Genomic DNA, 62,523 nt, shown 5'->3' on the forward strand with positions numbered 1-62,523 from the left:
AAAACCGTGCCCGAACAACCCGGGTCAGGCCGGCCATGAACAGGTTGTATTGGGTCCACACGGAATACTGGGCGGCACAGTTCTCTTACTCCACTCCATCACTCTGCATTAATTCTACAGATTTCAACATGCAGATGCACTTGTTGTTTTCAACTTTCATTATCACCGGCGACATCTTCCCAACCACTTCCATGTAAAGCCCCCATCTGTACGAAATAATGTGTCGCCTTTGTAGTTGGAATAGTGAAATCTCATATTTAATGCCAACTCTGTAGAGTAGAGAGTAGTAGAGACCACACACTGTTAAGTGTTAGCATTAGAAAGTAGAAACCATTAACTTGCTTTACGGCAAATTAGCTTGTAGTAATGGTTGATAACACTGTATATTTTGCTTAGGCTGTATGCTTTGAATGATGCTTAACAACTCCAGTGACTCTCTTAATGGCTCAATGGACTATAACTGGGGGCCATGTATTGTCAGTCTCCTTGTTATATAAAGCGTGATTCTGAGCACAGGAAGGAAGCATTCTGAATCTAATCTTCTTTAATCTAATCGGAAGCAGAGCTTTCGGAGACGATGGGTATCCGCTGCATTCCAGTCCTGTTGATCTTAGCACCAGTACTTGTCGTCGGCGTGTATGGGCAAGGATCGACCGCACTTGTTCCGGCCATTATCACCTTTGGTGATTCGGCGGTTGATGTGGGGAACAATGACTATTTAGCAACCATCTTCAAGGCTGATTACCCTCCTTACGGCAGAGATTTCGTAAACCATGAAGCCACTGGGAGGTTCTGTAATGGAAAATTAGCCACTGATATCACTGGTATTCTCTCTCTCTCTCTCTCTCTCTCTCTCTCTCTCTCTCTCTTAGAATAGATTTACTGTAATTCTATCAATGGTGCCTACTTTGGAGATATAGGAAGTAATGCCTACAGCATATCCCGGCTTTGTCCTATAAATTCATCACCTTCAGCCACCCACTGGGCCATATTCCAGCAGAAATCATATCAATCTATATATGATCCTACTGATATGATGTTCAACTGAACTAAGGGCTTGTTTGGTTCATCGGCATAGGGGTCTTGAATTAGAATTGGATGGCTATTCTGGTTTCAACTATTTTGTTGGGTGGAATTAGAATCTGTTTTCCATCTTTAGTGAGATGGCATTCCCCCATTTGACGGAAAGGCCATTTTTTCCCTTCCCTTCCCTTCCTTTCCTTTTCAGCTGATTCCAATTCTTATTTCGGTTCCTGTTTGAATCAAACAGACTATATATGGGAATAGATCATTCCAATTCCAATTCCAAAAGATTTTGACCCCAATTCCAATTTGATTATAACTATAAATCAAAAGGACCCTAAGAATCTATTTGATTTGCAGTTGAAATTAATTGGAATTGAAATCCGAATAAAAAATCCCTTAGAATCAAAATCAGAATAATCCATATATTCCCATAACGCGTTTGTTTCACATAAGAAACAAAACCGGAATTAGAATAAGCTAGAATGGAATTTCATTCCGTAGAAAACCATTCCCTCAGATGGGGGAATTCCATAAGTGTGGATTGGGATCCAAATTCCACCCAACCAAACAATTGACCAATTCCAGTTCCATATCCCTCCCTATTCTCGCGAACCAAGCGGCCCTAATTCTTACGAGATAACATACCAGGCCACGAGGTTTATCACCAATTCAAGTAATGTTTCCTCGGTTACAGAATGACAGAGAATGAATGGTTTTTAACTAAAAGAGTCAATGTGGTAGCAAGTTATGTATGTATATATAGTGCTCATCAAATTAAAACCAACTGATGTTATGATGCCTCACAGAGCTGCAATTAATGTCTAAAAAAGGAAAGAAAGAAAAAGTGACCCCTTGTCTGAAATTTTACTGCTCGCAGCTGAAACTCTGGGCTTCAGCACTTACCCTCCAGCGTATCTTAGCCCCAAGGCATCGGGGAAGAACCTTCTAATTGGAGCTAATTTTGCTTCTGCTGGATCTGGTTACGATGACAAAACATCTCTCTTAAGTGTAAGATCCAAATTAATTAATTTCATTTATATATAAGCACCAGTACTACGTACTCATATCAGCCAAACAAGCATGAACTATATTTCTATTTGAGTCTGTAATAGTGTGAAAGATTAATTAACGGGGTGTGAAATGTGAATGGTTACGTTATGAATGAATGTGGATGGACATGCGCATGCAGCACGCAATCCCGTTGTCTCAACAGTTGGAGTATTACAAGGAATACCAGGGGAAGCTAGCGGAGGTGGCTGGGAATAGCAAAGCCACATCCATACTCAAGGATTCACTCTACATAGTGAGCGCCGGTCCCAGTGACTTTCTTCAGAACTATTACGTCAATCCTTACATCAACAAACTATATACTCCCGATCAGTATTCATCCTACCTTGCTGGCATCTTCTCCGACTTCATTGAGGTTCGTTGCTTAATTAATTAATTGCTACTTCTTCCATCGCCATGCATGACTCCGTTTATCCGGTGGTGATGGTGGCCAGCTGGTTTTAATCATATATTAATGCCTATATGGTACTACTCGTTGTTAACGAGAATCTTAATTATTTTGTTTGACAAAATTGAACGACAGAGCTTGTATGGATTGGGAGCTAGAAGAATTGGGGTGACTTCACTCCCTCCTTTGGGTTGCCTTCCAGCAACAATCACTCTGTTCGGATTTGGAGACAACGGGTGTATCTCGAGGATCAACACGGATGCCCAGGGTTTCAATAAGAAGATCAATGCAGCTGTGACCAAGCTTCAGAAGGAACACACTGACCTCAAGATTGCCATATTCGACATCTACAAGCCTCTCTATGATCTCATTCAATCTCCTTCTAAATATGGTATATATTGATGCACACACTGCACCTACTTATATCCCGATTTATTCTGCTCTGAGAAAAGGCAGTTGCTGTGCCTGTGTGCCATGCATTTTCTCAGAAAACTTTTTTTTTTTAAATTTTTTATTTGGGATTAGATCTTGCTGAGATTATTTAGGCATTTTTCAATGCCACATCTCTAAAAACAGTAAGAAAAAAAAAGGAAAAAAACACCAAAAATAAAGTTTTCTCGGACTATACCTATTTTGATTTTCAAGAAATGGTCTAAGAAAATGTTTTTGGAAAAAACATATAACCAAACATCAGACCTGACATTGATGTGGCATCATTTTTCAAGAAAACGGCATGGGCTCCAAACACTGCCTAAAGAAACTGATTTTCTCATTTCCAATTTAACAAGGTTAATTATGTAGAGACGAATTTGGCTTTTAATTGAATCTTAGAGAGTTTGACTGCAAATTGGTCCACGGCTGATAGGTGATAGCTGAAACACCACCAGCACCAGCTAGCTGTGGCAAAGGGGGGCCATTTCCTTTCAGAGATTGAGCACACCCCACTTTCTAAAATGCAGTTGATGGGATTTAATATTGAAAAATAAACCATCTCTTAACGAAACCATATGTTGACCCATCCAGGAAGTTGAGCTTTTTATATTCTCGATCACCTTCATGATGAATTGCATTGACTAGTTATGACTGTATATTGCTATAGCCTATCGTCTCTAAATATATGGGTCTGGCGACAGCTTTAATTTAATATTTTAATTTGTATTACTATCATACTGCCATATATAACCAGCCAACTTGATGGTGACTATAGAATGTCAAATGAACACAAACCGTCAAATTTGTCCAAACTATCAACTTTAATGGTTGATTCAGATGGGACTATATAATTAAGTAAATAGTGAACCATTATCCCCTGCAACTATATATATATATATATATATATATATATAGTCCAAGTTATCTCACATGGTTGTCGGTGGTGTTTGGACAGGATTCTTCGAGGCAAGGAGGGGCTGCTGTGGAACTGGAACCATAGAGACGACGTCGTTTTTATGCAATCCCAAGTCACCGGGGACATGCTCCAATGCAACCCAGTACGTGTTCTGGGACAGCGTCCACCCATCTCAGGCTGCAAATCAGGTTCTCGCCGATTCATTGATCTTACAGGGCATCTCCCTTGTTGGATAACTATACTGGGTGTTTAGAGCAAGAGCTTGTAATAATCTAGCTCAAGTGTTGATCGATATGTTTTCGTTATAATTAATTATATAACCTTTTCCTTTTGTTGTCTAGTATTTTTACCAAAGGAAGATTGAAATGTTGTTTATCTTTTAATTTGTAATAAATCTGGAGATTTGGGTTTTCTCTTTAGCCACCTGGCTAAAATCTAGCTAGCTAGCTAACACTGAATTGGACAACCTGGAAATGTTTAATCTATCGTACGTGGTCTGTTATAATTGTTTGACTTTGATCTGGGCATGGTTGTTTACTTATATTACAGTCCATTTTATCTCAGAATTAATTCCCCCAATGTATTTATTCCCACCTCCCCTTCCGATCACAAGTTTGTATAAACCATTAATTTTACACAAGGTCCAAAATATGGTAAAACCCACCGAAACGCTACTTACTAGAGTTTGGGATTTTTGTATGTTTAAACATTAAAGCCCTTCCTAATGTATTTATCTGTGAGATATTGGACTGAACAAATAATTAAAAAAAAAAAAAGTTTAACGAAATTTAAGACAGGCAACCATCTGATCAACATTGTTATTATCATCTAAAACTCCCCTCACTTTTCTGGCATTCTCTTAAACTTACCCTTACTTTTCAACCCAAAGTCCTCCCTCGGTCAAACAGTGATATTTAATTATGACCTTGACCAATCAAACAGTTACATATATAAGAGAACTGGTCCACATGTGCCATGACCTCGACCAATAAATCTACCCTATTAATTAGTCTTAATTAATATGCTAAAAAATACCCTAAATCACGTCTTGGAAACCAGGAAAGGGAGAAAATATTCTTTTTTCTTTTTACATTTTCTTTTTGTTTTTTAATGTTGCTAGTAAATATAAAATGCTGACGCAATGTTGAAAAACGCCTATATAAATAATGATTCTAAGAACATACCTGCACAGCATCATTTCCGGTGTTGTGGAGAGACAGCACCAGTTCGAAAATATTCGCCCATCAAGCCATCAAAGAGTTTTCAATTTCAGGGAATTAATGGATGAGCCAGTCCTTTGAATTTTGGTTTAAGTGGTGGAGTTGAATAGGGGTCTACAAGTATCAAAAAAAAAAAACAGTTGGGATCAGGTAGATACAGCATTGAAAGCACGTTAAATGAGTAGTGAGAAATTTTTTTGACACTTGATTTATCCCTTAAATGATCTGATTGTTAATTAATCCAGAAGGTGCATGCTGGCCTAGAGAGATTCACATACTCCACATTGTTAATTAATCCAGAAGGTCCACGCAACAACCACACCAAGTGGGTCTCAGCGGTTGATCACATACTCCACATTGTATTAAGCCACAAAACTGAACGAATGTAAGGGTTGGTTTATGCTATACAGTCTAAGATGGCTTTGGTAATAATTAAGTAAATTCTCTGTATAAACGGACCGCCTGAAAGCGGCCACGCAGCCTCCAGACGAGCTAAACTATACTCCGTTTTGGCCACGAAAGCAGGATTGAGGATGATTTGTAAGATGAAGGTTCAAAGTATCAATATGCCCATACGTATGAGGAGCAGATCCCGATCCGCCCCTGTGTATTGACAGAGGTGTATTGGCACTAAAAAGCATACGATTTTATAATTTTTTTTATGTTTTTTCTTTTCAAAATATGGATTTTAGGGAGGTTTTCATACATAATATTATTGAAAAAAGAGGGATTCATCAGAAACACTTGTAAACAGGTGTATTGAAATTTTGAACCTTGTGTAAAAAACATGCTGACACAGGAGAGATTATGGTACTGGGTGGAGTTAGCGAAAAGAATTTCTAGGTCAAATTTTGGATGAGGGAGAATTGGAGGTTGTTGCCACGATTTCAGTGGGGAGAAAAGGAAAGAAGACGGTTCAGCCCAGGATTATGGCAGTGGATGATCCTCTGGTTCAAAGGGAAGAGTAAAAAAGGGATGCAATATATAATGGAAGAGGTGCCTAGGACTATAGAACCAGTGTAGAGAAGGATGTTCAAAGTGGTTGGGTTTACATTTCTGGGGTAAGGAGTTCTCTAGACCTATAGAGAGGCTTTCCGAAGGTTTGAGGAAGAAGCCGATCGAGAAGGTGTGAGAGAGAGAGATCGAAGAGTTGACGGTGATGAAAAAGAATTTTTGGCAAGTAGTGAGGGCTTGAAATTCGGGGAGATATATTCCTTTGGCAGTAGAAAGTTACAAAGGCTCGTAGATTTCTATGTGGATACTACAGTGGTAGTAAACATTAGAGGGAAGGGGTAGAGCCGTAGAGGGAGAGGAGGAAGAGGAGGAAGAGGTTTAGTTTGGGAAGATGCAAAGGTTTCTGTTTGTTTTGTAGGGTTTTTTTTTGAGCTTTTTGTAGTGCTGGCTCCTTGTAATTTACGTTTTTTCTTTATTTTTCAAAAAAAAAAAATACAAATATAAATTAATTCATGCACGCTTACGCATAACTTACGCACAAAGATTAACACCGCATTTAACTGTTTAAATATTTAACCCAAAAACAAGGTCCCACGAGAAGCCTTTAAAACTTCTGCAAATTTCATGAGCTCTAATTTATCCAGTGCATCATCTTGGTCATGATGAAGAAGCGTATAATTTGGAGCAAAACCACGAGCTCTATCCTCATCACTTGGAACAATTCCCTTGTATGAGGTTTCTTCATGAGTACTGTTTCTCATTCTCCGAACAAATTCAACATCGTCGAGGCTCAGAGTCCTTGATCTTTCGTTATCCAAAGATGACCTTGACCTGCTACGAGATGGAGTTACTTCACTCCTCTCTTCATTTCTTTCTTCTGTTACAGCTGTTACTGTATAAGAGGTTGCTGAATTACTACTTGAGAGACGGCAAGGAGAAAGGGTGTCGAAAGAATAAATTCCCATCATATCCTCAGATGTGCTGGGGGCAGGTGATCTCATAAATGCAGAACTAGTAATAGTCGTCAAATTTCTGTCCGACGTCGTCGATGATGAACTAGTCGGCCGATCACTGCTATTATTACCTTTCTTTCCCACTACAAGCTTCTTAAGCTTGTGAAGGAATTTCCTTTTGGTCGAAGTGTGGGATTTGGTGGAAGGTTGAGTGTCGCAAGAAAATTCACTGCAATCAGCAATGGAGGCCTGAGATGATGAGCGACATAATTCGGAATCGATATCAGTCACCACGCCCTTACCACCAATCCCCTCTGAATTTGCATATTCGAGTATCAGCTCTTTGGCTCTCTCCTGTGACCTGGGACTCATGGTCTTGCTTAGGTCCCTTGCTACCATTTTACCAGGTGGAGGTTGATAATTTCTCAGTTCAAATCGTAGGCAAGCATTCACCCACCGGAGATAGACCAGCTCCTCCACATCTGCAAAGTGATCTGTTTGGAGCCTCTCAAGCTCACTTGTTAAATCGGAATTTTGTTTTCTCAATTGATTGTTATCTTCACGCATCGCTTCGGTCTGCAATATTGCACGGAATTCAGAGAGTCATCATTTCATAATGAAGAGGTGCATATATATATATATATATATAATAATTAATGGTTACGTTCAAATTGAAGATCAGAAGTAGTACTAATGGATGAAAGTGCGTGATTAATTACCTCTGCAGGCTTCTCCAAAATATAAGAGGTAAGGATTTGATCAGTAGATTTCAACTTACTAGCCAACTCGGAATTTTCACTATGCAATCTTAAGTTAGCCTCCTTGAGTTGTACTAATTCATCCTCTAATTCTTTTAATCTCTGCAGTTTCTCTTGGATTGCAGCATCATTATTGACAGCCATTCGCTCCTGATCTTCCAAGTATGCGACTTTCTTTTGAAGAATGTAAAGCTGTTCCCTGCTTTGCTCTGAAATGGACCTAATCTTCCTCTTCATCAGCTTTATTTTTTCTCTTGCAGATTCAAGATCGGCCGTTACTCTTGTATAATCGGCCACTTGTAGCTCCAGTCTCCTTTTATCGGCCTGCAAGGACTCAATCTTGAGATCGAGAAACCTAACCTCCATTTTATTAATCTTCAACCGATTCTGGAGATCCATCACAACAGTCTCCTGCTCCCTGAGGCCACAGTACTCAAGCAATTGAATCTCATGGTTCCTCTCCCTCTCGTGTAGAAATCTGACCATGTTCTTCAGGTTGAGGATCTCTTGCTCAGTCTCATCCTTGTCTTCTGCCTTCTTAAATTCCATACTTGTCTCTACATCCTTCCTTGGAGAAATCCCAGAATTGCTGTAGGCAGTTAGATCAAACTCCTTGAGCACAAGCTCATTAAACTCTGGCAACAACACTCCTTCATCCCCAGGATGTTTACTTCTTGGAGAGAGGCTAACAATGTAATTATCTGAGGTGATTTTCTGATGAGATGCCATTTCCTATGATAGACATACATTTTGTCCCATAACCACATATAACAAGGCTAATGAAAGAAACATGCATGGAAACATATTTAACTCGTTTCATCCCAATAAATTAAGAACATAAAATATCCATTATCAGGGTTTAAAACCAAATGTTGAAACTATGCAGAAAAGACCAGCAGAAACTCCAAAAATTAAAATTAAAAAAATTTGCTCCGCCCCAGAAGAATAAATTAATGGTGTGTCTATGGGAAAACAGATTAGTAATTAAAAAAAAAAATCTTACGTACGTAGTTCTGGAATACAATAGAAGCATGGCTACAGGAATGGGGCGTTGCTTGCACGGAACGAATATCTACTTTCAGCCCGGCTTTTCCATCTGAGTGAACTTTGCTGCTATCACCCAAGGCTAAATTCAACAAGAACAAACTTTGTTGGATTATCGACCATTTACATAAGCTCACTGAAAACAAAATAAAAAAAAAAAGCAAATAAAAATTAATAGAAAGAAAGAAGAAACCACCTGGAGGCAAGGGAGGAGCGCAGGAACAACAAATCCTTCTGGTGGTTCTAATACGGGAATAGAGAAACCCGGCAAAAGAAATTGCCAATGCCAGCCCGAATTTTAAGACCAGAGGTCTGATATTCGTCTTATCTTCCATCATCATATGCGTAATCATCTTGACAACAATCTCCCGTTATATTTACGAAAAAAACTTATGATCTCCAATTAAATTAAACCGTAATTAAGGATTATTAAAAAGAAAATGTATAATCCCTGTTGGTTCTACAGAGAGGGAGAGTTGAACCGAGAGAGACGGAGCTTCGGGAAGAGATCACTAAAGGCATTAAATGGAATGGAGATGTAAGGATAGGAGCTCTCAGAAAGCCAAAGACTTGGTTTCCTACATCTTTGCGTGTAATGCTCCGAAACGTTTGTGGGTTGGAGGAAATAGTTGTGTAGGAAATGCACAGCCGGAGAATCCGATTTGAATGTTTCAGAAATAAAAAACAAGAATGAATTTATTTCAACTTCAAGACAGTTAATTCTGATTCCGAGTTGTCAACTAATAACCAAAATTGTAGCTGACTTCTTGATATCCTCTGTCCCTCCCTCTCTCTCTCTTTCTCTCTCTCTCTCTCTCTCTCTCTCTCTCTCTCTTAATTTTTTTTCTTTATCTTTTTTATTTTTTAGTCATGGATTCTCCTCATCTCCTGCTTAATTTTAGAGTCAAAATGGGATTTTTTTGGTTTCAAAAGCTTGGACGTCCGTACTAAGCGATAACGGGTGAGCAACTGAGCATTTAGTTTATTCGGTTCGAATTTTAAAAATTAAAATTAAAATTGAAAACCTAATTGAAATTGAATTAGCAAAAAACTGAAATAACCGAAATCAAAATTTTTTATTCGGTTTTCGGTTATTTCAGTTAAAACCAAATTTCAATCTATATATAATAATATATAATATATTATGTTTCATAAGAATATATTATATTATATATTATACATTATATAACAAAATTCGATTATTTTGATGGTGGCTCAGTTGGAGTAGAGACCTGGGATCAAATCCCGCTGCCATCAGTGGTTGCGGGGTTAAGGGAAAGGGGATTAGCTACCCCCTCTTGTGTAGCCCCATGAAAAAAAAATTGATTATTTTGATTTTTTCAATTAATTGAATTTCTAATTTAAAAAATCCAAACCGAAACCAAAACATTAAAAAAAAAAAACAAATTAATCAAACCAAAACCAAAATCAGTGAGTTGAAATCAGTTATAAAATATTTTGGTTTTTTTCAATATAAAATATAAAAACCTCCCCTCACGTTTCCGACAATCATAAAAATCTTCCCTGTATTTTGACTTTAACAAATACCTTCCCTATAATTTTGAAAAATCATACAGTTACCTCCCTTTCATTATTTGATGTAACAAATTTAGTTTTTAAAATGCCATATTTATCATTTATGATGTTTTCTTACGATAAAGTACTATTCATTCTCTTCTATCTTCAACGCTGCATCGAGTGAGGTGGATCTAGTGATCGAATGCACCTTCCACCGCTCTCAGCAACACCCAACAGATTTGAACCCTCGCTTTTCATTTCTAGAAGAAAAAAAGAAAAAAATAAGTTAGGCCCTGTTTGGCAACGTTTTGTGAAAACGTTTTATGCGTTTCTGGTATTCTCAGGGAGTAGAAACGTGTTTGGTACAAGAAAAATAAAATAAAAATAAGGTGTTCTCAGCACCCAAAGGATGTGCTCTTTTCGAGTGGAAAATTGGTGCTCCCAAAGAATGTGTTCCTAGGGAATGTGCAATTTTCACGACGTTCACCCCTATTAACGAACACGTGTTAATGACTCACACGTGAGGGAAGGGGTATTTTGAGTATTTCGCACTAAATGATAGAAAGAAGCCCTATCAAACATTTTTGTTCGATAGTGAATTCCTCCAACTTGTTGCTACAAATCTCAAAAGGAGGGACTCCCTTGGCTCCAACAGGATGGCGAGCGAACGATAGAAAGTATCAGCGACATTTCTAGTCAGGAACGCATCAACAAGTATGTTGTCTCGTCACTGTACCTGGTTTTGTATCATGTGTTCTATTTTAAACTAACATTTTTCTCTGGCCAAATTCTCCTAAAATAATTTTTGCTCCCACTGCAAAGATGAGTTCCAAACAATCTCTAACCAATGCGATCTAAAATCGTTTTTCTTATTATTTTGTTTGCATTTGTTATATGTTTTTCCGAATGGTTGTGGTTTCTTCTCTAATCCCATCGGTTGTTATATGTTATGTCGAATGGGTGGGGTTTCTTCTCTAATCCTATCATTGTGTTTTGTTATGTCTCTTGTTATATATTGAGCATCATGAAGATTATCCTTTGTTATGTGTTTTATCCATGTGTTGGATTGTTATGCCTTTTCATAATAAAGTTTTTTTATAAGTAGGTACATGAAAATGATTTCATTTGGGTAGACCAATTCATACCCCATGATGGTGGCAAATATGTTAAAATGCGAAAGAACTAATTGCACGAAATAGGGATCAATTTGTAGCCATTACTGCTTGTGGGTGTTGTTGCATCATGGCATGTTGGGCTTTTGCTTTATTTTTTGTTTGTTTTGTATTGATCCTCAAGTGATCAATGATTAGGTGGTGACAACATGAAAACATCGCTATGACAATGACATGTGTTTTTTATGGTTAATTTTAGGCTTAATGTGGGTGGATTTGTAAAACTGATGTTAAGAAATAGTTTCATTATCTAAATGCTATCTCTATTCTTTTAGAACAAAAATTCGTTCTCAAAGAACAATCTGCCAAATGTATCTAGTACTCGTGAGGAACAAGAAATAAAATTCTTGTTTTGGAACAGGAATTTGTAAAAGAATAGGAACAAATGAAAATATTGCCAAACAAGGCCTTAGCAATTGCTAAGAAATGTTCTATTAGAATAATAGTAGTTACCCAAAATGCTTATGAAAGCTCGAAGAGCAACATTTGAAAACTAATAGACGAGGAAAAATTAGGGATCCTTTATTTGTGACAAGTTGATGGAATTTCAATAGTGGAGGATATATAGAGAAAAAGGGGGGGGGGGGGGGGGGACTTAGTATTTGCTCTATAGCTAGGGAATATCTCATAGCTTGAAAACATCTTTGCAAAGCATCTCCTACAGAAGATCCTTGGCTGCCGGCGAAACGGAATGGAAGATCCAAAAGCTGAAGATTGGCACAGAGAACAACATCAAATATCTCCACCGCAAAATCACCACAAAAAGGCAGGATTCAGTTTCAGGCCAAAGTTATGTACATAACGATATATCCACACACTCCGAAAGTCCACCATCTCATAACCTCATTGTAATCCCTCCCAAAAAGCACCTCTGGAACAACATGGTCAGAGCCCTAGTGATCCCCCTCATAGACTGAACCTCGTCAAAGCAATCGGTTGAACCAAAGTTATCAAGCTTCAATCTATTGTATGTGATCAACTAAAAAACACATTATATCAGGCTTGATGTCCCAATGAGCAACACCATGCCTGTGACAACTGACTAGGAGCAATCGTTTTGATGAATCAATTTTTGGTGATGTATTAATTTTTTGTGCTAAGTACTTTGTCATTTGGTCTGCTTCCAAGTGGCCGATGACTCAGAAGTCGAAGTGAACTTTTGCTGGATGAGGACCTAGATGCTGAGCTGACCAGGCCGAGCTGGGGGCAGATTAGGTGCTGAGTTAACTGGGCTGAGCTGGGCAGGTTAGGTGCCGAACTGACTAGGCCGAGCTAGGCAGATTAGGTGACGAGCTGACTGGGCTGAGCTAGGCAGGTTAAGTGACGAACTGACCAGAGTGCCGAGCTGACCAGAGGGCCGAGCTGCCTATTAGTTGCCGAGCTGACCAGAGGGCCGAGCTACCTATTAGTTGCCGAGCTGACCAAAGGGTCGAGCTGCTTGGTGGCGAGCTGGATTGATTGTTGAGCTTCGTAGTTCTTTAGAGACTTGCAAGGAATCAATGTCAGAGGACCCAAGGTGACTAACCCGGCGAGGTCGCTCCGATGCTTAAGTCAATACTCTCATAGTAGACTGTAAGCTAAAATTCACAAAGTATGAGAGCTAGAATATGCTTACTTGCCTCTCCCCCTATGCCATTGGGGTTGGTGCCTTTATATAGGCATTGTTTGGCGTGGGCTTCACGCACCGCATCCGAGATTTCCGAGAAGTCGTCTAAGTGGTTCGAGATTCCCTGAGGCAACCGCCATGCACGTTGACCACCCTCCGGATCGTTCAGCATGTGGGCCAACTTCCAAGGATCGTGGGAGTGTTAGGATATAAATGTCGAATTTGTTGGAGAGCACGTTTCGTAGGTCACCAGGTCGGCGCCTATGCCAGGCCACCAGGTCGCACTAGGGCCAGGTTGCCAGTTTGCGCCTGGGCCAGGCCGCCAGGTCGGCACGTACCAAGCTGCCAAGTCGCGCTTGGGCCAGGCCGCCAGGTGGGACACCATCAACTTTGCTAAGGCAAGTTGCTGCCTAAGTGGTTCTGTGTGTCACCTAGTTGTTTCGAGGTGCCATGTGTCACAATATCATTGGAGGGCCAAATCCACCCTCATCATTTTTCCCCCACTCCCGAGCTGAAAGTAACTCGATGAAGGGAGTAGATTGCTCATTTTGGCCTAACATGACTAATTCGATGAGCTCATAAGCGTCGATTCAATTCCTTAGGCTCTGGAAGCAATTCACACTCCACTCTCCTTACCTTTGATTTTGCCCATGCCGAAGAGTCGACTAGGTCTTATGTGGTGCCAAAGTCTTTGCCAGTTCGACACTTTAGCCCTTAGGCTTTGGGAGCGACTTGTAGTCCACTCTCCTTGATCTTTGATTTTGCCCATGCCGAAGAGGCGATTGGATCTTATGTGGTGCCGAGGTTTTTTATCAGTTCGGCACCTTAAAGTTACGGCTGCACTGCATCAGCCTCGTTAGTGACGTCGGTTACCCACTCCTACAAGAAGCTAGTAGGAGCTCGACCTACGGGGGCAGCACTACTGACTTTAAGTCGCTAGTTCGCACGGGATCCTTGGAAGGCTTGACCGACAGGGGCATCCATGCAGTCTCTTGGCTGCATACTTTCGTGGAAGCCACGAAGAGCTCATCTTTGTAGAGGGTACCTCACGAAGAGGACTGATGATGCTGTATCTGAGTTGAAATAAAGTTGGTAGAGCTGCTTAGTCTGTTGGCTATCAAATTCCTACAGTCTTTGAGTTCATAAAAAATGGAAACTAGAAAGTGAGAGCTTTTAGTTTCTAAAAGGTGGGAACTTAGCTTTATAGAAGAAGATGACTTAGCCTTTTAGAGGATGAAAACTTAGTTTTTTGTAGCGTTTCCACAGACGATGCCAACTGATGAATCAATTTTTGGTGATGTATCAATTTTTTGTGCTAAGTACCTCATCATTTGGTCTGCTTCCAAGTGGTTGATGACTCAGAGGCCAAAGTGAACTTTTACTGGATGAGGACTTGGATGCCAAGCTGACCAGGCTGAGTTGGGGGCAGATTAGGTGCCAAGTTAACTGGGCCGAGCTGGGCATGTTAGGTGTCGAACTGATTGGGCCGAGCTAGGCAGGTTAGGTGATGAGCTGACTGGGTCGAGTTAGGCAGGTTAGGTGACGAGCTAACTAGAGTGTCGAGCTGCCTATTAGGTGCCGAGCTAACCAGAGGGTCGAGCTGCCTAGTGGTGAGCTGGATTGATTGTTGAGCTTCGTAGTTCTGTAGAGACCTGCAAGGAATCAATGTCAAAGGACTCAGGGTGGCTAACCCGACGAGGTCGCCGTGATGCTTAAGTCAATACTCTCATAGTAGACTGTAAGCTAAAATTCACAAAGTATGAGAGCTAGAATATGCTTACTTGCCCCCTATGCCATTGGAGTTGGTGCCTTTATATAGGTATTGTTTGGCGTGGGCTTCACGCACCGCATCCGAGATTTTCGAGAAGTCGTCTAAGTGGTCTGAGATTCCTTGAGGCAACCGCCATGCACGTTGACCACCCTCCGGATCGTTCGACACGTGGGCCAACTTCCAAGGATCGTGGGAGTGTTAGGATATGCATGCCGAATTTGTTGACGAGCACGTCTCGCAAGTCGCCAAGTCGGCGCCTATGCCAGGCCGCCAGTTCGTGCCTGTGCCAGGCCGCCAGGTGGGACACCATCAACTTGGCTAAGGCAAGTTGTTGACTAAGTGGTTTCGGGTGTCACCTAATTGTTCCGATGTGTCATGTGTCACAATATCATTGGAGGGCCAAATCCGCACTCATCACGCCTCATTAGTGGCAACATAATAACAGACGCTTCAACCTCGGAAAAATAAAAATCCACTTAGAGACATGATCATAAATATCAAAAAAGTCACGTAGCTCCATCACCATGATCTTGGCTTCCTTCTCCAAGAATTCTTAATCTACAGAATTAGAGAGAAGATACATGTCAATGGTTTTGCAGGTGAAGAAATCGCTGGAGTTCAACAAGAAGCAAGAAAACCTACTAATGACAATGAGCAGTACTTATATTTCATCATTGATTTTGTAAGAAAAAAAGCATTATTAAGGGCAAATATGATATTTTAAAAACTAAGTACATATATACTGTGGAAAGATATTTTGAAAACTTCTTTAGCACTCCTGCCAGTCCAAACTCCAAAGTACTTGGTTCTATCCTCAGCTCCTCCTTCGTCTGCTTTTGCTTTAAATATTTTGTTAAAAGTATAACGTAGTTGCACTGCCGCCAGTCCAAATTGGGTCACCAATGAATCTTACTTGAAGAGGTCTCATCACTTACAAGGACAAAATTGGGTTTCTAAAATATTTAAACTTGCACCAGATATCACATACTAACGGAATTCGTTCGAATCTTTGACAAAACACGGTATGTTTTATTCTTTATGAAAAAACTCGGGGGATTTTCAAGTCTTTTACCAAAAGAATAATAAAAAAAAAAGGATTCGAAGTTTCTGATACCACAATAACAGGCAACAACGGGAAGCCAATTTTGGATCACCGACCAATAGGTTAATCGAGAATTGAGATTACCAAGAACGAATCTTCCGTGCAAGTGCAGCTAGCAAAATCATTATCTAAGATAGAAGAATATATGTATACAAGTAGCAAATTCCCTCTCAGTGTACCAAGTGAAATTAACCAAAACTGACCAACTAGGAAATAGAGATTTACTGGTAGTAACAATGAAACTAATTGCCTATTAACAAAAACCAGAGTGACCATCGGGAGGGTCTCTCACAAGCTCTTTGCTCACGGGCTTCCTGTCATCTGTGCAGTTCTCCCCGTCCAACAGTTGTGTGGGTGGTTGTTTTTCTCTTTTGCTTACCGTGATATCTTTAGGCTTCAAGAAGCTGGGCTGGTTGGTTGAAGAAAGCAGCCTTGCCCACATCCTGTCAGTAATCACGACTTTGTTCTGTCTTTCGGTCACACGCTGCACATCAGCCAAAAAACAGTCCGCAATCAGTATAGTCAAAGAAAGCTACAAATGTACGATTTAATCAAATGGAATCACAAAAATCTTCTCCAGGAAACCATTTTCTCCTAGCACTTACACTTTGACCAGTTCTACCTGCTCTCAGAAGCGACTTTCTATAAATCTTGATATACTAAAACGATGGGAGGCTAAGTACATGAGCTCTTGTTTAGGAGAAAGTGACTACCAACTCATATACTATGACCAATGAAGCTCATGGGCAAGTAAAGAATAATGAGAACAAAGGTAGATTCCTCATTATCTATAACGAAAGGAAATAAAATTGTTAACCTTCTGGTTGTCTATCCAAATATAATCTGCTCATGTCTTGTTCAATGATGGATACGATTATTTGGTTTTAAAAGAGCAGATCACCATAAAACTTCGAGTTTCCTATACATATGAATCAGAATAGGATGGTGGAGAATCTGAATGGACACGTTCATAACAACTACTATCTCAAAACAAAATTACAGTGGACTTGGGGTTAATTATTGCCACAGAAATTAATCAATACAACAACTAGGAAAAGATGGAAATCAGGAAGTGGAGGTGTGAAACATAGCAGCATTTTGTTACGAGTAAGATTAGGAGAAGCAACATGGCTGTGCATGGAAGCACTTCGATACACTTGCAAACAAATTCATACATGAAACTAAAGAAGAAAATATTTTGAAGGTATACATATAGGCCCGTTCGCTTTTCGGTAAGTTACTTACCTGGGTAAATGCAGTTACCTGGGTAAGTTTTTCCTGGGAAACACTTACCCGGGTAAGTACACTTACCCATGTTCTTTTATTTCTCATGTAAATAAGGCAATGACCATTTTAGCCATAAAAATCCATTATTAAAAGAGCATTTTTGTCCCATTCAAGTGTTGGCAACTTTCCCCATAGGTGGAAAAGTTAATTTACCCACCTAGGAGATGGATACCACTTACCCGGGTAAGTGATACCCAGGAAAATAAACTTTCCCTGGTCCCCACATAAATCCCATTGACCAACTTTCCCCCCTCTCAAAATCTGAAAAAAGAACGCCCCCACAAGGGAACTCTTCCATTGAACTCTTTTATGGTATAGAAAAAGTCATAAAAAGCTTTACACATACATAAATCCTTGTTTAATACTTAATCAACCGACTAAAAGAAAAAGTATCAATGTGGATCATACCATTTAATGTCCAAATTATTCATTGGACCTTGATCACTATTTTCTAGGAGATCAGTTGTATGCCCATCTAACAACCTAATGGCCTAACAGTTGTAAGGCCAACTATACTGTATGGAGCAGTGTGTTGGGCAGTCAAGAAACATATCTAAAAAATGAGTGGCGGAAATGCATATGCTGAGATGGATGTGGCAAAACTAGAAAGGATAGGACCAATAGCTCCAATAGGTGATAAAATGAGAGAAAGTAGACTTAGTTTAGTCATGTGCATAGAAGAACATCAAATAGCACCCATAAGAAGTCATTTGTTGCAAGTTGAGAGGGGCCAAAAGGGCTAGGAATAGACCAAAAAAGGGCATGGGTAGAATTAGTAAGAAATGATTTAAGTGTCAATAATTTAATAATGGATATACATTAAACATAATGGAATGGTGAAGCAAGATTCACATAGCCGACCACATATAGTTGGGATAAAGCTGGGATGATGATGAACCTAATGGCAATGGAGTTTTCTTGCTGAAGATTTTCAAATAAGAACTTAAATTTCAGGTCTTGCCATCATATGAGTACTCACATGGAAGGGAATGTAAGCATGTCTTCCATTTACAGGTCCAACCGTGAAACCTGTGTATCCTGCAAATGCGCCATGAACTACACTATGAGCAAGAAGTGTGCAGTACACATTATCAGATGCATTACCTGGGACAGCACGGATCATATATGTTGGATCTGCCAGCCAGAAAAGGCACCACTTGGTTAGATAACTCTCTCTCTCTCTCTTCTCTCTCTCTCTCTTGGGGGGTGTTTGCTAGGGGTAGGAGATGATCAAATTTGACGCCCCCCCAAAAAAATAATAAAATAAAAATACCAACCTATGTACTTTAGATTGATGATCATCTTTCTTTTCTTTGTGAAATGATCCTACAGCAATAAAACCAAGAGTTAGATATGCAAGCAACGTTCTGAAAATCCAAATGTTATTGTATAAATTGTAGACAGAGTTGAGTTTAATTATATCAAATTATTTCTACTTCTTACATGTATGCTAAAATATAAAAAAACAGAAACATGTTAAATTTAAATCCACATAGATAGTTAGAAAAGTGATCCTACCCTATTTTAACTTGTATGTATGTACTTAAAAAAAAAAGATTTTAGCACTTGTACACTGGAAGCCTAAGATGATACAATCATGTTCAACTTGAAAGTCATGTAGCCAATTAATCTACACATAGTGGTTCTTTAACCTATATATGGAAAATAAACTCAATATGGTGGTTTCTAAAAGGTCTTCCATAATCTACCTAACTAAACCATTTTCTAGCAGGAGCTTTAAAACAAGTCTCTTGAAAAAAGTTGAAACAAACAAGGAAACAACAAGTAGAGCACTACATCTTAATTGAATTGATTCAAATCACATGAACCATATAGATATTAAGACTTGTGAATCTAATTGTTGGATTCAAACAATAATCATAATATTTTTGTAGAAAAAGATTCATACATAAGATTCAAACTGGAACCCTTTGGATTCATGATTTGAATTGTGAATCACATTGTAAATCATAAGGCTTTGACAACTAAGAATGCAAGTTCATTTGCTTTTGCAAGATTTCTCAGGTCACAAAAGCATATATAATTAATACAAATTACAAAATGTTTCTCCCAATAGCTTCTTACTAGCACAACCAACAACAAGGTATCTCAATGTTTCATGGACTCTCCTAAATGGATGAAGTGTTTGTGTCAGAAACAAATTGGACAAAGACACTTTATGGATTCATGAAGGATGCTTCTACACGACATTTTTCCTTTTCTCCTTATTCAACATAAATTAACAGCAAATGTGCACAATGAATATCATTTTCCAATAAAATGTTATCAAGTAACAAAATTTATTAGGTCATTTTCTATAGGTTTCAAATATTAAAATTCAACAAAATATGCACTTTTTAATTGTTGTGATTTTCTATTATCTGCCTGCAAGTCCTTGTTCCTTCACCTTGCTGAGTCAGACTCCTCAACATGTGCTGGATTCTGATTCCCGTGTTTTTGTCCACAACACTGAGGTAGATCAACCAAAATACAAATAACAGACAGTCCTTTGGAACATGTATCCTCAACAAAAATGTATATCTCTCAGTCCAGATTGTGGTGCTAACACGACTAACTTGTTGTTCCCATAAAAGGATATTTGGAGGTCTATAACTTACTAAAATTCCCATAATGTTATACTAGAATGAAAAGAAAATGAAAATCTGAAAGGATCCTAGACAACATGGTAGAGGGATGAAATGGCTAGAAAGAAGACCAGGTCCTATGACCATGGACCTTACAGCCCACACTCAAGACACCCATGACATCCCATGAACTTGGGCCCATTATTTGGCCAGCTGAAGTGGGATTAACCAGAGATTCTCTCAACAATTTGCTTTGATATCAAAAGAATAATTTGATAGAGATTGAGAAAATGTTTTTGATTTATTTAGATTTGAAAATTTTTCCTCCATTAGCAAGTTTTTTCTTGTTTAGTTGTATTTGTTAGGGAAGTAATTATTCTATAGATCTCAAAGAAAGGTGATGTTTATATAAACACACACACATTGTAAAGACTCTTCCAATGAGAAAACGAAAGTTGAATTTGTTCATGCAATTTTGTTAATCAGGTGTTGACTCCTAAGGAAACCTAATGATGCTGACTCCATTAGGCTTTATCTTTTAACTCATAGCAGGTATTTGAAGTAGTAATTGAATATTAGTTCATTAAAATTTCTGTTACTATTCTCATATTTGTTCTTCTTATTGGTGTTTTCTCTCTATTGCTAAATCATCACCATAGCTCTTATTGCCTCTCTTATTCTCTTCGCATCTTTATATTCTTATGAACAGTACAGTTTTTTTTTTTTTTTTTTTTTTTTTTTGTAAAAGGTAAGGTAATTTTATTCAAATAAAAAACACATACAAGCTGGGTTCAGACCCATAAGGGCAGCCTGAAAACCACAGCATTTACATTCTCCACCAGGAATTGGAGCAAGGGAAAGAAGACAATTTCAGACTTTTGAATTCCTCAGATACAGACACCCAAGAAATCAGCTTGCCCACAGCTCTCTGAATGATATCCTCACGACTTTTAGCTTTATTACAGAAAATTCTACTATTCCTCTCAGTCCAAATGGACCATAAGACAGCAGCAGGAATAGTCCTCCACACCAGACTCCCTTTCTTGCTTAGGCCTTTCGCATTCCAACAACAGAGAAGTTCCTTAACCGATCTAGGCATTACCCAACTGAAATCCAAGGCTTTGAGAAGGTGTCCCCAAATCTGAGAGGAAAATGGACAAAGAATACATAGATGATCTGTCAATTCAGCATGATGTCCACAAAGACTACAGGAAAGATCCATAACCTGGATGACCCGCCTCATTAGATTAACTCTGGAAAGACATTTGTCAAGGACCATCGTCCAAATCAGAAGGTTGACTTTTGATGGACTTATAGAGTTCCAGATCTGTGAAGCAGGAAAATCAGTGAGACCCAAATAGAAAATTTTAGAGGCAAGGGATTTGACAGTAAATTCACCATCCGAATTCCATTTCCAACACCATTTGTCTTCCAACTGCAGTTCAATCTTCTACTTCTGAAGAAGAGCCATCAGATCCACAATCTCTTCTAATTCCCAATCAAATAGATCCCCCCTCCTAAAAATGGGAGTCCAAGTAAGGGATCCACCAGTCGAACAGCAGTACTCAGCCACAGAAGCTTCTTGGTTAGAAGCACACTGAAAAAGTAGAGGAAAAGACTCAGCTAGAGTCCCATCCAAACACCAAGGGTCCTTCCAGAATTTTGTTCTATCCCCTCTACCAATCTTGACAGAAATCCCTTCCATGAACACAGAAATTTTTCATGATAGCTTTCCAAGGGGAACTGCCCCAACTTAGAGGAGGATCCCTAGATCTCCAGTTACCCCACTCCACCCCATACTTATCTGCTATGAGAGATCTCCACCAGGCCTCCCTTATGAACAGCACAGTTATCTCTTTCCCTTTGCCCCCTTGATTTTGTGATACTTTAAAGTTCTGTCCAACTACTTTTTTTGGGTAAACTAAAGTTAATTCTCAAACTAACAAGCCGAGGGCTTTGTGCAAGTGTTGCTTGGACATGGATATGGGAGTCAGAATTCGATTTTTTTGGTAATAAAAAGAAAAATTTTATTAGAAAAGAAGAGAAGATACAAGAAGGTGACTATATATCACCCACAAATAAAGGGAGAAAAACTCAAACACTCTAACACCAAACCCCTTAATAAACAAAACATTTTCCCTTTCCCAGACCTTGACACATCAAACAACCTTGTCACCAAGACCCAAAATCCTCAAGGGACCAAAGGCTCTCCCTTTTCATCTTCAACTTCAAACACGATCTTAACAACAACAAGCTCTTGCTCATAACTCCACATTAGAACTTTCTGCAATTCAAAACAAACTTCTTTTCCAATTCCCTTGAGTTTTTCTGGCAAAATCTTCCATCCTATAAAAGATAATCCCAAGATTTTGCTTACTTCAGTTTCCACTATCTTTTCCAAATCCACAGTTTTTTTTTTCCTATTTTTCTCACTTAACCAACAATCACCTCTTCATCTCCCTCTTCCCCTTCTACAATCTCTTCCTCTAATTCAGAATTGATATGTGACCAAGAGTCTGACTCAGCTAGATGAGAAAACATGAACTCACAAACATGTCCATGGAAAAGACTATACTATTGAAATAGTTCATATTTTTTTGAATTTTGACATTATATACCTGCAAAAAATGTTACTAAGTAACATTTGACATGAAAAGTGGCATTCATCCTGTACATTAACTGTTCATTTATGTCAAATAAACCAGGGGATAAAAAGGAAATGTTACATGGAAGTGTCCTTAAGAATCTGCAGAGTGTCAGACTCTGATGTCTGTCCAACATGGACAGTCTATTTAGGAGAGTCCATGTAACACTGCTTTGTGGCCTGAATCCATCTTGCTTAGACCCATTTCAACTACTTATTAGATGCTATTTGCATGGGTTCTGCATCACAACAAAATCAAATGAAAATCATATTGCTTCACCTATGGAAGCACCATAAGTTACAAAAAGACTATATTTGAAAGAAAGCATGCAGAAACTAGTGAAAATCTGTCACATATAACATGTGGATGCACAAAAAATTGCTGCCTCCTACGCACAATAATTTGGAATTGGAATACATACCTTGATACTCTCAGATATCCACAAACCAACATCCTGGAGTAGCTTGTTTCCTGAAGCATCCTGCTGATCCATGGTATGCATGCTTTCAGAAAGAAGATCCTGCCCAGCACCTTCAGCTATCACAATAATCATGTGACCATTTTCTTTAAGCCGTTTTTCCATGTACTCAAAAAGTCCACCAGGTCCTTCAAGATAAAAAGGTGATTCTGGTATCAAGCAACAGTCCACATCTCGGCTTGCAAGAGTAGCATACATTGCAATGAACCCTGTATCAGAAAATATTATTGGATTGTAAGGAAGATCTAAGTAACACTAGCATGTTTAACACTATACATAAACCACTTAATGCTATAAATTAATACCATAGAGTGACAGTTCACTTGAGATTGGTTCTTGTTTATTTTATTGTGTTTTATTTTTTTGGTGGGTCATGGGAACAGGGTTTCCCCTATTGTCAACCTTGTGCTTGGACTTGCCAGTCCAGGATGGAGGGGTATTGCATCAAGTTGGCAGTCTGAAAAATTGCTGCTATATATCTTCATGAATCCTAATGTTTCTTGCTCATACTAAGACGTGTCCCAGAAGTGATGTGCTGCATTTCCACCTAGGTGCAATGAGAAGTGAGCAAGGGTGGCATCCAACTATTTTTTTGATAGTAAGTAGAGGAGAAATATTATTGAAAAGGAAAAAAAATACAAGGAAAAGGAGATAAGAAATCATCTAAGGGAAAGCATCCAAAAAAAAAATCCCTGAAAACACCCAACTTAAACTGCCCATTCAAATGGGTACCTAGATCTGCAAAGAGTCTTGCTGATTCTCCAACAACAAAGAGGGTCAATAGAGCAAATATTGTAACGACACAGTTCACATTATTTCTTTCTTATTTCCTTTTCTTTGACCAGCTTTTGGCAGTGAGTATTATTTTTGATCCCCATGATCCTTTTCAAGTGTGTCAGATTTTCTTTCAGGTCTAGTATGCACTGTTAACAATAAAAAAGGAATTGATGACAAATCCAAATGGTCATGCTAATAACCAAGGAAATAAAGCAACACAAGACTGATAGAAAACAAAAGAAGACCATGACGTTTATGAATACAGAATAATATGCATTGATCATTAAGCATATTACAAGTACATGCAAAGTAGGGTCCACTTCTTGGTGTAATAGTAAATAGAGGGCTGAAAAGGATGAGAAAACAGATTTGTCTAGAGTATCCAATTCATAAAAAAAAAACAAAAAAAAAAAAAAAAGCTACAGGTTAGGTCTGTATCCAGTCCACCACTCCCAAGACCACCCCAGATGGTCAGGACCAGCATTAGGTAATCTCCTTTTTAAACATAGACCTAAACACAGCAAAAAATGTCAAAAAGTTATACAATATAGGACACAGAAAAGAGAAAGGAATAAAGAAAAGGAATTCAGAAAAGGAAAACGGCATAGTTACAATATGAATATTTGACACCACCCAGGAAATGCACAACTTCCCATTTCATTCTAAAGTTCATGCAAAAATCTGGAAAAAAAATCTAGATTTATTCCCAGGCTAGAACCTGAGAATAAACCCTTCATAAAAAAAAAATCCATCTAACTTATACCAATCATTCACAGATTTATAAGTGGTTGAAGATATAGAAACTTACCACTATAGCGACCCATTAACTTCACAACACCAATACCATTCTCAACACTCTCAGCTTCAACATGTGCTGCATTGATGGCACGTTGTGCTTCTTCAACAGCAGTGTCAAAACCAAAGGACTTGTCAATAACCTTAGTCAACATAAAACAAGAAGAAATATGTCAAAATTATTAAAAAAAAAAAGTCATCAACCCATGGTTTGTAAGTGATGGGAGAAAAATGCAAGTGAAAATGTACTTGTGCACAGGTTTAATAAAATACCGGGATATCATTATCGATTGTCTTGGGGATTCCTGCAATTGCAACTTTGAGACCACGCCTTTTAATTTCCTATTGGCGTCAACATGAATAGAAAAAGTAAGGCAGGAAAATGTGGCAATTTTTTTGATTTTGCAGTTGTGGAAATATTATAGTTGGCAAGATAATGGCATAGATGATGATGGTGACATATATCACATCAATCTAATAATAGATGGTAGCTTTTGATTATATAAACAAAGTTACCTCATAAATCACCGAAGCCCCTTTCTGAGTTCCATCACCCCCAATAATGTATACCTGGAATACAGCAAGGTATGTAAAATCACACACCCACCAACCCACACAGGTACACAAACAAATGGAGACGGAGAGAGAGAGAGAGAGAGAGAGAGAGAGAGAAAGAGAGAGAGTTTTGATAACTCTGAATCATAGCCATACCAATGAAAATAATACAGTCTTATGCTCTGTATACCTGATTAATACCACGATCCTGAATGCTGTCAACTATCTTTGAGGTATCGTGTCCTCCTCGTGACGTCCCAAGAATTGTTCCACCACGTTTGTGAATGTCATTTACAACCTTGGGTGTCAATGGAATGGTATTTCTAGCATAGAAACCCTTATATCCTCCCTACAATTTCCACTGCCCTCATTAGTTGAAACCATTAACCATGCACAATAAACTTTCCACTTTGCACCTACAGAAATACCTCCATCAATCCTAGCAATGGAAACCCTTATGTAACCATCGTTTGTTTATGCATCAAAAAATATGCTTTACAATATATTAAAAGTTAAACTTATTTAAATTAGAGGTGACAGTGAAAAGAAAATAGGAAGCAAAACAATGCATCTAATATTTGTTCAAAGGTCAAGAGTCAAATACAATACACTTCCTACTAAAATCCTCAAGTGATGCATCCCCATGTGCTTGGTTAGATAAGTTTAAGCCTCTTTGGAAGTCTAAAATGAAGCTAACAGATCTAAAACAAGGAAGAAATGACCTGAAAAGTCCTCTAGCGATGCATCCCCATGTGCTTGGTTATATCAGTTTAAGACTCTTTGGAAGTCTAAAATGAAGCTAACAGATCTAAAAGAAGGAAGAAATGACCTGAAAAGTCCTCTAGCCTCATTCTCATCTTGCAGGAAATTCAGGGAAGAAAATTTTGAAAAGAAAAAAGAAAAAAAATGGGGTTCACTTAAGATGCACTTCTTTTATTGAAGCTGTAGATTAACTATACTAATAAAAAATTGTAGGTTCATCACTTTTCTTTCAACCTACTTCTTAATGATTAAAATATTTGTTTTGCATATTTTTTATGTCATTAATTAGGTTATTGAGTTATCTACAAATGAGAACAAAATCTTGTAAAGTTGATGAATTTTGAGGGAGTTATGCCTGTTTCACTGATAGGATGTCAGTGTGTAATGAGATTTCTGTTATGGGCCCGCGAATAGGATCTCGTGAGCAAGTTGTTATGGGTCGGTCCACGGGGAAAAGCTCCTGTTTTCCCTTGTTCCTCCCTGCTCTTGATGAACCTATCTAGGTGCCCTAATGGTGATTTGTTCAAGAGATCACCTAACTCTCCTCTACTCTCTTTCTTGATTGAATATTCGATATCCTCATTCAATAATGGTGTCTCCTTAAATAGGAGATTACAAGAGTCCTAATCTTAGGGAGTCTCTTTGCTGAATAGGGAGACTTCCAATTCTATCTTGCTAAGGATAAGATAAGCTAATCTTAATCTGATAATAAGATAAACTAATCCTAATCTGATAACAAGATAAACTAATCCTAATCTGGTAATAAGATAAACTAATCCTAATCTAATAACTTACTAACAAGATAAGGTAAGAGCAATAGAATATGATAAGAACAAGCAAGATGATCTAATCTAATTTGGCAGTGGGTTGGGTTCCTGTTGCTGCCAGCGGCGATGGTACGTCTTTCCGAGGAATGCGTCCATAACAATTTCACCTTTTAGTAGGATTGATAACAAATATTAGAATTGCTTAGGAGTAAGAATCCTTAATTGAATGTCCCTATGGGTATAGGTTATGGGTTTATTTTAGTTTTAGAAGTTGTTTAAGGTAAGTATCTTAGTTTAGAGTCTAAAAAGGGAGATCTGATCTTTTATGTTGAGTCTGAGTCAATGTAATTGAAACCTGGGGGAGTTGATTTGATGAATAAATGTTTGGATTAGTGAACCTGGTTGTAATGAGGCATTTTTCTTTTTTTTTTTTATTCTCTCACTTAATTCTTCTTCTAAGCAATCTATCTCTTTGCTTCTTATTCTAAGGGAGAGTTTTATCTTCCCAATCTCCTGCCAATTCCTTGGTAGACAGCAAACTGTTTATGTAATTTTCAACCTATATTCTTCATCCTTAATCACCTAAATCACCTTTCTGCTTTTTTTCTTGTTTGGTAGAAAATCACCTTACTTCAATTTTCACCCTAGAAACCTACCACCATATCTGAAAATTGTAGGACCCCTCCATATCCGAAAATTTTTTGGCTGTTGGTATAGTAATGATTAATAAGACTATAGATTGGCTGAATGCAAAGCTAGAACAATATAGAGATGCTTAGAATCAGAAGGTTTCAGTATAATTTGGACTAAGACAGAATATATGTACTGCACTTTTAGTAAAAATGTTAGTAACAATAGTGGATTAATTAAGATTGATGGTTAGGAAACATCCATAATGAGGAGATATTTAAGAGGATCTTGCCCATAGAGTTAGAGCAGGGTGGTTTAAGTGGAGGTGCATCCGGTTTGCTCTGTGGTTGCCATGTACCAAGGAGACGAAAAGAATTCTACAATATAGTTATAAGACCAGAATTGCTACATGGGACGAATTCTAGGCAATGAAGAAAAAAAATGTAGAAAAAATGAGTTTAGGTTAGATGAATCAGTGACAAGATTAGAAAGTACAGTATACAAAATGAGACAACTAAAGTGGACTTAGGACTTAGGAGTTAGGTGTAGCTCCAATTAGTGACAAGATGATGAAAAGTTTACCAATATCAGTTAATGTGACTGAACTGAATTGAAGGGCTAGCGGTTGATCAAAAAGGACATGGTTAAAAGTAGTAAGAAATGATTTAGGCACCAATAATTTAACAATGGATATGGCTTTTAACAGGACGGAATGGTGAAACAGGATTCATGTAGTGATAGAGTTGGGATAAGGCTTGGATGATGATGACTATGAATTAATTATTGAATATGTATAATTAGTAGATAAAGAGTCCTGGATCGGTTATTTATCAAAAAAAAAGTCCCGGATCAGTTGGAATACCAGTACCCCATTCATGCCATGCCATCTTAAGATAGCTCCTACAAATCAGTCTACTACAACTTTAACCTCATATATGGATGAAAATCCACAAAAAGGGATGCATAGAGCAAATTGCACCTACCATAAGCATTGTGCTAAACAGGCTGTATGCATAACATACTACATCTTGCAAGTATGCACTTCATCTACTTTTATGTACATGTATTATGTATATACCATATAGGCAAGCACTACAGGATGTCCAACACTTCATTTCCAAATTAATAATTAGTTAAAGAATAAATATTAACTAATGAAGCTCTTACTTTCAATATACATGCTAAGAAAAAGACATGCAAAAAGAAATGAGTAAAGCAAGTTTAGGCATTGATTGTTGAATCAAACTGCACCAAAATTCTTGAATGTAAAACCCTCTAGACATAACCACTTACCTCTATCCCAAGGATTCTCTTAACACCATACATGTAATTAAGGCCACACACTATTTCCCTAATAACTGTGTTGAGCCCCGGGCACAGACCACCACATGTGACAATACATGCATGCACTTCATCAGACTCAAAATAAACCTGTGCAACAAGCAAGTCCCATTAAAATATACTGTCCATGATTACAACTTACTTGCACATGGAGTGAACAAATAATACACCAATAGAATACCTTTTGACGTGGGCCAGCGCGTCGTAAATGGATCCCCCGTGGACTGGTCTTGTGAACCACAATCTGCGAAAGAGAAAATAGCTCATACATAAACCATGGTTATGGCTGTTAATCATATGCACAATGCAGAATGCCCCTATACAATTCCTCTAATTTATTGAAAATAAACCTTTTCAGACACATTGTGCCCTTGAACAAGGTTTATAGTCAGTTAGATCATAAAACTATTATCAAACAGATTCTTTCTCTTATAAATAACAAATAGAAAGGAAGACTTGATGAAAATGGGGGTCAATCATTACAAAACCAACTAACCTTTTGGGCAACAGTATCATCCACGTTCACAAAATATTGCCTGGCGTATCAGAAAATTATTTTTGAAGAATCATCAATTTTAACCAAAATTATTCAGAAGAATATTCTTTAAATGTTGAACACATGGCACTAGAAATCAGCTTGAAATGGCTCGAATTAACTTACTTAACAACTGAATACGCAGGATTGTCTTGCAATGGGTTGGGGTACGTCTGCAAGGAACGAAGAACAAACTAATAATCACTTCCGAGGAGAAAAACATTTAAGCCCAGACATAAGAAACTTACATATAACATATGAATTCTCAGGTGGAAGTAGACAGGAACCCTCTCTTTCTAAAAAGAAGGCATGATTGTTCTTTGTGGATCCATATGGAGTGTATGTGTGTGTATGCGTAAACTTAGCTAAACTTGATAATAAAAGATGTCAAACGTTTAATCTAGAATTAGTAACAAAACTTACTCATTCCCTAAAACTCACAGACTTCTATAAGGGATATCAAGAAATAACTAAATAAAAAGAAACAAAATCATAATACTGTATGGAAATCTTTTCAGGAAAAATAGGCAACATAAGGAAATTATTTAGTTTCAAATCCAGATCTCCAAACAAAGCTACCACTAACTTAAACAGTCATTAGGAAGTAAGGAAAACAACATATTGATAGCTTCAGTGTATAGTAGCATATTGGCTTCGAATCAACCAACCATTTATAGATCACAGAGAGAGGAAAAGGGAAATGAGCATCATACAGGGAGATTAGACATGTAATCAGACAAGTGAGGAACATCTTCAAGTACGTATCCAGCATCGCCGGTGACGATTTTTGGTTCATATTTGGTGGACACACCCATGGAGCTTCTTTAAGATTTGATTTTTGAGTTGGAATTCGGAGAAGGACAAGAAGTAGTAAGTGAGGAGGAAGAACAATTGAAGAAATGACTGAAAATTAGAAGGGTCGAAGCAGCAGAACTTGGTAACAGAGGTCCAAAAAGAAATAGGGATCGACTCTATTCAAGCAGAAGTCGCAAAATCGGAGAGAAGTTTTCATAGGCCAATGATAATGGAAGGAGTTGAAGAACAGAGAGCTGCCTTTGTAGCGAGTGGAGGACAAGAAACAATCAGACGTTGATAATGTTGACCGGAAAAGAAGTAAAAACGCCGAGGAGTCGGTTCTGAGTTCAGCTTCGTTGAGGTTTCAGCAAAACAGGTGGCGGGTGGCAAATGCCGATTATGACTTGCATTCGCTTTCGCTTCTGTCCTTGAAATGATAGCAGAGAAAACTGATGAGTGAGAAGCAAGCAAGCAAGCAAGCTGCAAGCAAAGCAAAGCAAAGCAAGAGGGAAATAAGAAGGGCAAAAAGGGAAGAATGGTGACTTTATTGGAATTTCCCATGTCAATCGGATCCTACGAAGAAAATCGGGTTGTAATCCGTAATCACTCTTTGAGTTGTGGTTTTTAAGCCTTGAGCTGTTAGTTAGTGACTTTTAAACTTGTAAGCCATGAGTTTGTGGGTTTAATTACTGAAATACTACTGGTTTTAGAAAACCGAGGAGTATTACACCACACGGATACGGCGGTTGGGAATTGGGAATTTGGGATCCCTGGAACTGGAAACCTCGAGAATGGGATCCTAATTCCTAAAAGAGAAAACAAGGATTTTAAAAACCGGTGGCCGAGAACAAAAACCATCGACTGACGGATCCTATCCTAATGCCGTTGTTCACTGGGACCCTCAACCCTGGAGGCAAATTGTGCGACACAGTGATATACTGACAATTGTTGGGTCAAATATTTCTCTTCTGGGTTGTTTTTTGATGGTCCAGAAAATATCAAACCAAAAGCTGCCGCTTAATCTTATACTGTTTTTGCCTTTTGGGGGTATGAAGAAGTGTTGTAGTGAGCAATTGCATGCTTGCCACGTGGAAATTAGAATCAATCTGGTCATTTTCGGACCGTGAACTGAATACGCTTGGACGGGGGCATCTTGGGTAATTTACATGTAAAAGGAGCACGCTGCACGCCAACACGGGTTCTGGATCTGAGATTAGTGACGCCTGGGGCCTGACGCCTAGAAAGACAAGCAATTCGAATCGTGACACGCGGTTCGGAAGAGTCCCGAACTCCCCGATGGGGATTGGGGAGATTGGACCGCCCGTTAACTTTTCCAGGGGAGAAAGCCTGAAAACGTTATTAGTTAACCTTGTGTCCGTATTCGGTTTTGAACCTTGATCTGAATCCAATCATTATGTAATATGTACTGGGGAAATCTATGGCACTGCACCGGGAAGACATGGTTACCGAAAGAGTATTGACCAAGAGGATCCATCCTCAACACCCACCTCATGGATGATGGACACCTATTTTATTATACCGGTTGTTTTCTGGTATCACAGTCGAACTTCGATGAAATTACGCCCGTTGAAATAGCGCTGGGCCAAAACCATGAATCAGCATCGCTTTTGATGTATTGATACGGCCCCACCTTACCTGTATTTAAAGTGAGTGGAGCCACAGCAATGCATGGTAGGTTATGATTTCATAATTTTAGCGTAAGGTCGTGGTTTTTAAAACCGGACCGGACCGTCGAACTGGAAAAACCGGGAACCGATTATTTGACCATTTCTATTTTACTCTAGAATTGTTATTTTTCAAAAATTGTTGATTTGGTCAATAAATTGCTGATTTAGACAGTTGAACTGTTCGAATCATTCAACGGTTTAGTCAGTTTTTTTTTAATTTTTTTTATTAGAATGGGCCGTCCATTTGATTTAAACGGTTTGACTATTTGACCCAGGGAATCGGACCCCTGACTGGTTCGCTGTCCAGTTCGGTTTTAAAAACCTTGCTTAAGATTACTCCAGTAGCGGCCTTCATGGTCTGGTTTGATTTAGGGAAGATCTCAAATCAAACCATTAAATTATGATTTGAGAAATTTTCAAGTCAAATCAAACTGATTTACTACTATATAAATAAAACCTAATTAAACCGTTTTATATATTACAATTTGGTTCAGTTTTTAATATGCTGGGATATTTTATTGAGCTTAACCCGATAATTTGAAAGCCCAAATAGCATGCTTATTTACATAAATAGCAAATATAATTCAAATATTAAATTGAAACTTTACAAATATCACATATTACTATTATATAAATTATACTCACACTTTCTCAAACATAAACAGTTCCTTGAGCATCAAATTATCTACAAAAAAGAAAACATCAAATTATAAATTAAAAATTGAAACAAACAACAATAATATATGAAATGTTAAATGAATATATGCATACATACCTACATACATAAATACATTTATATATATGATTTGCGATTTGGTAGTCTAGACCATATAATGAACACCTATTAGCTGGTTTTTGAGCAACATGAACCCACTCCATCTCAATATATTCACATTAATTCCATATGGGTAATAAAATTAAATGCAAATACCACATACCATATAGATTTAATACTTAATTGCACACATGTTCTTACACTAATATATGTACTATGTAAGTATGTATTAGTAAATAGGATTAAATGTTCGGTCCTAAAAAAGTTATTTTTAATTGTTTCATTAAAAATATAATATTTTGATCATTTAATTTATTATTAATATTTAATATCTATCTTTTAATACCTAATATCTATTTTTTTGGTTGTAGGTAAATCATTCAATGGGACAGGTCCGATTTGATGGACAAGATGGAACGGACGTTGGGCTGGTTTTGATTCTATTATTCGTATTGATGGGTTAATTCCGGTTCCTAATCTATTGTTCGGAATTGGTTATATCGAGTTCCGAATTAATATATATATATATATATATATATATATATATATATATATTAAATAAATAAATTAATAATAATGAGGTCCATGAGGTCAAATTCAATTATTTCAAGAATAATTAGGTTCTTGATGAAGGGTGATTTGGCCCGACTTAATAAAGATAAGACACGTGGATACAACCTGAAAAAGAGATGACAATTCAGCTTGACATGACCAGTTTGCAATAGATTGAGTTCGGATATCCAGCCACCTTGGGATAAGGTGACCTTGCGACAAAGTCACCTTGGGACAAAGTCACTTCTGAACGAGATCGCAACAGGATCACCTCGGTCCCAAGGTACTTCAACATTCAACTCAGTTCGGAACTTAAAGGCATCAGCCCGGAGATACTGACAGCACTACGTGGTGACCTTGAAAATCTCTCCAACGGATTCTGAACTTCACGGGACCATGCCGCGTAACAATTAGTATTATCTCCTCCCTGCCCGATTCAGGCGGAATTGATAAGCCTTATCACTTGATAGTGTTATCTCCCAATTAAAGTGAAAACGGATCTCATCGTGGCGAAGATCTCTTAACCAATCTGCAAAACTCGCGAGGACTCAACTATATAAAGGCTCCACCTCCAATGGCTCAAGGTATGTGTGATTTCTATGCTCTTTAGCTCTCAATATTGTCAGCAATTTTCAGCTCACAACAAATTTACTAACTTAAGCATCGGAGCGACCTCACCGGATTAACCACATCGGATTCTCTGATCTTCCTCTTGCAGATCAACCTAATCCACTGTACAACTGGAAACCATATCACCTACAGCAGGGAACAATTAGATCGTGCAACATCAGTTCTGATTCTAAAATTATAGATCTTATAGGTCTGATTTGGTTCTGATTCTTTAATAATTGTTATTAGGTCGATTCCAGGTGTACCGTGTCCCAATCCGGACCCGATCCGATGACATTATTTGTAATTGCAGCTCCAGCAATGGGCGCTTGTGGTTGTTGGCCCCTATTAAAGGAACTGACAGGCCTGAAACTTGAGTTAAATTAAATCACTTTGCATGATAACATATTTTTGATAGATTGTAGAATTCTCTCTATATATCTTTGCCTGTGAAAGATTTAACACGTGTAATGTGTTTAGCGTTAGTCAAGGAAAAACCTAGAAAACCACTGCCCCGAATGAGCTGCCAGTTTCAATTGCAGCCTTATCGAGTTAACATTGCATCATGCGACCAACGTCGCAGAACAATGTGTGGTGAAGAAGACAAAATATTAACATATATAGTGGCGTGCTCAAAAATCAGTGGAAGGTCGTTGAACTGTTCTGCGACGCTGGTCGCAGGTAATATTTTCTCTCAATTATTGCAGTATTGCTCGGGCAAATTGCCATAAGGAGGACATTTAAAGGCTGTATAAATCAAATCCACCGTCTTCAGTAAAGTGGAAAGAGAAGCTGGCGTACAGGAGAAAGAAAGTGGTTTTGGTATTGGAAACAAAGTCAAATCCCAAAATGGACATTACTTTTAGACAAACACCAAGCCATATGGGTTGAAAAGATATATCAAATGTAGAGGAGTTCGGACCTAGTCAATCTACATCTACTCTCCTATAATAGCCTAAAAAGTATGTCGAAATGACTATAGGCTCAAGGTGATGGCCTGTTTGAGAGGGCTGAGTTGAAGATTTGGTTAAATTGGTTCAGCTGAACAGTCTGAAGCAGATAGCTTAACTGACTGAAAATTGATTTGGGTTTTCCAGATGTTTAATTAACCAAACCCATAAGCCTTTAATCTGGTTGTTACAACTGTCAACTGCTAGTAAGAACCGATGGTATGGGAAGTAAATAGAAAAATAAAGAAGAGGGGGTATGAAAGCTGTGGAGGTGGAAAAAGAGTGGTGTTCTTAATTTGTATGCCTTTTTTTTTTTTTTGAATTTTATGTTTGCTTGAATCCTCAAAGCCGCAATGGCAGAGAGGCAGAGAGTCAGAGAGACTACGCAACTTACAACAAGGGGCATGCTCGGGAATTGGGATTTAGATGGCATCAAGACAGGTCAAACTATGGGTGTGTGTTTCTATCGGCCTATAATGGCCCCCACCATTTGGACTAGTTTGGATAATTGTGTGTTCAAGCATATCAAGATTGTTGCAGTACTTATCAACATACCAGCAAAATTCCAAAAGTTAGGTCGTTGTCAAGTCCATTGTATCATCGATTCTTCTGGTGCCATCAAATGTGAGCGAAAAGTTTTTTCATATCAATAAAGAGTAGTTAGCAAGATCATTGAACGTCTAATTTGTATATAATTAATTGTTTGTTTAGTTAATTAAAAAGCAATGAGTCCTACTATTGATTTAGGGTATCAATTTAAGACAAGGAGACACAAACCATGACACACTTTAGGAGAAAGCATCTACCCTGAATGTAGTGCCTGATCTAAAATAGTGTGGGTTGAAAAGGGAGAGTCGGTGTTCTGTGCACTGGTGGATTCATGCCTTCAGTGAATTCATCAATCACAATTGACCACGTCGTTTAGGGCCAAGATTCATAACGTTAATGGGTCTTTAACCGTTAAAATGGGATAGCTGGTTCAACCGGTTACAAAAGACAAAAAACAAATAAAAAACACTCAGTCCGCGTTCCTCTCTCATTCTCCCTCCCATTTTGTAGAGTTCCATTCCTTTTCCTCCACCGAACCCTATCTACACACTGGCAATCATACCACAGCAGACGGTGACCCAAACCAGTGGCCGTCGGCAGTGAGAGCTCCGGTGGTACATTTTCTGGCCTTTCCTGTTTTCTCTTTTCAATAGATTAAAGCCTTACACCGGTGGGATTCTTCAGGTGAGCGAAGATGAATCAACACCGGCGTTCAGCAGATTGAAGCCTTACACAGTTATGCTGCTTATTCAATCTATTTGTTTGAGGCCAGAGAGAAATTCGTTCAATCCCGAGAAAATGATTTTTGAGATGCACAACATGTAGTGGAATCATTAAATGACAATCTGCATTCTAACATCACGGCTAACTAACTGCACTTAATTTTGTCATTTAAATATACTAGACGAGGGCATCTGCATCTGTACATTCACTCGAGAGACCAGTGCAGTGAAAAGCGAATATCCAAGATTTAAACTTCTAAAGGAATGTATGCAGATAGAGTGTTCCACACAGCTATAAGCATTTACTTTGATCAATGGAAAGAATTTTCTATTTTTACATTCCTGCACAATCACTTTAAGTCTGAATCGTACAATTTGAGATCGACACCACACGATTCTACCCTCCCCAAACATTATTAAATGTTGTAGGCACGAGTAGAGCTGTAAATCGGGTATCGTCACCCGCGGCCCAGCATGAATTTGGATCGGCTCGGCATGATGGTTTACGGGCCATTTCAGGCCCACTATAATTTATCGGGTTGTGTCACCTGCGGCCCAGCATAAATTTGGATCGGTTCGACATGATGGTTTATGGGCCATGCCTGGCCCAACATGACCCATCGGGTCGTGTCACCCGCGGCTTGGCACATATTTGGACTGGCTTGGCACGATAGTTCACGTGTCATGTCAGGCTCGGCATGCCCACGTGGGCTGTGCTAGGCCTAGGATTTTAGGTCCATGGGCCGGCACGACACGACATGACACAAACGAGCGGGCCGTGCCGCCTGCGGCCCGTAGGTTGGCACGGCCCATATATATTATTTATATATTTATATATTTTATATATATATTTATATATTTTATATATATATATATGTATATATATTTTATATATATTATGATTATATAATATATTAATAAAATAAATATTTTTTAAATTTTATTATACTAATTTATTTAATTATTACATATATAAACAATTTTATACACAAAATTCATATAAAATTAAAATTTTAAGTTTTTTGTCAATTTTTTAAATAAATAGGCTTGATACACGGCCTGACTGGACCTAAGGCTCAGCCCACAAGCCAGCCTGACCCGTGGCACAACACGGCACAAACAGGCCCACATGGCCCCGGGCCATAGGCCGTGCCGGGCTAACCCCCAAAATTTTCATTGGGGAGGGTGGCACGGCCAATAATGGCCCGCGAGCTAGCATGGCACGGCCCACACAAAGTGCAGGCTCACTTTACACCTATAGGGAGGAACTATCATTTCTATAAATTAAGTTGGTCTTAATACTGATTTTATTGACGTGATTCATGTTATGCAGAGTCAAGTTTAAACCTGGTTTGTTCAACATGGAAGATGTCTTATTGATCTTAGATGGAGAAAGATGCAAAAGAATTTTGAATATTGGAGGGGGTGGTTTGTACAAGTAGAAATTTTCTTTTACTTTAATTAACTAATTATATGTATACATACTTATTCCCAGTGTTGACCCGCCTTCGTTCGCTCGAAGAATTCCACCGATGTAAGGCTTTGATCTGTTGGAAAGAGAAAATAGGAAGCCCTTATTAAGAAGAGGAAGAAGAGGAAGAGGAGGTTAGAAAATGTACCGTCAGAGCTATAGCAGCCGATGGCCACTGGTTCGGGTCCCTGTCCGCTGTGATATGGTTGCCAGTGTATGAGTAGGGTTTGGTGGAGGAAAAGCAACGAAACTCTGCAAAATGGGAGGGAGACTATGGGAGGAACATACATTGGGTGTTTTTTATTTATTTTTTGTCTTTTTGTGGCTGGTTGAGCTGACTATCTTAATTATGTTAACAGTCAAAGGCATGGTTTTCAAAATCGGACTGGACTGGAAAAACTAGAAATCGGTCAGATGATCAGTTCCGTTTTTCCAAAAAACTAGATTTTCTCCCAAAACCGTTGATTTTGGTCAGTGAACCTCTGAATCAGACAACTAATCATTTAAACCGTTCAAAGGATTTTAATCATTTTTTATTTTTTTGTCAAAACGGGCCAAGCATTTGATTTGAACAGTTAAACCTGATGAGGGCAGATTTGGCCCTTCAGTGAAATTGTGACACATGGCACCTCGTGACAATTAGGAAAACACCCAACCAACAAACTTACGAAGTTGGTGACCCACCTGGGCACCAGTCTGGCCGGCCTGGCGCGACGCGCGCATGCGCGACCTACCGCGGCACACGCGACCTGCGCGCGACACGCACGACCTGCGCAGCCTAGCATGCGGCCTATGCAACCTGGTTGACTTGGACCAGCCTAGCGCATGATCCGGCCAAGCCACCCATAAGGCGCCCACCGACAAACTTGGCCTAGACACTGACCCGCCAACTGACACAGGCGCCAGTTTGATGACCTGGTCTAGACACAGGCGCCAACCTGACGACCTGGCCTAGACATTGACCCGCTGACTGACGCAGGCGCCCCTGACAACCCGGCCCAGGCGCCGACCTGGCTGCCTGACACAAGCGCCAGCCTGACGACCTCGAGGAGTTCACCACCGTACCATGATTCTGACAAGATGCGACGAGTCTTACCGTTTGGAGGCTTTTCACCCACCTAACCTGCGATGACTCCGGTATATAAAGACCTCACCCCCCAAAGGGGAGGGGGATGAAAAAAGGGAAGTAACCCTGCTCTCTAGCTCTCTCATATTATCTTCAAAGCTCTCTATAATAAGAGTGCTAACTTAAGCGTTGAAGAGCCCCCACCGAGAAAATACCCCCGGGACCTCTGATTCAGTTCTCGCAGGTCCTTCAGCTCCCGCCGCCTACAAAGAGGAGGAAAAGATGGAGTTCTCGGAGGTCCCTCAGCTCCCGCCACCTACAAAGAGGAGAAAAAGATGGAGTTTTCGCAGGTCCCTCAGCTCCCGCCACCTACAAAGAGGAGGAAAAGATGAAGTTCTCGCAGGTCCCTCAGCTCCCGCTGCCTACAAAGGAAAGAAGACCACCTCATGCTGATGGCAGTCGGATTGCGCCGCACCAGGGAGCTCCAGCATTCTTTAAGTCACTGGCCGCCTAATAGGCAGTTCGCCACCGAGCAGTCGCCACCAGGAAGTTCGCATCCAGGCAGTTCGCTACCAGGCAGTTCGCCACCAAGCAGTTCGCCACCAGGCAGTTCGCTACCAAGCAGTTCGCCACCAGGGAGCTCGCCACCAGGCAGTTTTCCACCAGACGGTTCGCCACCGGGCAGTTCGCCACTAGGCAGTTCTCCATCGAGCAATTCGCCAATAGGCAATTCACCACCAAGTAGCTCATCACTAAGGCACGCCACCATTGGATCAAATAACGAGATACTTAGCCAAAAAATTTTACATCACAAAACATTGGTACGTGGCCGAAAACGATTATATCAAAATCATTTGACCCAATAACCAGACCCCTAACCAATTCGGTCACTAAGTTAGTTTTAAAAACCATGGTCAAAGTCCCGTTACCAATATGAATCTTGGCCCTGCACGACATGGTCGATTGTGAAATTGATGGGTTCATGCATCCAGCAAACCCACAGATGCACAAAACGCAAACTCAAAAAATAGGGGAAGGGGCATATATGGATTGTCGTAGGCATGTAGCAATGATGATGTTGATAGTAGATAGGGCAGATTACGGACAAATAGGGTTGGATGGTTTAAATGAAATAAAAAGAGCTGCTATCAACAAAATGCTACGAACCCTGTCCCACCACTGCAGCCTCACATTGGGAACAACTTCCTTATCACTCATGGGAAGATGTTCCTTGTATACGACTGCAATAGCCGGTTGGGACAGAATATTGGTAGCTGATCTGAACTCGTAAAAAACGTTTGAGCATAGAGGGATCGTGGGTGGTGTGATTTAGTTCACCATTGTGTTAGAACTAGTGATAACTTGTCATGGTCGTTGGAGGATTGATTTACATTGTTATGGCTATCATTTTTTTTATGGCACATAAGAAAATCTAGGTGTAAAAAGGTGATGGATCACATTGAGTTTAATCCTTGAGCAGTTATTTCTACTGTTCTCTCTCTCTCACTTAAACTTCATTCAGTATTTCTTCATTTCAGAATCTGCTCACAATGACTCTCGTTGACAGACATGATACTACTGTACTCATTGTGAGGTGGATGCTTCTTCGTATTGGATGGTATAAAATCAAATGTTGATGGAGCAGTTTCAAGAGGTAAAGCTGGATTTGGCATTGGCAATTGTTTCTTTGGAAAAGTACGGACAGGTCTAATGTAGATTTTTGATTCTCACTACAAAACTATAAACATTCGGAAGGTCCAAAAACCACATTCTATGCACTTATACCCGCCCGCGAATAGGCATCAGTTTCGAGCTGGCACCTACCCCAAATTTACTTTGAGCCTACAAATTCTAACTCTAGGGTATTCGGTTATTCTCCCTTGTTTCTTTATGGGTAAATCAATGTTTCTATGGCTCAGTTTGGAAGGAATATTAATACAAATATGTAGAGTGCAAAACCTTGTATTTTATATTGTCTTATATATATTTGTATTATGCATATTTGTATTTGTACTCCTTCCAAACTGAGCTTATATATCTTTCCTCTCCACCTGAGGCAAAAGCGATTGCTTTTATGCATGGCTTGCCCTTTCCCAAAGGATTAAATATCCAATGTGCTATCGTTGAAGGTGGTGATACTTTGGCTATGACTAATTTGTTATGGGTAACAAGAATCCCCTCTCCTCCCCGGAACTTGTAACCAAACTTTTATTTCAAATAAACAGTATTTAATTACTTCTTGTATAAAAAAGTTCAAGAATGAATGGTAAAAAATAGGTTACTACTTACCACACTCTCAAAGAACCATTCAACTTAAAAGCTTAACCTGTTAGGTGTGGTAGCAGGATGAGTACTTATTTTCCAATATATCTCCTCATGCCAAAGCCCACGAGGCTTATAGCATGGACAAACACAGGCCCTGTTCGGGTGGTTGCTAAGTTGGCCCAGGGTTGACTCCGTGGCCGCCCTCTTAGGGCCAGGTTGGCATTGCCATCTAAAACCGCGTGAAGGACAGACACAACCAAGAAGGAGTGTCCCACATGGGCAAGGAAGCAGACTCCGCCAGGGAAGAGGGAACCCTTCGAAGGCTTCGACGAACAACCTCATCCCGACAACCCCAGAAACCCTATCCGACCAGAAAACAACATTCAACTATAAATAGGCATGCTATGCTCAAGGTAATGAACCTTTGGACTCAGGACTCAATCAAGCACCCTTCTTGCATTCACCTTAGTCTCAACCAACCCACATACCTCGATCTGTCTTGATTGATCTCTTTGCCACTCACTAACTTGAGCAAAGGAGTGCCTACCCAAGGAATAACTCCTCGGGCCTCTGATTCTTCCTGTGATTCTAGATTTCAGTGTATGACTTTGTCCTTCCACCTTAGCCTCATCTAGTTGGTAGGATTATCGGACTATAGTCTCAGTTCGGAACACCTTGGATCGGACAACACCAAACCCCATATATCCTGTGCCAAAATTTTAATTAATTATAATAGAGACAGTGAAGATCAAACACTAGACCACTTAGTCAAATAGGCTCTCATACCATCCTAATGAACTGTTCAATCTAAAAGCTTAAGGTACCTGATTAGGCATTTATTCTTTAACAAGAGTACCATAAAACAATCAACTAAAGATGAATTTCTGTTTAATACTTTTTTCTTTAATATATGGAATAAAAAATAAAACCTTCCGCCTATTGTGTAAACATCTGCATAAATCATTTGAAAGAAAAAACCTACAACTTTTTTTTTATGGACTATATCATAAGGGTAATCCATCCCCCATCCACTTAACCCCTTCCAATCCTGGTGGCAACAGGATTTGATCTCTACCACAATGAAGTCGACACCCTACCAACTTGGCCATGAACCAATTAGTTTAGCGTGTGATGAAGTAATGATAATGATATGTTATAAAAAGGGTATTAGAAAATAACATATTTGTTGGGGTCATGGCTGAGCTGGCCTAGAGAGACACGTGGCTGCCCCAGTCATCGCCCGACCATGTAAGCTTAGCTCGACTACATCGGCATAGCTCGGCCACGTTAGCTCAACGAAGCTATTTCAACTCAATTCGGCCACATCAACATAGCCCAACCAAGCTATGCTATTATCGTGGTCCCCCGCCTTATCCCTCCAGCCATGCCAGCTACACGCCACACAGATAAGCCCGACAATGGATAAGGGTGGGAAGACAACTCCGCTGAGGAGTAGGACTTTACCCCAGTAACCTCGACAGAACATTCTATCCCGATTATCCTGAAACCCTAATCTGACCAAGAGACGAACCCCTAGTTATAAAAATGTACTCTATGCTCAAGGTAAAGGATCCTAACTTCTAGCACCCATATTGTTACTTTGCTCAGACCAGGACCCTCATTGCTCGGCCCGACCATTCACCGCCCTCACTAACTTGAGTGTTGGAATGTCTACCTGGGACAACTCCTCGGGCCTCTGACTACTTTTGATCGCAGGTTACATAGTGCGACACCGTCCTTGTAAGGTTGGCACTGCCCAGTCAGCAATGATTATTTGATTGCTCTCCTCAGTTCGTACACTACCTCGGATTGAGAAACATCAATATTTTATTTTTCATGTCTCATCTTTATCTACATTAATTATTCAACATATTATACATTTTACCAAAATTTTACATGTTTTCCATGCTTACCAAAAATATGCATTTCATTTTTTTCGTCCAAAATAACATAAAAATGTCTATCATGGGCACAAAGTGCCTCATAAAACAGAAATTGGATTAGTTGAATGCTTTAGCTGTGGAACCAATGACAGTGCTCAGCACCAGTGATAAAATACATGGGGCCCACACTGAGAGGTTGAATGATTGTGGGCCCCATGAATTTTATGCTGGTGTGGAGTGTTATTATTGGCTCCACAGCCTGCCGAATAGCTAAAGCAATCAGATAATCCTATCTCCAAAAAAAACTAGAATTAATGTATTTGATGCACTTGTATCAGCATTGTTCCCCCAATGTTTTTCAAATAGGCATCCTTTGTAGGAGCAAAACAAGAATAGGTTACTAAGATGCCCTCTCCCTCCCTTTTGAACAAGAGAGATTCTTTTAGGTTGTTGTATTTGGACTAGGGAGGATTTGGAACTAGAGGTAGAATTATATTTATCAATCCCATAATTTACCATTTAGCAGTTTGATCAGGTTCTCTCTTCAGCTTGATCCTAGTTGTAGTGTTTGTTTTTCATTAATTTGGGTGGGACTGAGTTGGTAAGGGATAGTTTTATATGCTTTGGTTTTGGGGTAAGGTGGGCTATGTCCTCCTGTATTAAATTTCCTTTCGATAATTTTAAGATGACTCCTCTACCACTTGGATTAAAGCTTGGGCCTAAAAAGAAAAGTCCTCTTTTGGTGGAAGCATACAGAATTATTTTGTTATTTGATGTACATCGAAACAAAATTCTCTGTCAACAACACAACAGCCAGGTCAATTTGGAAAGTTGAACCATCGACTGATTTGATCCATCCAATGGGTTACCAGCTTTTGTAATTTTTTTGACATTTTTATAGTAATGACATTGAGGACCACAATATAAATATGAGGGCATATTTTATCTGTATCCAAGGTCATGGGGACCCCATGGATACATGGCTATGGCTATAGGTGGAGTTTGGGAAGATGCCTATGATCTCTTTCAATTTTTTAATAGAAATAGAAAGCTTACACAAACCCACCCTCAAAATTTTAACTTATTGTATACTTACAATAATTTAAAACTTCCAAGTTCCAACCAACACCTCCACTTATGACACCATATCTCCTTGCTGGTGCCAATCAACAATCTTATTTCGTTCTGCTCATAAGAAAATCAATATCTTATTCCATGGAATAAAAATACCGTTAATCAACTGTATAGATATTTTGGCTTCAAAAAACTGTATATATATTTTAAAAGTTAGAATCTGAGTATTATCATGGAGGCTTAAAGTAATACCTATTTGAAATCATTTCCCACACATATAAATAGAGTCCGGATCTCTTGCACAATTAGGGGTGTGGATTGGATTAGATTTGGTCCAATCCGATCTAGTACAATGTGAGTCCATTACAAATGGACCAGGTCCAATTCAATCCAATGAATAATTTAGACCATTTTGAATCAGTTCAATTCAATATTCGAATCATCCAATTTGTTAAAATTCATTTTAATTTAGATTGGTTTCATCTTAAACCCAGTTTATTGACATCTATATTCTTATCTTATATCAATGGATCGGATATTGGCTTAATTCAATCAAATCCAATATAAATTTATTACGAACAGACCAGGTAATCCAATCTAATAAATATTTTGGACTGAATTGATTCAATCCATTATATCCTTTTAGTGTGTTCAATCCATCTAAATTGATTTTGAACTGAACGGATCCAGTCCAAAAACTGGTCCATTCACACCCTTATGCACAATAAGAATTTAGAGGGTGCTGACATGACACTCTCTAATTTGATGTACAGAAATATTGTGTTTATTATATAAATGATCCGATCCCTGCCCACTAAATAAATGTGTGTAATCGGTTCTAAACAGGCTCTAATGTCTACATCAAGATTATTGGGTCTGACCCGATAAGATCTGATTATAATTAACAGTTTTATTTATAATTTATAATTAATAAAAATATTTATTTGTTAAATTGCTAATAGGTATCATGTCTTTTGGATATACAATTATATACATAATTGGTTAGAAACAATTATAATTGAGACACATAATACAGGTCCCACACCCATTTAGTTGATTGGATCGGTTCGAGTCTGTGAGGTCTGTCCTACCCGTTTACACCTCATATATTTATATATGCCGCAGAAAGAAACTGCACTCCTCCTCCGACAACTAATCAAAAATTCGTGGGCCGTCCAAATCAAGCACCATATTGATTATTGACACGTGAAGGAACAATAGGAAAAATTCACTCTTTTGATTATGCGGGAAAGGAAAATGAAAGATGCATAAATAATGGAGATGGGATTATCAAAAGAAAAATAAGAATAAAAGAATGGAGATGTCGGAGATGGACACGAGACAGGACACTAGAGCGACAGACCATCTTCTTAGCACAACCTGTTCAATAATTAAGCTCGTTTCTTGATACTTTCATGGGGCCGGACAAATTGATTAACGGTTTTCCACATTCAAGATCGGGTTGACATCATTGATAGGTCTGAGTGACACGTGCACTTCCCTTGGTGAATAACTGAATACCAATCGTTTGTTTTAAAAATAGAGAAACCGTTTTGGACACCGGTTTTTAATTGACGGTTCCATCATTCAGTTCGGTTCATTTGAAAATAAAATAAACTAAAAAAATAATTAAAATAAAAATTGACCAAAATCGTTAAAGGGTTGAATAGGTTGATAGTTCGATCGCTTGGTTTTTAGTTAATAATCGGGTTTGGAGTAAAATAGAATCGGTTGCTTTAATGATTTTTAGGTCAAATGGTCCAGTCATTCAAGTTAATGACGGTTCAAAAACATTGGTAAATACTAAATATGATGGGGTGAATGATATAATTAGTGCCCCACATGCACATCTCAGCATGCATTGAGAAAGAACACCTTTTGTATTTGTCGTTGGGAGATATTCCCAATATATGGTTGAGATGTATTGTGAGAAGCTGATATGAACTCAAGAGAGAAAGAGAGAGAAAATACTAGATTTCACATCAACACTCCACAACACATCCAAACCGTATATTGAGAACATCTCTCAATGATTAATACGAGAGATATTCCTTGAGATATGCATGTGAGACACAGGGCATTGATGTGATCTCAGAGGACTACATCGATTCCACAACGTATACTGGGATCAAGAAAAAACGAAAACAAAGGCAGGATAATTGTAAAATATACGAGGGCATTGTTAGTAATTGATGTAGGCGCATGTGGCCTTGCCCAATAGCGGGCCTGCATGTAGTAGGCGGCGGCGTTCAGAGTGGACCCAATTGGGGCGTGCGTGGAATAGAGCTTCGTGTGTATTTCAAAACCAGTAGTGCAGTCACACTTGGCGACATCGGATGGTTGCGCTCCTCACATACAAACCGTATCTAGACCATTCGAGCCCACTTACCTCCAAACAATCTCACGTATAAATAGGAGTCACCTCCTCAAGGTAAGGGACTGGAACTTAAAAACTTGAATTTGAGAACTCTTGATCTCATTTGTGGCCTCATCTGAGTGTCTACACCTCAGGCCTCGTCCACCTTGCACCCCCCCTGTACTAATTTAATTGATGGAGTCTCCACCTCAGTACCAACCCAGGGCCTCTGACACTCTCCTTTCTTCACTCCTTGTAGGACAGACCTATTAACCCTTGACCACTTTAGGCCTCAAGCTACTCGACTGCACCTCAGCTTAGGAGCAAATTAATAATATTGCCTTCGGCCCATTTTGACTAACAATAGTAACATACAGCCCAAAATTTTCTATATCCTTTTTATCGAAGGCCAAGACCAAGAGGATGGAGAAAAATAGAGAAAGGACACGAAAGAGAAAGAAATCCATTGTCATGAGTGAATTGGGATATGCTCCTCACAGAGGGCGCTGCATACCGACCTTCATCAAGCAAGTGAATGAGTTAGGTTACTTTTGATCGAACAAATTAATACTCTAAAAATTAATATATATATATATATATATATGTTCAGTTTATCCATGAAGAGAATGTTAACTTCTCCCTGGCCTGTTACAAGAAGCCAAAAGGCATGTGCCCTTAATATAATAAAATATGAGGCATTTCAACATATTAAAAGCAAAGCAGGTAAGTTCACACTATAGAAAGCTTCCTAACACTATAAAATTTTCTAGGTCCTAAGGATGAAAATATCAATATCGGACGGTATCAGAGAAACTAGAAACTTTGAGATGATGGAAGGCATTCCTCTCACACTTAAAAATAAAAAATAAAAAAAAGCCAAAAGTAAAACATGATTTGATTGCAAAACTAGCTCTCATTAACCTATTACAACCTCTATTGTTCACTGCGTGTAAGGCTTAATTTGGAAGGAGTATGAATATAAATATATATAGTATAATACATATAAAATTTATGGTTTTGTGTTCTACATATTTATATTTATACTTTTCTCAAATTGAGTCTAAATTCAATTCAGAAAACAAAGAATTTCCAGACCCTTCTTATTTTTGAGCCATTAACAGTGTTAGAGAAAAAGTTGATGAATTTTTGGAAAGAGTATAAATATAAATATGTATATTTTATAAATATATAAAATACATGAATTTGTACTCTATATATTTGTATTTGTATTTTTCCAATACAAATATTAATATGAGAGTGTAAATCCGTATATTTGTATTATTTTATATACATTTATAGTTTATATATTTATATTTATAATCTTAAACACTATAAAAAAAATTAGACTAAGGCAGCGGTTTAGAGCCAGCGATACGCTAAAGACCGCCACCTAGAAAATCAAAACGTTTATGAATGCGTATTGGGCAACAGTCTACCCTAACTTATTCGACCTGGACATCCTCTTCGCAGTTTCAGATTTTGGGCACGCGATGGCACCCTCGCTATCTCGTCTAGTTGCGGGCTTGACAGCATCTACAATATGTAGTGGTGGTAGATGCTCTCTTTCATGCAATCGAAAAAGGTGGCCTTCGTTTTTTGTATTCATCGGGCACCTCATTTTTGTTTTCGTCCTTCCTGAATTTGTCTTCTTCGTCGGTAGTTGATGGGGAGTTGTCGTGGGGATTTAGGAGTTCAAGCATCGACGAACAATAGGCGACGATAATGCAGATTTCTGTGATGGTAAACCCAGTGAAGCTTTATCGGAGTCGATGAATAAGTAGAGCTTTATCGTATTAATAACTGCCAATACTCAAAATCAGGTGTTTGGTGAATCGGTTATAGTGTATGGTTCGTTGTCTTGGTCGTGCGGGAAGCATGTGGTTCGAAGGCCCATCGGTTGGTAAGATTAGAACATTAGATTAGCTTAGGCTGGGTGTGATTGAATATTCGCTCGGTAGATGAGAAATAAAAAAACAATCTAGCAGTAGCAACAGAGTTTATTATATTATATTTTTACTTTATAAATAGGTTTATTTGTTTCTCTTCGTTTGGGATGGGTTGTGAGACGTTCTCCTTTTACTTTTTTTGATTTACTCTTGGCTTTTGCTCATGTATTACTCCCACAATGTCTATAAGTGAAGCACTAATACTTCATGCATGCCATTTGTTCTCAACTTCCAATTCAATTTAATAGTTTGATTTGTGGGTTTGTGTCACACATCCTCGACTGAACTGTATCATTCTCTCTTTTTTTTTTTCCATTTTTTGATAGATAAGGAAACTGAATTGGTTGTGGATGAGAGGATGCTATATCTGATGTTTTTTTTTTAATTAAAAACACTTCATTTTATGTACAGGCTAGAAGAAACGATGAAATATTCAGCACATAAATTTCCTCCTCTCCAAGACATAGTGGCTAATTCTGGAAAAGAAAGACATATCTAACTGTTTCTTTAAATTTTTGAAGTGGTTTTGATTTCCACCTTTGGATTTTTCAGGACTTGAAGAATCTAAGAACACAATTGTATTAGGCTACAGAATATTTTGAACGAATTTTCTTTTTGGTTCTCAATTGAACAATTAAACTTAATGATGAATCAAATTTTGGTGATGTATCAATTTTTCGTGCTAAGTAATTCGTCATTTGGTATGCTTCCAAGTGGCCGATGACTCAGAGGTCGAAGTGGAGAACATTTGCTGGATGAGGACCTAGATGTCGGGTTGATCAGGCTGAGCTGGGGGCAGATTAGGTGCCGATCTGACTGAGCCGAGCTGGGCAGGTTAGGTGCCGAACTGACTGGGTCAAGCTGGGAAGGTTAGGTGCCGAACTGACTGGACCGAGCTGAGCATGTTAGGTGCCGAACTGATTGGGCCGAGCTGGGCAGGTTAGGTACCGAACTGATTGGGTCGAGCTGGGTAGGTTAGGTGCCGAACTGACTGGGCCAAACTACATATTAGGTGATGAGCTGACCAGAGGGCCGAGCTGCCAATTAGGTGTCGAGTTGCCTATTAGGTGTCGAGCTACCAATTAGGTGCCGAACTGACTAGAGGGCCGAACTACCAATTAGGTGTCGAGCTGACCAGAGTGTCGAGCTGCCTATTAGGTGCAAAGCTGACCAGAGGGCCGAGTTTCCAATTAGGTGCCAAGCTAACCAGAGTGACGAGCTGCCTATTAGGTGCCAAGCCGACTAGAGGGCGGAGCTACCTATTAGGTGTCGAGTTGACCAGAGTGTCGAGCTGCCTATTAGGTGCCGAGCTGACCAGAGGGCCGAGTTTCCTATTAGGTGCCGAGCTGGATTGATTGTTGAGTTTTGTAGTTCTTTAGAGACCTGCAAGGAATCAATGTCAGAAGACCTGGGGTGGCTAACCCGACGAGGTCTCTCCGATGATTAAGTCAATACTCTCATATTTGACTGCGAGCTAAAAATCATAAAAGTATGAGAGCTAGAATATGCTTACTTGCCCCCCCTATGCCATTGGGGTTGGTGCCTTTATATAGGCATTGTTTGGCGTGGGCTTCACGCACCACATTCGAGATTTCCGAGAGGCCGCCTAAGTGGTCCGAGATTCCCGGAGGCAACTGCCATGCACGTTGACCACCCTCCAGAATGTTTGGTACGTGGGCCAACTTCCAAGGATCGTGGGAGTGTTGGGATAGGCATGCCGAATTTGTCGGCGAGCACATCTTGCAAGTCGCTACCTAGACCTCAATAAGACCGGCACGCCCTCGAGGGAGGTCGCTCCTTGCGTTGAGGTCACTTCGGCTAGTGATGAGGTGTTGCAGGTTGGTCCTGAACGAGGTGCTTCTTGCCGACCCGAATTGTCGTCGAGGTCGCCAGGTTGGCTCCTGTGTCAGGTCGCCAGGTTGGCGCCTGTGCCAGGTCTCCAGTTCGACGCCTGTGCCAGGTCACCAGTTCGGCAACTGTGCTGGTCACCATCATCTTGGCTAAGGCAAGTTGTTGCCTAAGTGGTTCTGGGTGTCACCTACTTGTTCCGAGATATCACGTGTCACAGTGTCATTGGAGGGCCAGATCTGCCCTCATCACTTACCATTTCTAGGTGTTTCTGTAACCTAGCAGTATCAATGAGACCATTTGATTGTGATTTGGAATGCTTAAAAATGTTATATATAAATAATGCTCTATTTTGATATCATATAAAGTAACTATTTTTTAATAATTAAAAGGACTAATATTAATGTAGGCATTTTTCTTCCCATGCTACCTGATGAGGGCATATTTGGCCCTCTAGTGGAATTGTGACACGTGGCACCTCGTGCCAACTAAGTATTGCCTTCAAGCAGCTCGCCATAGGTAGCTCGCCATAGAAAGCTTGCCACAAGCATAGGTAGCAGCTCGCCACAGGTAGCTCGCCATAGGTAGCTTGCCATAGGCAACTTGCCACAGGCGATTGCCAGGGCTTGCCATAGGTAGCTCACCACAGACAGCTCGCCATAGGCATCTCGCCATGGGCAGCTCACCATAAGCAGCTCGCCACAGGTAGCTCATCACTTGTAGAGAAGCACGGTATAGGAGTAGTTTGGCGTATCGCAGGAAGATCTCCTGCCTGACAACTTGGCCCGGACACTGACCCGCCGACTGACACGGGCGCCGACCTGACAACCTGGCCTAGACACCGACCTGCCGATTGACGTAGGCGCTGCCCTGACAACCTGACCCAGGCGCTGACTTGGTCCCCTAACACAAGCGCCAGTTTGACGACCTCGAGGAGTTCACCACATACCCCGGTTTTGACGGGATATGACGAGTCTTACCGTTTGGAGGCTTTTCACCCACCTAACCCGCGAGGACTTCGGTATATAAAGACCTCACCCCCCAAAAGAGAAGGGGGAAAATGTGGAGGTAATCCCTACTCTCTAGCTCTCTCGTTTCTCCAATATTATCTTCAAAGCTCTCTACAATCAGAGTGCTAACTTAAGCGTCAGAGAGCCCCCGTCGGGAAAATACCCCTAGATCCTCTGATTCAGTTCTCGTAGGTCCCTCAGCTCCCGCCGCATACAAAGAGGAGGAAAAGATGGAGTTCTTGCAGGTTCCTCAGCTCCCGCCGCATACAAAGAGGAGGAAAAGATGGAGTTCTCACAGGTCCCTCAACTCCCACTGCCTACAAAGGAAAGAAGACCACCTCATGCTGAGGGCAGTCGGGTTGCGCTGCACCAGGGAGCTCCACCATTCTCTAAGTCACAGGTCGCCTAGTAGGGAGTTCGCCACTAGGTTGTTCACCACCAGGCAGTTCGCCACCAGCCAGTTCGCCACTAGGGAGCTCACCATCAGACAGTTCGCCACCAGGCAGTTCACCCCCAGGCAGTTCGCCACTAGGCAGTTCGCCACCAAGTAGCTCATCACTAAGGCACGTCACCACTGGGTCAAATAACAAGGTACTTAGCCAAAAAATTTTTACATCACAAAACATTGGTATGTGGCCGAAAACGGCTACATCACTACCTCTCACAACTGATGTTGATCAGAGTTTTAGATGATTGACTTTTGTAAAAATTAGAGCTTTGAATAAAATATAACCTAAATGCTATGAATGCTTATCTGGGATGCTTAGAACTAACTGAATTCTTGCCTTAGGATGTTGATTAAGAGAAGTCAAGGACAAACAATCCTCAAAGACCTTCTTATATTAAGAATTTCCAAATGAAGAATGCCCTATTCAAAGATGTTTCCTCTATAACAGGTCTAAAGCATCCAGCCCTAGCAAAAGGAAGTATATCAAATCTTGTCTGTTTAAGTAGTACCATAGGAGGTACAACTCTAAAGTAACTTAATTGGTCCAATGCATACAGAATATTAATGAGAATTTTCATTATTCAGGTCTGGGTGGTTCCTCGGTTGGTGGGGTGCCTTCATAGAGTTGGGCCATTTTTCCCAAATGGTTGGGGTCTTCAGAGAAATATCTAGAGTACAAGTCCTGAGATTTGTCTCTAATTGGAGAAAGCTATGTAGGTTTGACATATTGTAAACAAGAATGGTTCTAGAAAAATTTCAAGACTTGAATATTTCAGCACTTTTATCCATTTTGTTTTCTATATTATTTATTCCATAAGTAGTGAATACTAATACCTATAAAATCATCGAACATATATCAATACTTATAAAAATCTTGTCAATTGTGACAAATGATGATGGACATTCTTGAAAGTTCTTACACAAATTTGGACATAAAATAAATAGTAGCAAAATTGTGAAAAATATAGTTGAATGTTTTGCGGTGATAACAAAATGTTGGCCCATATAATACTTTTTTACCACTTCCAGTTGAGGTTGTTGCTAACAAGTATATTTGTGTTTATAAGGAATTACATACCACAGTTGGCTGATGTTCTATTGAACCACAATAAGCACTCAACATGTTTCATTAATATCAAAGGAGTAGCTGTAAGACAACTTTCTAAATTTTAAAACTACTCTTTTTGTATATTTGTATGTGAATTATTATCTATTTGGTGTCCAGGTTGAATGTTTAGGGGTATTTTTAATCTCGGTCTCTTTTTTCTTTGAAATAGATTGGGAATCCACTTCTCAAGCCTGATAGGGACATCCCTACAACTTATGAGTTCTTTTGGCCACATCGGATGATATCTAATGAAATTGGCTTTACCATCACAAATGAATGTGATTTTGATGATTATGTCTCCAGTGGCCCACAACTTGAGCTACTCATGCAACAAAGTCATTGTTTCGAGGCAAATCAAGTGGTTGGTGATTATATAAATCAATATGATGTGATCCTTGATGATTGCTATTCATCTTTAGTGGTGCAAGAGTTGCCATTGCAAATCAGGTGGTTGGTGATTTAAGACAATTTAGGTAGAAGGTAAAATGAAAAAATGAAATGAAACTAATTTTAAAGCATTGAAATTTCTTTTAGCAAAACCAAGTACAACCACAACTTTGAATAAACAGTATAACAATAAGTTATAACTTTCTTTGTGAAACTTGAAATAACCACTAGGAACCCCCTAATAAAACCATTTGCAATACCATACTTCTAAAATCAATTGAAAATGTCAATAGCTCTATTAAGTTTTGTTTCAACATATATAGCAATACCATACTGCTCTGATTTTTTGCCTCTCAAATGCATTCTCTTAGAGTTGGTGTGAATGTTGTATGCTTCTAAAGAGTCAAAGGTTCAGAGATCTCATAGAAGTTATTCTTAAGTTGATATTATTTGGCTTCAATTGTTTGTGAAAGTATATGTTGAAGTAAGCATTACCATTAGTTTATGATCTCTTAGGTGCATTCTAAGAGGAGATAATTGACTTAAGTTCAGTTTCTACCTTGATTCAAACAAATTATAAATGGAAGTATTCCCTGGGAAATCTAAAAGCCACCATAATTCCAAGAACTTATTTTATAAGTGCCCTGATTCCAAGAACTTGCAGAATTGGGTGCAAATTAGGTTCAGCGTGGGTTTCATAGCCTCATATGCATAAATACCAAGCAAGAGAATGTGCTGCCTATATAATAGAGTTGCAGCTTCTTTGATTGGGAGAGAGAGAGAGAGAGAGAGAGAGAGAGAGAGAGAGAGAGAAGGCAACTAAAGCTGTTGCCACCAAAGGAAGAAACTATTTGCATGCATGAACTCCAAGAGTTGCAAAAACCATTAAGGTGGATTTTGGAAATTTGAAACATTTCCTTTTAGTGTGTTTGGTTACAACTTTAAAAAAGCCCACTTATATCTAAAATTTTGCTATGAAACACTTCCTTTTAGTGTGTAAGAGTAGCAACACTGTTTGATAGTTGAGAGGTGAGAGACAGATTCAGATCAAATTGGTTTGAATTGGTCCATTTAATGGAAGTGGTGATGTCGTGACCTATGCAACTGCTTTTAAAGTGTGTTTCTTTCTATTTATGTACAATCTATGGTTTTGATGGGAGGATGATCATCTATAATCTTGTGTAGTATCCACTTTCAGGTACAATAATTGAAGGCTAGTTTTGGGTTGCCATCCCCTCCAAAATGGATAATTGCAAATGGCGGGGTATCATCAAACTGTAGTCTAAAGGCCAGGTAAGCAATTGTTGTTTGATCATTATGTTATTTTCCTATTTGCTTCATATACCTAATTTTGCTTCAAATGAAACATTTGAACCATAAATTTATTAATGGGGAAAATCCAATAGAGTTTCATCACACCTCAGTTCTATGAAACTCTCATTGCAACAAATTCATTCTTAATTGTTGTCAATACCCTAATTGACTATATGGACTATTATCAATAGGGGATCGGAGTCAATGGACCGATTTATGGTCCAATCCAACTCAATACAATATGGGCCCATAAGCAAATAGTCCAAGTCTTATCCAACCCAAATGTAATGGGCAAAGAATCTAATCCGATTCATTTTTATGTAAATGAATCCAAACAGGTCATGTACATATCTTATGTAAATGAATCCAAACAGGTCCATGTCATTTATTAATTGAAAGAATCCAACCTGGACCACATGCATGTCTTTCTGAGGGAGAAGGGGGTTCAAAGAGACATGCATACGTCTCTTAGGGTGCTTTGCTTTGTTAAGGTTGTTGTGTCAAAGTTGTCATCAGTGAGCCATAGCAGCTCTTAGGCTATGGGGTTGGAAGGATGCCATTCAATCTGCTCTCCTTACTCATCCTAATAAAAAACAATTTTGCGCCATTAGCAAAGACCTTCCTCTTAATTGCTATAGTGAAGATTAATTGTGATTCAAGTGTCAAATAATTGAGATTAATGTCTAAGTTGAAGAGTAAAATCAGCCTTCACATCATAGGAAAACAATATTCTTTTATACCTTCTTTGCATTTGTACTTAAATATTACTTCACTTTCTTAATGGTTTGTTATTTAAACCTCCACAAAGTTTTTCCCATTCTTTGCCTACATTGCATTTTTTAAATTGTTTATCAGTTGCATTTTTTTGAATTGTCATCAGTTGCAAAATTTTGATCTTATAAATAATTTAAATCGACATTCTTTTGCAGCTCAAGTGTCAAACGTCCAAGTTGTCCAAAGTCAGCTCTTATAAAGTGAGAAAACAATATTCTTTTAAAGATTTTCATTTCATTTTACTTGATCTTGTATATACTCCGTTCCCTAACAAGTTATATGGTATGATTTGCAGGTTCAACCATTATGTTAAGTGGATTTGCATTAGAAATCATGTTGCATTATTCGAGAAGTTGATTTTTTTTTAAATTCCTTGTACTTTTATATGTCAACCAGATATTGTATTTAGACAATTTATTTTGGATATTATAAAACTAATAATTCAATTAATAGATTTTGTTTTTAATTGCCTTTTTATTTAAACTGTTTTTTATGTATCAATTATCATGAGATTTGTATTAAATTGAGATTTGTTATGAAATTAAGCTAATATAAAAAAAAAATCAAAATCAGCGATCATGCAACTGCCGGCTTAGCCATAAGCAAGTTACTAGTCAGTGGTCAAATGGACTTAAGCCGACGGTTCGGGCCGCCACCTAAGAAGGCAGATAGAATTTAGACTAGCCTAAGGTGGCAGTCAAATGGGACCTTAGCCGACGGTTCAGACTGCCACCTAAGAAGATAGAGTTTTGACTGACCTAAGGTGACAGTCAAATATGATCTAAACTGGTGGTTCAGATCTCCGTCTGAAAATGGAAATAACGAATTGATAAATTTAAGGCAGCGGTCAGAGCTGCCACCTTTATTAATGCTAAGTGGGCGGTTCTGCATGCCACTTAGTAAATTGAACTACTTCAGACCGACCTTCAAGGGTGGCCGTCTTTTCCGTCTAAGCCAGTGGTCTTGACCTAGGCCGATAGTGGTTTAGGGGGAGAACTGAAGATCATCGCCTTAAATTTAAGGTGGCAATCTTCACACATACGTTGTTGAGGAAACTGTTGAGTAACTTCTTCCGCATGACACGCTACTAAGTGTGGGAAAAAAGAGTAATTGCATTCAATAATCTTTTGATAAAAAAGATTGAAAAGGGTTTGCATGGGTTGATGACTTTGATGTGTCATGAGGAAAGATTTCTTCAACAGCCCCAACGGCCAAAGTATTCTCCCATTTAGGGCCTATCATTCATAGCCATGGTTTTTGAGCTGTCCTTGACCTGGATGGTTGAACCATTGGCCCAGGAACTGTCCAGAAAACCAGTTTTGTTTTACCTCAAACCTAGTCCTTGATAAAAAATCATTGAATCAGTCAATTATTCATTGATCCGAATAGTCAAACCGTTAATCCATTCGACCCGTTCAATAATTTTTGGATGTTTTTTATTTTTTAATTTTTTATTAAAATAAACTGTCAGTTCGAACCGAATGATCAAACCGTTGACCTAGAAACCAATGGTCAGAATGATTTCGGTTCGGAATTATTTTTTAAAACATTGTTCATAGCTTTTATGACGTTCATGGCGACATGAATGGATGATCCAATAACTTCTGGATTCTAGCGAGGTAATTTCTGGGCATCCTTTATTTAGTGGGTGGGCCAGGTCAGGCCTCAGGGGGCCTAATCCAATTTAAATTTGGTCCGGGATGAACTTTGGGCTAAATGATTGGACCTCCTGGAAGCAAAAAGTCTATCCAAACGGCATCCAGCCACATATCACGAATATCTCCCCTACATGAATGTTAAATTCATGGGGATATATTTTTACGACTTAGTTTAGAAAGAATGTAAATACAAATATGTACAATTCAAATACAAGGTTTAGAAAGTGTGCACAGGGCTTCTGCTTTCAGGAAATCTTGTCTCCTCTCTGAATTATTGTTAGAGCGATATAATGTCACTGATAATGGGGAAGATAAAACTGAACTAATTTTGCATGGTAGAATTAATCTACTGAATCACCCTGTCAACACAAATTTCACATATTGCATCAAACAAAATATGGGGACAAATTGTAAAGTGAGAATTTTGTAAGAAAATACAATAGGATTTAGCTCTCTTTGATTTTGCTCGATCACATGAGCAACCTTTGGTAAATGGTTGAAAATGGTGAAGACGAGGGCTGTTGCCATAATTCTTGTGCTTCTTGAGGTGTTGTAGTGTTGTTCACTTTGGGCTTTGCATTTGATGAGATGTGAAGAAACTTTTTTAAGAAGGGCTTTTCTTGATAGCTTGGTCTTCTTTGAGATTTTGAATCCAAGTGTGAAGCAGATAAGAATTTTTTTCTCTCTCTCAAACTTGAAGTAGAGTGGAAGTGATTTGTAGTTGGTTTGTGAGATTGAAAATGAGAATTTATTACCACCTCAGCTCATTTGTTAGCCAATCCCATGTATGTGGGGTGTTGGTTTATGGTTTTAAGGATAATTTTGACATTTTCAAAAATCTTAAATCGCACATGAAGTCACATGATATATATAACTGACGATCCATTAATGATACGTACTAGATTATCACATTTTGAAAGTTCGAGCATTAGATTATCGCATTTTAAAATTTAGGGACCAAATTATCACTTGAACCAAAGTACAGGATATTGATCGGGAATTTTCCCTTTATAAGAGAACATGAACCTTAAGGGTTATACTTGAATCCTTAGACAGGGTCATGTATACATACACCCCTATTAACTTTTAGAGGATATAGCCAGGGGGTATTTTAGTCAACTAGTAGCCTCTCCATGCCCAGAATTCTTTGATATTGCCATCCCAATCGAATTACCAAACTTTCTTCTACCGTGGCGCAACCTCCCTGGCTGCACCTAGGTAAAGCAAACTCCATCTCTAATGGGCTGAGCGGGGTTGGCCCATGTCTTTTGCGTCGTTAAGAAGTTCAAACTTCAAAGTTGACCAAAAAGTAAAGGGGTGGGGGCGTGGGGGGGATTGGAAAAGAGGATGTGATGGAAATAGGCCCCGAGTCTGCGGGCCAAAGTCTGTAGACCGGTGGAACAGAATGAAGCACAACATTGCGCACCCTTTTGTTTGTTTTGTTTTTTTTTTTGGTCAAGCTGGCATTTGTACTCCTTAACACAAAGGTTGGAGCTAGAGTATAGACCCTGAGCCAATTACTAATTACTCGAAGGAAAATATATCTTACTGGGAATGTCACTAGTGGGTTCAGGTAGGTTGGGGATGACGGAGGAATGATCACGCAAACTACTCGTATAAAATATTTCTGAGGATTGACCAGAAAAATATTCCGGTGGTTTTTGTGAAATAAAGTTAGGGTTCAGTCCTAATAAGCCTTGTAGTAACATTTCTATTTTATTTTTTTGCATGGGTTGATAGTCATAAACAAAGGTGACCCTTTCGAGGGGTGATAAAAAAGGTTAGTGCTGGGCTAAGCCAGCCTGGTATAAGTGATAGCACGGCCAGTTGGGTCTGATTTTGTCTGTGAGAGACCTAAAGTGAAGTCTGCTCAAAAGAATGGGGCTCCCTAACCCCAACCATGTCATGTGGACTCCTTCTGGCTGTACTGATCCACCAACTTTCAATGAGTCTCCATCTGTCATCTGAAAAGAGGGACGACTCTGCTCATGACCAGATCTAATGATCACTGCTCACTGGAGAAAAAAAGTCTTATCTCGGTGAAGGTGTTAGCTCACTTTTTAACCGTCGGAGTGGAGTCGTTATACAGTTAAACGAGTTTGCTCCTTGAAACAATCTTTTAGACCATGGACTAAAGAGACAACCCAAAAGAGCTCATAGCAACCTTTTCCGGTTTTCCTCAGACTCAACGATCTCGTAACCTCAATAAAATAAATTAACCTTTTTTGTAGCTCTAACTCTTCAGATGGCACTAGCTAGGGTTAACACGTATTCGTATAAGAGTACTGGTGGCAGACAGGAGGCGCCCGAGTTGTCAATTATTGAGTCGTCTTGATCTTGATCTTCAACGGGGCCGAGTCAAGTCGCTTGTTGCCGAACTTACCGAGTCTTTGTGGTGATGTTTGGCATAGATTTTTTGAAAATTACTGTCATGTTAAAGCCACATCAGCATTATAGGAATAGGCGTTGAAATTTTTATTGGGTTGGCCGATTTTAGCGATTTTCAATAAACTTATCAAAAATCGATTCTTGATATAAGCCTAGAGTTGTAAATCGGGCCATGCCGCCCGTGGTCTAGCATGAACTTGGACCGGCTTGGTATAATGGTCCGTGGGCTGTGCCAGGCCCGACACGATCATGTGGGCCATACTGGGTCTGGGGTTTTAAGTCCACGAACTGGCATGGCCCAGCCCGCAACCTGGCCTAACACGGCCCATATATATATTTTATATATATTTATATAATATTATATAGATTATAATTATATAATAATATATAGTATATAATATATTAACAAAATAAATATATTTTTTTTAATTTTATTATACTAATTTATTTAATTATTACATATATAAGCAATTTTAAATACAAATTTAATATAAAATTAAAATTTTAAGTTTTTTGTCATTTTTTTAAAATAAATAGCTTTAGTCTGATGCACGACTTGACCTGGCCTAAGGCTCAGCCCACGGGCCAGCTCGACCCGTGGCATGGCACGAGCCCACATGGGCTTGGGCTGTAGACCGTGCCGGGCAGACCCCCAAATTATTCATTGGGGAGGGTGGCACGACCTGTGACAGCTTGTGGTCCAACACGACATGACCCACACTTTGCACAGACCACCCATGAGCCGTGTCGTGCTGGGCCAACACAACATGGCCCACACTTTGCGTAGGCCATCCACGTGCCGGGCTAGCATGTGCCACTTTATACCTCTAGATAAACCCTTTTCAAAGAATCATTTTTTTTTATGATTTCTTGATTTCTAGATAATTCCATTTTTTTTAGTATGACATGGCATTTAACATGACACTGTATAATAAATCTAATACAAAAACATTTGGCCTAAGAATGAGTGTCAAATTGATTAAAAGCCAATTTTTCAAAAATCAACTTATATGATAGAAATGATGTCAAATAACAAAATTTACCGATTTTTGAAAAAAAAAATACTGATTTAAACATCACCAATTTCTAAAAAATCATCATCGATGTCAAACATCACCAAAGATACTAGTATCCATCATAGTTATAGAGATTCTCGACTCTTGTTACTAGATACATGAGAAAAAAAAAATCAGAGACGTGTATTGATGGATATGCAGGGATGAAGTGTGGGAGAAGCCAGAGCCAAAATTAGATAGACCTAACCTTGCCTTCCATAGGGTTGAGATTCGTACCCAACTCGCAGACAAACTTGCAATCCTAGTCCGTGAATAAGTGAAAGTGTTTGAAATGGCCCCCACCAGCGATTATTCCTTATTCTTTTCGGTTATTATTGTATGCTCTTATATCTTCATTACAATCATATTTCCATTTATTAATTTACGTTTTAACTAAACGAAATATTTTCTCCTGTTTTTAGTTCCCCTTTTCCTCTTGAAAATTGATGTTCTTCCTGCTTTTACAACAATCGTGGGCCTGATGGGCCCGGCATCATTGGAGATTAGTTTTGTTTATGGCCCCCACCCACAACCAAGGGTTCTTGTCTTGTCTGAGTGAGGTTCGTTGATATTCTGCACCAGATTTATTTCCGTCTTATAGAAGTAGAAGGAAATTAAGTGGTCCCGGTTCCAGCCTTTCTACATTTCTTTCTTATATTTACATAAATAAACTAAACAATAGCAATTTTAACTGACCATATAAAGGATGGGGACACGTGGACCTCAATTCTGAGTGGTCCCACCTAGAGGATATATCGGCTAATTTGAGATCAATACTAAAATTCATTTCATAAGAAAAAGAAAAGTAATTCAGATCGGATGGTGGTGATCATTCGATCAGTTTTCACCACCAAATATATACTTTATACTCCCAGGGCAGTAAGCAAATGCCTCACACTTTTGTAGGCAGTGTATGACTGACGACCTTGAGATCATAATAGTAAATAATAACCGACCATGCATGAAGTACCTGGATGTGGATGCGGATGCGGATGCGGATGCACATTTACGGTCTAAAAGCTAAGATGTTTTGATTCAGAAGAGTCAACGGTCAGATTGAATTCGGTCATTTCACAGCCATGGATGGTGACGCACAAAAGTCTACAAATTGGACAGTTTCGGTCGTCTGATACTCTGATTCCGCTGATTTGACCCTGTGAACAACGTTGCATGGCCTCCCTTTGTTGTGGATGCTGGTATATATATTGGTTGCTAATAGACCGCATTTTGTGGTCTATAATAGAGATTCCTTTCTTTTGCCCATTCTTCCGCTAAGTTCGTTGAATACAAACATGTGGCGGTACATCTTCACTCACGTTCACGTAGCTATCGGTCAAGTTTGATAAAAGAAACAAAAAGAAGAAAAAAAATTACATTGGAAAAGGGTTTCTAGACGGGTTTGTCACTTTGTCCACGTAATCCCGTTGCTACACGGTCCCTTTCTCTTTCTCATTTGGATGGACAATATCGTTTTGCTCTTTTTTTTTTTTCCTTTTCTTTTCCATTTTTTTAAAATAAAATGTAAAACTAGCACTAGTACTAATAGGGCTCCAAGCAACGAGTCAGTTTCAGCCGGCCGGGCCCATAAGTTACCGAAACCGGTCTTCAGGCCCCACTCTCCAGAATGAAAGGTGGTGGTTCTACACCTGGACGGCTGGACTCGCCAAATTACTGGAACCTATCATCAGGTCTGTGGAATTTGATATTGGATTTTCTCTTTTCTTTCCTCTAAAATTCAATTTAGTAAGATTTATTGCTTACCAGGTACTCGTTGATTGGACCGGGGTTGGACCTGATTCCTAATGGGTCTTCAATCCTGAATTGGACCTTGTAATTTTTGGGTCCAAAATTTACACGCCATATATAGGAGGGTTAATGTCATTGCTTGAAGACTTGTCTAGAAAGCCATCATCAGTGTTTACTTAAATACTGAACATCTCTCTCTCTATATATACATTCCAATTAAGCATGGGACCATAGATGTCATAAGAATAGGATGCATGGATTCAACTATGGGACATATCATGACCTCTACCATGCCAATGATCAAGTTGGACGGCCATAACCGCCCATTACCGACAGAACTTTAGTTGGGAATGAGAAGTGAAGCATCATTTGTTTTTTGCCCCATTTTCTTTTTTCAAATTTAATTTTTGGAGTAAAAATGGGGAGGGGTCCATTTGGGGGTGGTCCTAGACTCCTAGGGTTCATGTGCATGTACGAAAGACTTTTTTATTATTATTATTATTATTATTATTATTATTATTATTATTATTATTATTGTTATTGTTGTTAATGCATGTAAAAAAGGCTATTGAGTACACCATGTATTGCATTGCACCCCACCCACCTAAAGATAAAATCAAAACGAGTTGTTGGATAGTTTTGATAAATTAGAAAATTTTTATTTTTTATTTTTTATTCTTTTTATCTTAAAATTTATGTATATATAAATACATACATATATAAATAAAGTGCTTCTTGTCGACGTTTTGTGAATATTGTATGTTTCATAAGTTTTTAAGTAGAAGCAGTGGTGGGGGTCCATTGTATATTGCTCTTTTGCCTTGCATATCAAGCAACCCTCCAATTCACCTCCCTCTCTCTCTCTCTCTCTGCAACTGTCATGGCAAAAGAATCATGATTTCAGCACACCAGCTCAAACACCATGTGAGTTCCTTATCATATTTTTCATCTCTAGTGTTTCTATTTTTAGCAATCTCTGTCTCTCTCCTACTGTCCATTAC

At 39.0% G+C, this 62,523-nt stretch overlaps 4 protein-coding genes across 7 annotated transcripts in view; 2 read left to right on the plus strand and 2 right to left on the minus strand.

Annotated features, from left to right (window-relative positions):
- Nucleotides 1-222: 222 nt before the first annotated feature.
- LOC148847044 (GDSL esterase/lipase APG-like) lies at nucleotides 223-4,249 on the plus strand. Its single transcript, XM_088951631.1, has 5 exons — nucleotides 223-824; nucleotides 1,904-2,034; nucleotides 2,216-2,449; nucleotides 2,618-2,873; nucleotides 3,870-4,249. The coding sequence occupies exons 1-5, from the start codon at nucleotides 578-580 to the stop codon at nucleotides 4,064-4,066; spliced, it is 1,065 nt and encodes a 354-aa protein (XP_088807757.1). The 5' UTR covers nucleotides 223-577; the 3' UTR covers nucleotides 4,067-4,249.
- A 2,200-nt stretch (nucleotides 4,250-6,449) lies between these two features.
- Nucleotides 6,450-9,629, minus strand: LOC148847045 (protein CHUP1, chloroplastic-like). 2 transcript variants are annotated; one of them, XM_088951633.1, is made up of 4 exons: nucleotides 8,956-9,629; nucleotides 8,723-8,841; nucleotides 7,677-8,447; nucleotides 6,450-7,533 (listed from the first exon to the last, which is right to left on the minus strand). In XM_088951633.1, exons 1-4 carry the CDS (start codon nucleotides 9,110-9,112, stop codon nucleotides 6,577-6,579), a joined length of 2,004 nt encoding a protein of 667 aa, XP_088807759.1. In that variant the 5' UTR covers nucleotides 9,113-9,629; the 3' UTR covers nucleotides 6,450-6,576. The 2 variants fall into 2 exon arrangements, with proteins under 2 accessions (XP_088807759.1, XP_088807760.1); XM_088951634.1 differs by having other exon boundaries at nucleotides 7,677-8,304; nucleotides 8,956-9,567.
- A 6,395-nt stretch (nucleotides 9,630-16,024) lies between these two features.
- LOC148847046 (ATP-dependent 6-phosphofructokinase 3-like) lies at nucleotides 16,025-30,681 on the minus strand. 3 transcript variants are annotated; one of them, XM_088951636.1, is made up of 14 exons: nucleotides 29,799-30,394; nucleotides 29,212-29,258; nucleotides 29,047-29,086; nucleotides 28,732-28,794; nucleotides 28,503-28,640; nucleotides 25,241-25,399; nucleotides 25,012-25,065; nucleotides 24,769-24,837; nucleotides 24,509-24,638; nucleotides 22,867-23,132; nucleotides 18,493-18,541; nucleotides 18,320-18,349; nucleotides 18,195-18,253; nucleotides 16,025-16,412 (listed from the first exon to the last, which is right to left on the minus strand). In XM_088951636.1, exons 1-14 carry the CDS (start codon nucleotides 29,898-29,900, stop codon nucleotides 16,182-16,184), a joined length of 1,437 nt encoding a protein of 478 aa, XP_088807762.1. In that variant the 5' UTR covers nucleotides 29,901-30,394; the 3' UTR covers nucleotides 16,025-16,181. The 3 variants fall into 3 exon arrangements, with proteins under 3 accessions (XP_088807762.1, XP_088807761.1, XP_088807763.1); XM_088951635.1 differs by having other exon boundaries at nucleotides 18,195-18,349; nucleotides 29,799-30,681; XM_088951637.1 differs by lacking the exon at nucleotides 18,195-18,253.
- Nucleotides 30,682-62,352: 31,671 nt separating this feature from the next.
- Nucleotides 62,353-62,523, plus strand: part of LOC148847047 (NAC domain-containing protein 75-like) — a 5,928-nt gene continuing 5,757 nt past the window's right edge. The window contains exon 1 of the mRNA XM_088948702.1: nucleotides 62,353-62,446. The gene's annotated coding sequence lies outside the window, so the exon portion shown is untranslated. The remainder of the gene's footprint in view (nucleotides 62,447-62,523) is intronic.

This window comes from Nelumbo lutea, chromosome 6, assembly GCF_056320005.1.
Source record: "Nelumbo lutea isolate HS-2025 chromosome 6, American lotus-T2T, whole genome shotgun sequence".
Lineage (NCBI taxonomy): Eukaryota > Viridiplantae > Streptophyta > Magnoliopsida > Proteales > Nelumbonaceae > Nelumbo > Nelumbo lutea.

Coding starts and splice junctions, on each gene's coding strand:
- LOC148847044 (XM_088951631.1), top strand. CDS start 578: ATGGGTATCCGCTGCATTCCAGTCCTGTTGATCTTAGCACCAGTACTT. Junction 2,035..2,215: donor ACAAAACATCTCTCTTAAGT/GTAAGATCCAAA, acceptor ATGCGCATGCAG/CACGCAATCCCGTTGTCTCA. Junction 2,874..3,869: donor TCAATCTCCTTCTAAATATG/GTATATATTGAT, acceptor GTGTTTGGACAG/GATTCTTCGAGGCAAGGAGG.
- LOC148847046 (XM_088951635.1), bottom strand. CDS start 29,900: ATGGGTGTGTCCACCAAATATGAACCAAAAATCGTCACCGGCGATGCT. Junction 29,087..29,211: donor CCTGCGTATTCAGTTGTTAA/GTAAGTTAATTC, acceptor CTGATACGCCAG/GCAATATTTTGTGAACGTGG. Junction 25,066..25,240: donor AGGATCGTGGTATTAATCAG/GTATACAGAGCA, acceptor GCTGTATTCCAG/GTATACATTATTGGGGGTGA.
- LOC148847045 (XM_088951633.1), bottom strand. CDS start 9,112: ATGATTACGCATATGATGATGGAAGATAAGACGAATATCAGACCTCTG. Junction 8,842..8,955: donor CGCTCCTCCCTTGCCTCCAG/GTGGTTTCTTCT, acceptor TGTTGAATTTAG/CCTTGGGTGATAGCAGCAAA. Junction 8,448..8,722: donor CTATTGTATTCCAGAACTAC/GTACGTAAGATT, acceptor TGTCTATCATAG/GAAATGGCATCTCATCAGAA.